General features: G+C 31.3%; 5 protein-coding genes, 1 long non-coding RNA gene and 1 pseudogene across 6 annotated transcripts; 2 read left to right on the top strand and 5 right to left on the bottom strand.

Annotated features, from left to right (window-relative positions):
• The first annotated feature begins 20,137 nt into the window (after nt 1-20,137).
• Nucleotides 20,138-22,580, top strand: LOC123194908 (receptor-like protein 56). Its single transcript, XM_044608412.1, has 6 exons — nt 20,138-20,508; nt 20,609-20,767; nt 20,853-20,996; nt 21,346-21,420; nt 21,606-21,758; nt 22,474-22,580. The coding sequence occupies exons 1-6, from the start codon at nt 20,142-20,144 to the stop codon at nt 22,578-22,580; spliced, it is 1,005 nt and encodes a 334-aa protein (XP_044464347.1). The 5' UTR covers nt 20,138-20,141.
• Nucleotides 22,581-23,884: 1,304 nt separating this feature from the next.
• On the top strand, nt 23,885-28,275 carry LOC123195293 (receptor-like protein 9b). Its single transcript, XM_044608965.1, has 5 exons — nt 23,885-23,968; nt 24,136-24,282; nt 25,035-25,178; nt 26,962-27,111; nt 27,346-28,275. Exons 2-5 carry the CDS (start codon nt 24,171-24,173, stop codon nt 28,152-28,154), a joined length of 1,215 nt encoding a protein of 404 aa, XP_044464900.1. The 5' UTR covers nt 23,885-23,968; nt 24,136-24,170; the 3' UTR covers nt 28,155-28,275.
• Nucleotides 28,276-32,195: 3,920 nt separating this feature from the next.
• Nucleotides 32,196-32,928, bottom strand: LOC123193890. Its single transcript, XM_044606962.1, has one exon. The coding sequence runs from the start codon at nt 32,867-32,869 to the stop codon at nt 32,423-32,425; it is 447 nt and encodes a 148-aa protein (XP_044462897.1). The 5' UTR covers nt 32,870-32,928; the 3' UTR covers nt 32,196-32,422.
• A 2,908-nt stretch (nt 32,929-35,836) lies between these two features.
• On the bottom strand, nt 35,837-39,321 carry LOC123194488 (annotated as a pseudogene).
• Nucleotides 39,322-43,858: 4,537 nt separating this feature from the next.
• LOC123195252 lies at nt 43,859-44,397 on the bottom strand. Its single transcript, XR_006497409.1, has 2 exons — nt 44,292-44,397; nt 43,859-44,213 (listed from the first exon to the last, which is right to left on the bottom strand). It is a non-coding gene; the product is annotated as an uncharacterized LOC123195252 (long non-coding RNA).
• Nucleotides 44,398-45,965: 1,568 nt separating this feature from the next.
• LOC123195251 lies at nt 45,966-46,783 on the bottom strand. Its single transcript, XM_044608910.1, has one exon. It carries the CDS (start codon nt 46,701-46,703, stop codon nt 46,071-46,073), a length of 633 nt encoding a protein of 210 aa, XP_044464845.1. The 5' UTR covers nt 46,704-46,783; the 3' UTR covers nt 45,966-46,070.
• Nucleotides 46,784-64,902: 18,119 nt separating this feature from the next.
• On the bottom strand, nt 64,903-68,434 carry LOC123195222. The gene is made up of 9 exons (XM_044608879.1): nt 68,054-68,434; nt 67,770-67,942; nt 67,080-67,261; nt 66,699-66,983; nt 66,559-66,617; nt 66,425-66,461; nt 66,235-66,306; nt 65,552-65,876; nt 64,903-65,440 (listed from the first exon to the last, which is right to left on the bottom strand). Exons 1-9 carry the CDS (start codon nt 68,154-68,156, stop codon nt 65,069-65,071), a joined length of 1,608 nt encoding a protein of 535 aa, XP_044464814.1. The 5' UTR covers nt 68,157-68,434; the 3' UTR covers nt 64,903-65,068.
• Between the last annotated feature and the right edge of the window lie 3,655 nt (nt 68,435-72,089).

The raw sequence follows: 72,089 nt of genomic DNA, 5'->3' as shown, positions 1-72,089 counted from the left end.
GAAGGAGATCCTTAATTTTGAAGTCGGGACTATTCCTTTTAAATACCTTAGGGTTCTCATGTTCTTTATTAAGCTTTCCTTAAAAGATTAATAACTGCTTATAGATAAAATCCTTGGTAGAATCACCTCTAGGAAGAGCAAATTCCTCTCTTATGCTATAAGACTGATGTTAACTAAAGTTATTTTTTGGCATTCAGATTTATTGATCATCTCAGTTTTTATTGTCTTCCAAAGTTCACAAGGAGATTGATGTCAAGCTTAGGACCTTAACCATAACAAATCTAAAGTTGTTTGGAAGGAAGTTTGTGCCCCAAAGAAGGAAGGTGGGTTAGCTATCATGAAAAGCAAGGATTGAAATAAAGCAGCTATGGCAAAGCACCTTTGGAACCTCGCTCAAATCAAGAGCTCCTTAGTATGGGTAAATTGGATCAAAACAAATAGGCTTAAAGGTAGGGGGAGCTTTTGGAAGATTAAAGCTACTAATGATAGCCCATGGTGTTGGTAGAAACAGTTTAAGTTAAAAGAAAATTTGAGAGATAAAATCAATCACCACATTGGGAATGGGAAACATACCTTTCTTTGGATGGACAATTGGCACCCAGTGGGCCTGCTTTTTTATAAGTATGGTAACAAAATTATTAATGAGTTGAGTTTTGGGAGGAATGCTAAAGTGAAGGATATCATAGATGGTAAGGATTGGAAATGTTCGGTGGCAAACTCAATAGATTTAATGAAGCTTAAAGAGATGGTTGAATATCACCCTACTAGAAGGCAAGATATTGTGCTTTGGACCCCTAGCCCCAATGGGAGATTCAGTGGGAGATTTTCTATTAGTTTGACTTGGAATGAATTTCGTGCAAGGAAAAAGAAGTCAATTTGGGCTAATGTAGTTTGGCATAAAAAATTCATTCCAAGACATGTTGTTATCTTTTGGCTAGTCATGAAACAAAAGTTTTCTACAGAGGACAAGTTACATAGAATTGGAATCATAAATTCAACAAGTTTTGTGTTATGTGGCTCTCATTGTTAAATGTATTCATATTTGATTTGATTCTAATCAAATCTTATTTTGATTTGTTCTAATTCTGATTAAGTTTGATTTTGATTTGTTATTTATTATTTTTCTTATTTTATAAGATTATGATTCCAATTTAGACTACATTGTAATATTATATATTGGACAATGTTTCATCAATAATATTAATTTGGTTTATAACCCAATTCATAATTCTACATGGTATCAGAGCGGTTAATATCCTCTGTGGCCTTCAATTTTGAAAACTGATTTTTTTCTCTTTTTCCATAGCCCCTACTCTCGTCTCTCTCACGATTAAGCTCTTGCTCTCGTTTCTCTCACAATTGACCTCTTGCTCTCGTCTTTCTCATGATCGAGCCCTTACTCTTGTCTCTCTCATGATTAAGCTCCTTCTTTCATCTCTCAAATGATTAAGCATCTGCTCTCATCTCTCTTCTCTCGGTAGTCTTCTCTTCTATACCAGCAACATCGAAGTCTTTCTTTGTTCTTGGATTTGATCAGGTTTTCTGTTCACTGTTGGTATGTTTTTTTTCTTTTGATGGTTGATTCAAAACTTTTTCAAATCGCTGTTGGTTTTGCTACTATAGTTCTATTTTTGTGTTATCCTAATTGCCTTCAACAGTTTGTAATTCTCTTTCTAGCAACACCTTCCTCTATCTCCAACCACTCGAGATCGAGTCAACTTTAGCTTAGCCTTTCTCTATGGTGCTTTGCTCTCTCTCCTAACACAATTGACTTCTCAACTTATGTCTCCAATTATAGCTCCGAGAGCTCCTGCTGCAATTGCGAGAGAGTGTTAAATATATTCCTATTTGATCTAATTCTAATCAGAATGTAAAATCTGATTCTAATTTGTTCTGATTTTGATTAGGTTTGATTTTGATTTGATATTTATTATTTTTCTTATTTCATAGGATTAGGATTCTAGTTTAGTTATTAATATTTTTCCTATTTCATAGGATTATTACTCTAGTTTAATTATTTATTATTTTTCTTATTTTATAGAATTAGAAATTCAGTTTAGACTACAGTGTACTATTATATATTAGATAATGTTTCATCAATAATATTAATCCGGTTCATAACCCAATTCATAATTCTACACTCATGATGAGGACATCATCCACCTTTTTTTCCAATATTATTTTAGTAGCTTCATTTGGAAAGGAATTCTTGAGAGATGTGAGGTGGACTATCGAGGTCAACCTTGGGAGAGGTACATTGAAATAATCGCAAGAGACTGGAAAAGGAGTAAGTTGAAGCATGTGATGGGAAAATCGGGGTTGGGAGCAATTGCCCCATGCTATCTGGAGAGAAAGAAACAACAGAATTTTCTCAAGAGGCATGCAAACCAAGGAATGCATTAAGGAGAACATAAGAAGATTGGTGAGGGGCAAAGGCACTAAGTTTACAAATGTGCAAACCTCATGGAGTAATGAAAAAATAGCTAGGAAATGGGACCTGCCAATGTGCATATTTAAACAAGCTCTGCAACAAGAAGACCATGTCCAAGATGCTGTACAGAAGGAAGTGTTTTTCTACGAGGGGTTCTATTTTGCAGGTGTTATGCATTGAGCCTTGCTGGCTGCTGGTTTTTGGAAATCTAGTTAATCCAGACCTGCTGCTTCTCCTCTCTTCCTGTTGGCTGCTAAAATTAGATTACTACATGACTTGCTGCCTGTTTCATCCTCCCTGCTGCATGTTCACTCTCCTGAATATTTCTAATGCAAGGGTGTTTGATCAGCTTTTCAAGAGCTTTTCTACAGAAGAATGCACTCGCTGTCCTGGCCATGCTACATTTCCTCATTCCTGCAGATTTTTCTTCCAGCCTGCTCCTCGCACACTGGCCATTGCAACTCTGCATTTCTCCTTGGCAAGATGTTTGTTTGGTTACTGCAGGTGGATACTCAATTTAAAGCAAGCTGATGCTGCCTGATGCACTCGTGGGACTTTGTTGCTTTCCTTGGATACATTTTGGTTGGCTAATCTGCTGACTGCCTCTGATGTCCTGTCCTTGTCGTCGGATAATTTTTTGCTTGTGGATTTCTTTCTTGTTATATGCTGCTGGTCGGTGATCTATAAAGTCTTCTGTATGGCTACAATATGCTGCTTCTGTCAAAATTCTCCATTTCTGCAGAATGTGCTCTAGTCAAGGATTCTGCTACTGCACTTAACTCCTTCCTCATGCTGCAACTTCCTCCAGTCCCAGTTTTGGCCTTCTGGCCTCTCTGGAATCTTTTCTAGGTTGATCTGAAATTTTCCCAGCATCTCCTGGTGGTTTTCCTGGAGCAGACCCATTGCAGCCTCTGTTTTTGCCTTGAAGTATCCCTCCAGTATGCTGGTCTCCTGCAGTCTAATTGAGGTATCTTTCCTTCGTTTTCCCTTGGTTGCTGGCCCCTCTCTGTTTCATAGGTTGCTGCTACTCTCCGGACCTGATAGGACTCACAGCAGCAGCATCTATTCTGGGTTGTCCAGTTTGCCTAAAGCTGCTCCAGCCTAGGCGTTTTTTCTCTTTGGTGGGCTGGTAACCTGCAAATTAAGCTGGGTTTCTGCCTTTTGCTTGGACCTTCAGATTAGTACTTCTCGAAGAGGTCCAGCTCCGTACAGTGGCACCATCCAAGCCAAACAGCTACAACAATCCCTATGGAAGACAGGGTTGTTATTTTTGTTTAGTATAATGCTTCTCAGCTATATTGTACATATTTTATTAGTTTAATGTTGTTCTCCTATTCCTCTTGAACTCAATCATTATAGAAACTGTAATAAGTTTTCCAGAGGAATTGGTGATCACTAGCATTTGTGTTTATGGTGCAAACCTGGTTTGGTCTAATCGTTTTTTTCATTGTCCTCTCTTGGAGGATAGGTGAGCTTTAGTTTATTTTTTAGGTCCATGCTTGGCTCATTGCTTCATTGTGCTAATATATTTTTACATACCCAAAAAAAAGAAAAACTTGGCCCTCTAATAAAAAGAAAAAAATTTTTCCAGTCAGGATATAATTTACTAGACTATGCATTAGATATTTAGCCAGCCTCATTATGCTATAAGCCGCTTCATGCATAAATAATAAAAATAGTAATAATAATAACAAAAACAAAAACAAAAAAGTCTTATATTGTACATCCAACTTGGCTTTATTTATCTCCTGTAGCGTCACATTAAATCTTACAATTTGCTCCTGAGTATGCTAATAGTGTATTCCCTATGCCAAGCCCTTTTGGTTTATAAATTTCCAAGCCCTTTTGGTTTATAAATTTTACTATTCACCCCTAAATATGCTAGTGAAAGTTTATTAGTCCCCATTATATTGAAAATCTTACACTTACCCCCGTTTGAAGTTTAGTGTATCAGTATAAAGCTTACTGTATTATGCTAAACTTTTAGGAAAACTTTAAATTTAAAAAATCTGTAAATATTGCCCAATTTACATCAACTAAAGAGCAAAAAACTAGTACATATTAATCTAAATACTTGAATTTAATGATCCTTCTTGCTTGAATTCATCATTTCTATGTGAAATTTTGCAGATGAGAATATGAGATAATATAAAGGGCAATTATGGTTGAGGGACGTTAAGGTTTGTTGAAAGATTTGAGACAAAGACAAAATTATATTTAATTAAGTTGCTTATCTTTATTCTATATTGGTAGAGTTCTCAAGTTATTTTAATTAATTGAAAATTGTGAGAGTCAATGCCAACAAGAATAAAAAGCAATAAAGTGAAACAAGAGAGCATCATATCATTGTGAGATGGGCTGTTTCTTGGGCTTTCATCACAGAGTTCACTTTGGAATGTTCCCGTATAAACACTGACATGTTTGACCTTTTTATTATCCATAATATTATGTATAAAATTTTTGTATATAATTTTATATATAAATGATAATATATTATTATATGATTAAGTGTTATGTTATTTTTAATTTTGAATTGTCTAATCATATAATAAAATATCAATATTTGTGTACAAATTTATATATAAAAGTTATATACATAATACTACTATTTTATTTTAATTAAGGTTAACCCATTTTCCTCTTTTTTGTACTAATTAAATTATATTTATTCAATTTTAGTTTTATTAAATAAAAGGGAAATTATTAAAAATAGGCAAAAGTGAGGGGACTTAAGCAAAATTGCCCAAAAAATTCATATTTAAGTAAAAATGCCCAACATTTGTTAAATGTCTAAACTACCCCTCTATATAAACAAGCCAAAATTTCATAATTCCCATTGTAAAACGCCCATAATCACTGTGCAAATCCAAAAAAATTAGACTTTTCTCCCACTGTGAACGGGCGTTCCACTGTCATCCCACTGTGAAGCCATTTCCGACGATTTTCTTGCTCTCCGGTGAACGAAAATGGTCAAGAAGGTTAGTATATCTTTCGTGATCTTGTTTGAATCAAGTTATTGTTCATATTATTGAGATTTGAGTGAGAATTTGCGGATTGAAATATTAGGGTTTGTGGTTTGAACAATGTTTAATATGTTTTGATTTTTGGCTATTTTTGTTAAATTGGTTGAGGGGTTTTGTGTTAAAGCATATCTAGATTAGATTTATGTTGAAATTGGAGGCCGAAATGAGCGATTTTTGGCCGAAAATTGCGTCGGAAGCCAGCGGCAGCGCGACGTGGAATAGTGTTTTCCACTGTAAAGATGAACAGCCCACTGTGACAGTGGTTAGGGGGGTTAAGTGGCTTTTTAAAAATATTAGGGATCTTGTTGGTATTGTCAGTCCACTGTAGGCGTTTCTGAAATTTGCCATGTCACAGTGGATTGGGGGGAAAATTAACAATTTTGAAACTGCAGGGGCGGTACAATTTCGAGAAATACTGAGGGGCAAGGGATAAATATTGGATATGTTTGTAATAGACATTTTCTCAGGGGGTAAATTGATATTTTTTACATCCAGGGTTTCTCGACGAGTAGTTTTAGAATTTTATATCTATTTTTTCTGTTTTAAGATTTTTTAATATGTAGTTTTAGAATTTTAGATTAAGTTTCTCGATTTTTGTGCCTCTTGGACACATTTTACGATGTAATGACCTCGTATTTTTAAAATTTTCGAAAAATTTTTCGATTATTACCATTCTAAGGTATTTCAACTTTTAGAATTAGAATTTCAGTTCCATTTTTTCGAATTTCACTGTTTTACGATAATCGACTCGTACTTTTCAGATTTTCGAAGAATTTTTCGATTATTGTTATTATAGGGTTTTTTAACCTTTAGAATTCGAATTTCAGTTCCGTTTTTTCGAATTTCATCGTTTTACGATATATCGACTCATATTTGTCAGATTTTCGAAGAATTTCTCGATTGTTGCCATTCTAGGGTTTTTCAACCTTTAGAATTCGAATTTCATTTCCATTTTTTCGAATTTCACCGTTTTACGATATATCGATTCGTATTTTTGAGATTTCCGAAGAATTTCTTGATTGTTGCCATTTTAGGGTTTTTCAACCTTTAGAATTCGAATTTCAGTTCTGTTTTTTCGAATTTTACCGTTTTACGATATATCGACTCCTATTTTTTAGATTTCTGAAAAATTTTTTGATTGTTGTCATTCTAGGGTTTTTCAACCTTTAGAATTCAAATTTCAGTTCCGTTTTTTTTAAAATTTTACCGTTTTACGATATATCGACTCGTATTTTTTAGATTTCCAAAGAATTTCCCGATTGTTGCTATTTTAGGGTTTTTCAACCTTTAGAATTCGAATTTCAATTTCGTTTTTTCGAATTTCACCGTTTTACGATATATCGACTCGTATTTTTTAAATTTTCGAAAAATTTCTCGATTGTTGCCATTCTAGGGTTTTTCAACTTTTAGAATTCGAATTTCAGTTCTGTTTTTTCGAAGTTTACCGTTTTACGATATGTCGATTCGTATTTTTCAGATTTTTGAAAAATTTCTCGATTGTTGTCATTCTAGGGTTTTTCAACCTTTAAAATTCAAATTTCAGTTCTGTTTTTTTAAAATTTTATTGTTTTACGATATATCGACTCATATTTTTCATATTTCTGAAGAATTTTTCAATTGTTTCCATTCTAGGGTTTTTCAACCTTTAGAATTCAAATTTCAATTCCTTTTTTTTGAATTTCACCGTTTTACGATATATCGACTTGTATTTTTCAAATTTTCGAAAAATTTCTCGATTGTTGTCATTCTAGGGTTTTCAACCTTTAGAATTCGAATTTCAGTTTCGTTTTTTCGAATTTCACCGTTTTACGATATATCGACTCGTATTTTTCAGATTTTCGAAGAATTTCTCGATTGTTGTCATTTTGGGGTTTTTCAACCTTTAGAATTCGAATTTTAGTTTCGTTTTTTTTTAATTTTAACGTTTTACGATATATCGACTCATTTTTTTCAAATTTTCGAAGAATTTCCTGATTGTTGCTATTCTAGGGTTTTTCAACCTTTAGAATTTGAATTTCAGTTCCGTTTTTTTGAATTTCACCGTTTTACGATATATCGACTCGTACTGTTCAGATTTTCAAGAAATTTCTCGATTGTTGCCATTCTAGGGTTTTTTAACTTTTAGATTTCGAATTTCAGTTTCTTGTTTTTGAATTTCAACTTTTTACAATCTTGAAATCTTATTTTTAAAATTTTTCATTCACCTCTTTTATTGTTTTGTATTTTTTTCTTTTTATGATTTTTCTATGAAGACATTTGTTTATATATTTGCTATTTATGAATGGCTAGCGAATTTTGTAAATTTTCGCAGGATATTTCTCACAAAAGAAGACGTGTTGAAAGCGAGCTGCGAATCCCCGATGAGTCCAGACACTTTCGGACAGATTTGATATGTCATGCACAGCACACAGCATTATCTAGGATTATGTCTACACTGACCCCGGAGCAGCTACGACTATTTGAGAGGACATGTTTTGGGTATCTTCTTCGTTTACCCGAGACCAAATTCTCTGGTATATTAGTTCATTCATTTATACTACGACAGCTACATCGATTCTCTGCCAGAGATGAGTTTTGGTTTCGGATTAGCGGGGTTGATGTTCGTTTTAGCCCGTTTGAGTTTGCTTTGGTGACGGGTCTTTCGTTTAGTCGATGCATTGATATTTCTTCATATATTCCTCGCTCCTCCAGTCATAGGATCAGAGATACGTACTTTAGAGGTTGTCCGAAGGTGCAGTATCATGATCTAAAGTGTGTTTTCTTGTCGAGGCCGTGGGGGGATGACGATATTGATGCAGTCAAGATGGCCTTATTATATGTTCTTCACATGGTTTTGTTAGGGAATGATCGACAAAAGAAGGTGTCTTTAGAGTATTTACAGTTGGTCGATCATCTGGATGGGTTTAATTCCTATCCCTGGGGTGTTCCCGTGTGGCAGATGACATACGAGTCTATGTCACAGGCGAGTGACAGAGTATGCTCCGAACGGATGCCTGAGATGCGTAGATACGACCTCTACGGATTTCCTTTCGCCTTTCAGGTTAGTTTTAATTTATTGATTATATATATTAATTTGAAAAAATGTCAAATGATTTATTTAAATCGTAAATGATTATATTGCAGTATTGGATATATGAGACTCTGGACATATTACACGATTGGATTGACCTCGTTGATCCCTATTCGTCCCCACGTATGTTTAGGTGGCGTACGCGAGACGTCCCTAGTTGGACTCATATAGGTCGTATTTTCACTGGTGATCCGGTATGTACAAGTTAATTAATAAGTTGATTAATTTATTATATGTTACAATTATTTTGACTTATATATTTTCATCATTAGGAGGATGTCACATTCCCTCTTCGTCCATCATCGATCGAGGAGGGTTTACCCTGGTACGGTGAGATTCGTGAGTACACCGGTTTACCTGATGCTGATTCCTCCTCATCTTCTTCGATTCCGACCGCGACTAGAGACGGGGCGTCTCCAGCATCAGGACCTTCAGTTGTACCCGTTGAGTCTTCTGAGTCACATGAGGAGCCTATTCAACCTCCTGTTACGGAGCAGCCTATATGTTCCCCTGTAGTTTAGAGCCCACAGACGACAGACCATCCTGGAGTGGAGGACTATCTTAGAGTGGAGGACCATCCTAGAGTGGAGGACCGCACTACCCATCATGCCACCAAGCAGTGTCCCCTATTCGTAGCATCTAGTATTTCTATATTAGATGCTACATTAGCGCACTGGGGTGCTACGATTTTACGTGAGATATCGAGTTTTCGTTGTAGGATCGAATGGCCTAAGAGGGGGGTGAATTAGGCAACTTTAAAACTATCTTTACCAAATTTGATAATTAAAGCAATTTATTCAAATCAAATTATGTTGCCTATTTTTAATCCAATGTATGAAAATAACTAAAATATTTCAAATAATCAATACAATCAAAATAACATAACATAAAATATAAGTTTAAGGGAAGAGAAAATCAAACACGTGATGTATAGTGGTTCGGCTCAACCCGGCCTACGTCCACTCCTCCAAGCTTTCTCCCTTGGAGTATTCCACTAATCCTTGGTTGACTAAAACCTCAACCAAGCTTTTCTTCACAACCAAAATAGCTTCCAAGGTGCTATTAACCTTTACAAATGTTGAAACTCAATTTCTCTCACAAGAAATTTTCTAATCTCTCCAAGAGTGAACCTCACTCTTTTATAACACGAATTTTAGTATGAAATTGAAATATGATCTCTCTCAAGAGTGTATATGAAAGTTAAAGCTTAGTACACCCTAATGCAAATGAAATTACAAAGTGTATGAGCAAGGGTTTTGATTAGAGAGAAGAATTTGCAAGTAAATAGCTCAAAATTAATTTGCTCTCAAATATGTGAAAGTTCTTGATGGCAAAAGTTCTTTTCGAACGAAATTGATTGGGTTTATATAGGGGAAAATAAGGAAAGTTACCGTTGTGCACAAAGATAGCCGTTTTAGTTTTTCAGAAAACGCACAATTCGATCGACCGGATGGAATTCGGTCAATCGGATGTGACGTGGCACTTCCGTGGAGCTTACGTGGCACTAGCCGTTGGAAAAATTCAAACCAAAATTCGGTCGACCGAATTTAATTTGGTTGATCGAATTTCTGAAGCCAAAATGCATGGCTTCTGGACAATTCGAAAGCTGATTCAGTCGGTCAAATTCGGTCGATCAAATTTTATTACATTTTACCCCCTAAATTTTCAAAAATCATAATTTTACCCCTAAAACTTTGAAAAGTGACAATTTAACCCTTTTTTGAAAATTCTTTCAAAATCAACTTTAAGATATGAAAATGTAGTTCACAAAACTTCATCATTTTAAATGAATTAATAAACTTTAGTTAAAAACTTGGCTTAATCCAATAAGTTTGAAAAATGACATTTTAACCCAAAATGTGAAAGATATAAAAATGAGTTTTCAAGTGAGTTATCCCATGCAAATAAATATTCTAATCAAAATGAATGCTCCACATTACAAACATGTCTACCTAAACTTGAGTTTTACTTCAAATCTTCAAGAATTCTTCACTTGAGCCTTGTCTTCATTTTCATCTTGAAACTCCTTCAAGTGCACTAGATTAATTATTGCAATCTAAACACATACTCAAGTAAAATCATTAGTTAATATGCTAAGAGACATATTAGTTTGTTATCATCAAAATAAGAGCATAATGACTCATTGAGTCAACATTCGTGACGATATCTCTTCCCAGATGTCTCGATTACGTGACGATATCTCTTCCCAGATGACTCGATTAGAGGATCGTATGACTCGTTTGAAGGACATCGTCACACGTACATATCTAGCCCCCGTTGCTCAGGTTGTAAAACCACTTCTAATTTATTACTTATAAAAAATGTCTATAGTGTTATTATTCTAACAACTATTATTACATTCGTATAGGAGAGGGATGACGATATCCGACCGACGTCCCCCATTGATACCACAATACCAACTCATCACTCACACGAGGTTCGTATGACATTTCAAATCTATATTTATTGTTAAATGTCATTATTATATTATAGTATTGTTATTTATGAAATGTCACTAATTAAGTTATTATTACTATTATCTTAGGGTAGTCGCCAGGAGGACGCATCGATTAGCCCTTCTGTTGCATTACCTGTCCGAGCTGAGGTATGTCACTTATCAATGGAACTTTATTTTGTATTTTTTTCGGTTATCGATTAATATAGAGAATATATATTCGTATAGAGTCTTCCTCATGAGGGTCATCCGGTCGGATCTCATATAGGTTCTTTAGATCCTCCACATGAGGTATGATAATTATTATACATTATATCGACTTTTAGATATGATATTATATTTTATATGAAATATCATTTACCATTTTGTCCTTTTCATGTATATAGGGAACCGGTATTGATATATTATCAATCGAGGGTTCTCCTCGAACACCCTCCCCGGAAGTCCAGGTTATAGGGATTTAAGAAATATCATCGATCAATTTGTCTTTAATATTATATTTTTTTTAATGAAGTTTTGTCTCTTTTTCAGGACGAGCGACTATGGTTACTTGCTGATATCCCGAGCTCGACCAAAAAGCTTGTGGATATTAGTTCACAGGAGGAGGACTTCCAGGAGGATGTTTTTGAGACCGTCCACATTGAGGTTTGTCAATTATAATTAGTAAATAAATATAATTTCCAAATATGTCACTAAGATGTTTTTATATATAATTATGCAGTCTGTCGAGGGAGCACGCGATGTGGACATGACCGTGATTCAGGATTCTCCAGCCAAACCTCTTCCCGCATACATGGACAAGGTAACATAAATCGAATAATGTGTATGATTTTACAGAATGAAATAATGAATTAATAGTTTTTTGAATCATGCAGTTGTTTCGTATAGCACGTGGTCGGATCGTCCGGAAGGGTCCGCTGGTTCACACCCCGTATACAAATCCACTCAGAGGGAGGGCGAAACGGCAACTCACGACGATTCCATCCTTTGCGTCATAGCGTGAGGAATCTTTCCTCACATGGTATACCAAAGTTGTGGCTTCTGACACACATGATGTCTACTTCATAGGATCGAAGTCGAAGGACAACTTTTGGAGACTTGTAGTAGAGTTGCGCGAGTGGTTGACCGACGGTGTGAGTTGTCTATACTATATAATTTGGTAAAAAGCTTGATATATTTATTAATAACTAACACGTGAACTTGTTTATACCATTTTAGCATGTGGATTCCTTTTTGGCTTTATTACGTCGGCATCAGACCGATCGTCAGTCGACTGTCTCACAGCGTTGGACGACTGCCCACACATTCTTTGGAGGCCATATTGAGATAGCTTGGAAGAGTTAGCAGACCACACTGATTGGCGAGTTTGAGTTTTCGGGGCTCTTTACGAGGATGGTTGATACAGCGTACACCCCAAGATTACTGTACAAACCATGGGGGATGGTCGATCAGGTATAGTATATATATATATATTTCTATTACATTCAATTGGTTAACGACAACGATAATTAACTAAAATGTGTCACTGTTTATAGGTTTTCATCCCTATAAACTTCGAGAACGCACATTGGGTCACTGGAGTTATAGATTTTCGTGAGTGGATGATTACGGTATACGATTCGGAGGTATCATATTCGGGGAATATAGGGACTCTTGAGCAGCAGATGCGACCGTATATGACATTCATTTCCGCGTTATTAGAGGCGACGAGTTTTTGGACAGCTTCAGGGAGGCCTCCACGACGTGATTCCCTCACTTTGCATCGAGCGACGGATGTCCCTCAGTAGGGAGTGGGCTCCGGTGACTGTGGCGTGTTTATGTTATGATTTTTTGAGTGTTTGGCGTTGTCACAGAGCTACGGATTTCCCCGAGAGTCGTCTACCTCTATGGGTCGACGTTTAGCGACGCAGTTGTATTTTCATTGTATCGAGTAACTCACGGATGTATATTTAGTTGACTCATTGTTTATTTATCGTTCTTTCTATGTTTAGATGTATTTATTTATTGTATGTGCGTATGTGTATGATATACTTTATCTGTGGTTATATATGGATATGTGATTTCAGTGATGTTACTATTAAGCATGAGTTGATATATCGTAAAACGGTAAAATTCGAAAAAACAGAATTGAAATTTGAATTCTAAAGGTTGGAAAACCTTAGAATGACAACAATCGAGAAATTCTTCAGAAATCTGAAAAATACGAGTTGATATATCGTAAAACGATAAAATTCAAAAAAATAGAATTGAAATTCGAATTCTAAAGGTTGAAAAACCCTAGAATGACAACAATCAAAAAATTCTTCGAAAATATGAAAAATACGAATCGATATATCGTAAAATGTTAAAATTCGAAAAAACAAAATTGAAATTCGAATTCTAAAAGTTGAAAAACCCTAGAATGATAACAATCGAAAAATTCTTCGAAAGTCTGAAAAATACGAGTCGATATATCGTAAAACGGTCAAATTCGAAAAAATGAAATTGAAATTCGAATTCTAAAAGTTGAAAAACCCTAGAATGACAACAATCGAAAAATTCTTCGAAAATCTGAAAAATACAAGTCGATATATTGTAAAACAGTAAAATTCAAAAAAACGGAATTCAAATTCGAATTCTAAAAGTTGAAAAACCCTAGAATGGCAACAATCGAAAAATTCTTCAGAAATCTGAAAATACGAGTCGATATATCATAAAACTATAAAATTCAAAAAAACAGAACTGAAATTCAAATTCTAAAAGTTAAAAAACCCTACAATGGCAACAATCGAAAAATTCTTTAGAAATCTGAAAAATATGAGTCGATATATCGTAAAACGATAAAATTTGAAAAAACGAAATTGAAATTCGAATTCCAAAAGTTGAAAAACCCTAGAATGGCAACAATCAAAAAATTCTTCGGAAATCTAAAAAATACGAGTCGATATATCGTAAAACGGTAAAATTTGAAAAAAAAGAATTGAAATTCGAATTCTAAAAGTTGAAAAACCCTAGAATGGCAACAATCGAAAAATTCTTCAAAAATCTGAAAAATACGAGTCGATATATCGTAAAACAGTAAAATTCAAAAAAATGGAATTGAAATTCGAATTCTAAAAGTTGAAAAACCCTAGAATGGCAACAATCAAAAAATTCTTTGGAAATCTGAAAATACGAGTCGATATATCGTAAAACGATAAAATTTGAAAAAACGAAACTGAAATTCGAATTCTAAAAGTTAAAAAACCCTACAATGGTAACAATCGAAAAATTCTTCGAAAATTTGAAAAATACGAGTTGATATATCGTAAAACGATAAAATTCGAAAAAACGGAATTGAAATTCGAATTCTAAAAGTTGAAAAACCCTAGAATGGCAACAATCGAAAAATTCATCGAAAATCTGAAAAATATGAGTCGATATATCGTAAAACGGTAAAATTCAAAAAAACGGAATTGAAATTCGAATTCTAAAAGTTGAAAAACCCTAGAATGGCAACAATCGAAAAATTCTTCGAAAATCTGAAAAATACGAGTCGATATATTGTAAAACGGTAAAATTCGAAAAAAACAAAACTGAAATTCGAATTCTAAAAGTTGAAAAACCCTAGAATGGCAACAATCGAAAAATTCTTCGAAAATCTGAAAAATACGAGTCGATTTATCGTAAAACGGTAAAATTCGAAAAAACAAAATTGAAATTCGAATTCTAAAACTTGAAAAACCCTAGAATGGCAACAATCGAAAAATTCTTCGAAAATCTGAAAAATACGAGTCGATATATCGTAAAACGATAAAATTCGAAAAAATAGAACTGAAATTCGAATTCTAAAAGTTAAAAAACCCTACAATGGCAACAATCGAAAAATTCTTCGAAAATCTGAAAAATACGAGTCGATATATCGTAAAACGATAAAATTCGAAAAAACGGAATTGAAATTCGAATTCTAAAAGTTGAAAAACCCTAGAATGGGAACAATCGAAAAATTTTTCAGAAATCTGAAAAATACAAGTCGATATATCGTAAAACGGTCAAATTCGAAAAAACAAAATTCAAATTCAAATTCTAAAAGTTGAAAAACCCTAGAATGGCAACAATCGAAAAATTCTTCGAAAATCTGAAAAATACGAATCGATATATCGTAAAACAGTAAAATTCGAAAAAACGGAATTGAAATTCGAATTCTAAAAGTTGAAAACCCTAGAATGACAACAATCGAAAAATTCTTCAGAAATATCAAAAATACGAGTTGATATATCAAAATGCCCCCAAATTTTAATAACATTTCATTTAACCCCTCAATTATCTATTCCTAAAATTTCATTAATGCTCTTAGAATGTTTAATATCAAACTACCCCCTAATTTTAATAAAATTTCATTTAACCCTTTCTAGTTAGTGAGAAGGTTTATATAAATGAAAGAAAGGGTAATTTTGACATTTTAAAAAAAGTCATGGGCATTTTTGCTTAGGAATAGTGAATTTGTCTATTTTTGCTTGAAAATGATGATTTTGGGCTTTTTTGCTTAATAGGGGGTATTTTGGCCATTTTCAATAATTTCCCTAAATAAAAAATCATGTATTTTTAAATTAAATTAAATTTAAAAATTTACACATGTTAATACCAAGAATTGGATTGATTGACAAAAGCAGTTATAATTAGATCATGTAATAAATGTGGACTCATAAATAATATCTCACTAGTAGCGTTATGTGTATAGTTTTATAAATAAATAACAATGTATCATCATGTGATTAAATAATTAAAAATTAAAAATAAAATAATATTCAATCATATAGTAACACATTGTTATTTGTGCAAAAAATTGTGTAAATAGTTTCTTTTATTATCTCATATATATAACTTAAATTTGATTTAACTTTTGGGTGTGCTTAAATTTTTTGTTGAGAAATGTCAAATTATAAAGATATAAATATTTACAAAGTCATTGTGTTGGTTGATTTATGTTAAAGAGCAACAAAAATATTGATGGCTGGCAGTTGATTATTATATTTACTAAAAAAAATTTACATTAATTTATGATTTTAGGTTGTTTTCAATTTAAATATGATGAATTATTTTAATAATTTAGTAATTTCAACCAAAATCTTTGAGTTTGACAAAATTGTTAGTTTGAAATTGAAAATTTGAATTTTAAGTGGTAAAACTCTTTTTAAATCAAACTCATAGAAATGATATCAGAAAAATGATTAACAACATCTTCTCAAGTGTTTCAACATTGTTTTGAAAACTTGAGAATTTAACCTCTTTCTGTAACCTTTCAACCACTAGTTATTAACCCATCAAAAATTTGTGCTTACAAATAGGGTAAATTGCGAGTAAGAAGTTGACAGTAATAATTTATCATTATTTAATAATTTAACAAATTATTAATTTATAATTATTTGTTTATTATAAGAAAATTAATGTCTTTGATCCGTGTGATTAGAATTTCTTACTTTTCTTTCACGGCATATTACATAATTTATATGTTGACTAGTTGACTTTTCACCCCATTGGAAAAGTGAATCATGGAAAAGAATCATGATGTTTCTGTCATTTCTTCATCAGGAAGATGACATTTATCGATCTTAACGTGTTGACTCAGAGTCATTTATACTTATGTATAAGTCTTTATATGTAACGATCTTACAAAAAAGTCTTTAAAGTCAGACCCCACCAATTGAAAACAAGAATGCAATAATTTTGAATAAGATTTTTGGGTTATTAATTAATTTAGTTACTTTTTAACTCATATGAAATCTTTCAACAAAACATAATTCAAAAGGTAATCCTACCATTAATAACTAATTGAAGTCTCAATTTCAATTATATAATTATGCGTGTTGATTACATTTTTTTCAATATTTATTGAATTTCATTAAAAAGTTTAAATGAAATATAGTATGTTTGATACACATATTTAGAGGTAGGCATGAACTAGGCCAGACCCGAACACCCATAGGCTTAAGTTCGGCTCAAATAAAAAATAGTCTAGTTCGAGTTTGACTCAAATAAAAAATAGTTTAACTCAGTTTGGCTCAAGTTCAACTCGATTTCGTATTTCAATTCAATTTGAATTCATGGTTTGAATTAATGGTTCAAATTTATGATTCTGATTCGTAGCTCAAATTCATAGTTCATTAACAAAACGATATTGTTTTACTCAAATAATATTTAAAATTATTGATTCGAGTCAAACCAAGCCATGAAATCGAATCACCAATTTAAATTATGAATTTGAGCTATAAATTTGAACTACCTATTTGAGCTATTAATTTAAGTCAAACATCTCTTAGCTCGAATTCGGTTCGATTTAAAAAACGAGCCAAATATTTTGGCTCAAATTTGGTCAAAATTCAAATTAAATAAATTCAAACCAAATTGAATTGAGTTGAGCCGACTTTAGAAATCGAGTCAACTCGGATCATATCTAAGCCTATATATTGGGGCTTATTAAAATTTTGCAATGTGTAATGCAAGACGGCATATTGGAATTTTACAAATGCATTATGCGTAGGAGTTCATTGACATTTGACAATACATTGATATTTGACAGTACCTTCTGGGGCAACCAAACCAAGTGGAAAGACTTAATATCTTCAATATTAATTAGTACGTCCCATCAATGAGCCAATCTTCAAAGGTAATATAATGTCGTGAGAAACGTGGAACTAAGATAGTTGTATGTTTAATGCTAATAGAACTATGAAAAGTAAATGTATCAATTTGAACTTCAAGTTGCAAGGATAATATCTTCAATATTATTTGTTTTCATAGAGTTGATGAAATGCTAGTTACAACAACAAATGGTGGAGATTGGGGGACCAATAAAAATTATGCCTTTTTTGGCCTCTTCATCACTCTATAGCAATTGAAGTTGTTATCTAAATATTAGTTTTTGTGAAATAGAAATATTCTTATTTTTTAGTCAAGCAATTCTATATATACTCACTTTTAGTACATAATTCGTATACACGAATGATGTATCATTATATGATTGAATGTTATTTATCTTTAATTTAAAATCACTCAATCATATAATGACATATTATCAGTATACATGAATTGTGTATCAAAGATAAATGCATATACTTTTATTCTTTTTAGTCCATACAATATTGAGATCTAATATAATATTTGTGAGGCGAATCAATATGGGTGAGCTTAATTTGTTTTTTCGGGCCTTGTTTGGCTGCTTGTTTTTTTATGCTAATAAATTTTTACTTATCCAAAAAAAATTGATCATTTAATAAAAAGGAAAAAAATACATAGAAATGAATTTTTTCCACTTTGGATGTAATTTACTAAATTAACCAAAATTTTGTCAATATCTCATCCCGCCTTAAATTTTACACTGTTAGAATAAAAATTCCGCTAAAATGTAAAATTTTAAATACTCTCATAGTTTGAAATCTTACATTTACCCCTTAAATATGCTAAGAAAAATTACATAAATCTCATTTAGCGTCAGATTATATCTTACAATTAGCCCCAGAACAAGCTAAATTTATAAAGATAACCAAGATAATATGTTGTTTAGTTGAATTTTTGCCCCATTGGAAAAATAAACCATGGAAAAGAGTTATGATGTTTCAATCATTTCTTCATCAAGAAGATGATATTTATCAGTCTTTACGTGTTGGCTAAGAATCAGTTATATTTATGTATAAGTCTTTATACTGAAGGTCTTACAAAAAAAAAATTTTAAAGTCAAGCCCCACCCATTGAAAACAAGGAAGCAATAATTCTGAAAATGATTTTTGGGTTATTAATTAATTTAGTTACTTTTCTACTCAAGTGAAATCTTTCAACAAAAACATAATTCAAAAGGTAATCCTATCATTAATAACTAATTGAAGTCTCAATTTCAATTATATAATTATGCATGTTGATCACATTTTTGTCAATAGAACTATGAAAAGTAAATGTATCAACTTGAACTTCAATTTGCAAAGATAAGTCAAGTCTAAAACAGCGTTATTTGTTTTCATAGAGTTGACAAAATGCTAGTTGCAACTACAAATGATAGGGATTAGGGGACCAAGGCTAATTGTGTTTTCTTGGTCTCTTTATCGCTCTATAGCAATTGAAGTTATTACTCAAAGATTAGTTTTTATGAAATAGAAATATTCATATTTTTTAGTCGAGCAATGCTATATATACTCATTTTTAATACACAATTTGTATACACAAATAATGTCACGTTAAATAATTTGTATGTTTCACTCATTATTCGTCATAAAGATAACATTTATAAGTCATTAGAAGTGATTTTCCAACACTACAATATTGACTCAAATCATATTTATTATTGGTAAGAAGTTGACAGTAATAATTTACCATTATTTAATAATTTAACAGATTATTAATTTATAAATATTATTTTATAATAAGAAAATTAATGTTTTTGAGCCGTGTGATTAGAATTTCTAACCTTTTTTCTACGACATATTACATAATTTATATGTTGATTAGTTGACTTTTTGCCCCATTGGAAAAGTAAACCATGGAAAAAGAGTTATGATGTTTTAGTCATTTCTTCATCAGGAAGATGACATTTATCAGTCTTTACGTGTTGACTAAGAACCAGTTATACTTGTGTATAAGTCTTTATACTAAAGGTCTTACAAAAAAAATCTTTAAAGTCAGGCCCCCACCCACTGAAAATAAGGAAGCAATAATTTTGAACAAGAATTTTGGATTATTAATTAATTTAATTACTTTTTAACTCACATGAAATCTTTTAACAAAAGCATAATTCAAAAGGTAATCCTACCATTAATAACTAAAGATTAGTTTTTGTGAAATAAAAATATTCTTATTTTTTAGTCAGTATAATTAGAGATCTAATATAAAATTTGTGAGACAAATCAGTATAATTACATTAATTCGTATTACATAATTTTTAATTTGTTTACATAGTTTATATAAACAAAGTATAAGTTGAACTAAAACTATACATATTTCTCAAACTTATTATAGGGTTTTCTAACTAGTTAATTAATATATTATCATTTTTTGTTCATCAAAATTTAATAAAGTATATAATGACCATGAAAAAGGAAAGAAGAAGGAAAATGGGTTGAAAAAGACATTCAACATGTTTCTATATTATAAATACCCAAAGCCAATCTCTTGGCAATAATAGAAGCCAAGAGATTTGAGTATTATTATTGAGAGATGGAGTTAAAATGTGTGAAGGTGTGGTTGATTTTGATGTTGATGTTTATTACATCAAAAAGATGGAGGGTTGAGAGTTGTTTGAAGCAAGAGAAATCTGCTCTCTTGCAACTAAAACATTTCTTCAATGATCCTTACTCAATTCAAGAATGGGTTGAGAGAGATGAGGATTCATCAAATTGTTGTCAGTGGGAAATGATTGAATGCAGCAATACAACAGGCAGAGTGATAGGTCTTGATCTATACTATGCAAGAAATCAAGAATTAGGGGAGTGGAACCTAAATGTTTCTTTGTTTTCTCCCTTCCAAGAACTGGAAACACTTGATTTAAGTGATAATCTTATAGCTGGTTGTGTTGAGAATGAAGGTATTTTACTGTCCATCTTCAAAATTAATGAATTGATTTTAAAGAATGCAAATATACTTTTATTTACTAAATTTAATTTATTAATGAGATATTTTTACAGGTTTTGAAAGATTATCACACTTAAGTAATCTCAAGGGTCTCTACCTCGATTACAATATGTTTAATGACAGCCGTATTTTATCAGCTTTGAGCAAGCATTCATCTCTCAAGAATTTAAGTTTAGCTTATAATCATTTAAGAGAACTAAACCATTTTAATGGTAATGTTCCATTACATAACTTAACTTTTATTATTATTATTATTATTATTATTATTATTATTATTATTATTGGATTGTTTTCCAGTTGCAAAGTTGAACAACTTGGAGTATCTCGATTTAAGTGGTAACACTTTCAACCATAATATACTATCATATGTGTCTACTCTCTCTTCATTAAAAGAATTAGATATGTATGACATTGGATTAAAAGGAACATTTGATCTTCAAGGTAAGTTTGCTTCCCATTTTAATTTCTTATGGATAATACGATTTTATGTACAACCTTTATTTTATTTTGTTAAATTGAAAAGATGTCACAAGCTGACTTGTACATCATTTAAAATTAAATTAATGAAAGTCTTTTATTATTAAACATATTAAAAGCAATAATCTTTCATCATTAATAGATTTATTTTTAAATAGTATAAGGAATGTTTATAAGTGTCACATATTCTCTCTTTGTCTGTCTTGAGTAGTTTGAATAATTTATATATTAGCTTTAATGAAATCAAGAGCATTGAATTAAAGTCCTTTGAATACTTACTAGTTTAACTCGTTCTTATTATAATTATTCCCAGAACTAGTCTCTTTGAGCAATTTAGAGGTATTATACATGGGAGGAAATCAGATTAACAAAATCGTTTTCTCAAAAGGTATCGACTATTACATAATCTATTTTAATAATTTCAAACCAAACCCAATATAGTAATTAAACACTTGTCTTTGTTTTCCTATTACAACTGTCCTTTTATCCCTTAAATCAAATAAATTGAGGGAACATTTTTTAATGAGAGAGCAATGAAAATAGTTGTGTTTGAATCTTTTTATATGCACACAGGTGATGCAGGTTTGAGGAAGTTATATTCACTTTCTCTATATAATGTGTCAATTAGTGATGGGAATAGTCTCTTTCAGACATTGGGTTTATTGTCATCCTTACAATCTTTTGATCTATGGTATTGTAATATTAGTGGAAGACTTTCTGGTTATGGTAAGTACATTAATATTGCCCAACAAAAAAAATCATTTTAAATAATTCTTTTAATTACTAAATAATTTTGATAAAATTTGTTTTACCTTTTCAACGAAATAAAATGATAACATTGAATTTTAATTTATAAGAAAGGATTTGGTGAGAATAAATTGAAATTTGATTTATATATTCTTTAAATGTACAATATTGCATTTTCACATATTAAACGAAAAACAACTTTATTTAATGGAGCTGAAATTATTTTAGACATGTTAAATATTATATGCCCAATCAAAATAGTCATCGAGAAGGGCATTACAGTAAATCTATCAAACACTGAACTTTAACAAAGTCTAGATGTTAAGTGGTCTAGTTAAATAAGTTTATATAAGTTACAGTCTCTTACTATTGTTTGTAAAATTAGTTTCTGCAATTACAAGTGGCATTATCATTGTTCCATTTTAATTGAAAACAAAAATAATCATTTAATTTCCATTTTAATTATTATTAAAAAAGATAAATTAGTTTTTGACATTTTAACAAGTTGTAAGTTGTTAAATTTAAATTTATTTGAACCTATAATTCTATGAATTTATGATTATAATACAATTATTTCAAAATTATAATTAGAACCAATAACAATATGAAAAATACTTAAAAAATCTTGGGATGACTATTTTTCTTGCACATTTTTCTGTATTTTTCTTGCACATTTTTTTTCCTTTATGTGTAGAGTGGTCTTTATTCAAAAGTTTGATAGAGTTAAGCATTTTTGGCTCTATTTTTGATAACTACCTTTTTCAAATGTTTGGAATTATGAGTTCTCTTCAACCTCAATGATGCTCCATTTGACCAAAGTTAGAATATAATTACAAATAGTTGCTTATGATATAATTTTTGAATACACTAAGACATTGATTATTTAAGGCCTATGCCTAAACTTAAAATGGAAAATTTTTTAATATTATTACTTACTTAAAAAATGTCTATACAAATTTCCAACTACATTAATTTATTGTCTTGTATTATTTATAATATTAATAATGCTAATAATTTCTACTTCAGAATATTAGCAAATTCAATCCATGTTTTACTAAAGAGTCCACATTAAATATATAAAATAGTTCTTGTCCATAACATCAATAGTTTTTTAATAAATTTTCATTATAAGGGTATTTCTGTAAATGTAATCAAACAGTTAATTTTGACAAAATTTGGGTGTTAAGTTGTCATTTTAAACAAGTTTTATAACTTATAGACTTTAATATCTACTTCTACAATTAGTTGCCCTAAATTGATAATCTCCTTATTTGAAATAAAAATTAAATTTTAATTTCTATTTTAATTATTTTACCAATTATATTTTTATCATTTTAAATATCAATTTTTAAATTTAAATTTATTTTTAATCTATAATACTTTTAATTTACGATTATAATACAATTATTTTGAAATTATAAAAACCAATAATAATAAGATAAATACTTTGAAATTATTTTGAGTTGATCATGTTGATATATACAATTAGTTTATAAAATTTCTTCTTTATTTTCCTTACACATTTTTTCCTTGGTGTAGGATTGCCTATATTCAATAATTTGACAAAGTTAGAAATTGGTTACACTGTTATTCACTGCAACTTTCTTCAAATGTTTGGGGTCATGAATTCTCTTGAGTCTATAGTAATTTACTATAGTAACCTCAATGATACTTTATTTGCCCAAGGTTAGAATATATTTTCAAATAATTGCAAATTATTGTTACTTATTGTTACTTATAACACTCATGAATGAACATGCTTTTTGAATAAGTGACAACATTTTTTTGTGGCCTATGCCTAAACTTAAAAATGGAAAACTTTCAAATATTTATTTTGAATTTTATTATTCACATAAACAAATTATTTATAATATTAATAATGAGGCAAATTTCTAATTTAGCATAATAGCTAATTGGACTGGGATATTCAATTAGTTTTGTACTAAAGATAAAAACTCTAGTCTTATAGGTCATTCATATTATATTGTCCAATATTTGATTTGATTAGGAATTTTTTTCATGATTCATTTTGTTTAATATAAAAAGAATTAATTTAGATTAATGTTGAGGGTATATCTTATTTATTTCCACTTATATATTTCATTTGTTTTATGTAGAATTGCCTACTTTCAAAAATTTGACAAAATTATCAATTATTGGTAGTGGCCTCAAAAACACTTTAAATCAAGGTTAGTAAGTTTTTTCTCTCCTTCTATGTTGAATTAATTATTCTATTGAAAATTGATATAATATCAAGTAATTAATGACCCATTAATATGATATGATATTATATATTATTTCAGTTAAGATAATTAAGTTAAAATGATCTAATAAATCAATATGATATTGCTTGCAGTTTTACCTACTCTTAAGAGTTTGAAATATGTAGAGATGGGAGAAATTGTGCTCAACAACTTCCCTACAATATTGAATAGATCGTGCAATTCCCTTGAGACTTTGCTACTTTATAGTTGTAATTTTACAAGCACGTTAAGTAAACAAGGTCAATACTTCTTTTTCCTTATAACATTAATTAGTGACTAGTCAATTTTATTTTTAGAAAACATGTTCTAAAAATGAAGGATAAGTAAAAATTTTAACTTTGATAAAATTTGTTTTGCATTTTCAACAAAATAAAAAGGGAAAAATACCGTATTTTTTTTTTTATATATATAGAGTAAAGGATTTGGTGAGAATTATTTATAAATTCTTTAGTTGTATATTTTATTTTCACACTAAATAAATTGAAAACATCTTTTATTTAATCCTACTGAAATTATTTCCTAGTGGACATGTTAATTATTATATGTCTAATTAAAATAGTCACTAAGAAGGGTGTTAAAATAAAAACGGTTAATTTTAACGGAATTTAGATGTTAAATGCCCTTTTTAATTAAGTTTTATAAATCATGGTCTTTTAGTACTGTTTCTAAAATAAGTGATCGTAAATTTGACAATCTCCTTAATAAAAAAGAAAAATAAAAGTTTAAACACCATTTTAACTATTACATAAAATATCAATTAGTTATTATAATTTTAACTATGGGCTGTTAAAAAATTAAATTTATTTTAATCTATAATACATTTAAATTATGATTATAATGCAATTATTTTGAAATTATATTTAGAGCTAAATTTATATGAAAAATACTTGATAAACTTTTTGTGGTGATCATGTTCATATATACAATTACTTTATGAATTTATTATTATAATACAATTATTTTCCTTACACATATTTTTCTATTTGTGTAGAATTGCCCACATTCAAGAATTTGACAAGGTTAGAAATTGAAGATACTGTTTACAACAACTTTCTTCAATTGCTTGAGACCATGCCTTCTCTTGAGTCTATACAAATATGGGATAGTACTCTCAACGACACTCAATTTGATCAAGGTTAGAATATACTTTTAAATAATTGCAAATTATTATTGCTTGTTGTACAACACTCATGAATGAATTTGATTAATACTCTTCACTAGATTATGCTTTTTGAATAAGTTGAGACTAAAAATGGAAAACTTTCAAATATTAATTTTGAATTGTATTACTTACATAAACAAATTATTTATAATATTAATAATGACACTATTGGATTGGGATATTCAATTAGTTTTGCATTAAAGATAACAATCCAGTCTCATACATCATTTATATCTCATTGTCCAATATTGATTTGATTAGGAAATTTTTCATTACTCAATTTCAAGAATTTGACATATTTATTAATTAAAAATAGTGACCTCAAAAAACACTTTAAATCAAAGTAAGTAAATTATATTGTCAAGTACCATTACTATATTGAATTAATTGTTATATTGAAAATTTACATAATATCAAGTAATTAATGACCTATTAATATGATACGATATCATATATTATTTCAGTTAAGACAATTAAGCTAAGATAGTCTAATAAATTAATATAATATCATTTGAATTTTTACCTATTGTCAAGAGTTTGAAACATATAGAGATGAAAGGAATTGTGCTTAATAGCTTCCTTATAATATTGAATGGATTATACAATTTCCTTAAGACTCAATAACTTTATAATTATAATGTCAAGCACATTAATTAAGTGAGATTAATACTTCTCTTTCCTTATAACATTAATTAGTAACCAGTCAATTCTTTTTTTTAAAAACATGTTTACAAACGAAAGATTTGTTTTGCTAAAATTTGTTTTGCATTTTCAATAAAATAAAAAGGAAAAAACACTGTATTTTTTGTTTATAATAATGGATTTGGTGAGAATGATTTATAAGTTCTTTAATTGTATATTTTATATTATTTTCTAATGGACATGGTCTTTTAGTATTGTTTCTAAATAAGTGGTTGTAAATTGACAATCTCCTTAATAGAAAAGAAAAATAAAAGTTTAAATAGCATTTTAACTATTACATAAAATATTAATTACTTGTTATAATTTTAACTATGAGCGGTTAAAAAATTGAATTTATTTTAATCTATAATACATTTAAATTATGATTATAATGCAATTATTTTGAAATTCTATTTAGAATTAAATTTATATGAAAAATACTTGATAAACTTTTTGGGGTGACCATGTTCATAAGTATAATTAGTTAATAGAATGTCTCTTATATTTTCCATACACATTTTTTTTCTTTATATGTAGAATTGTCTACTTTCTATTTGACCAAGGTTAGAATATGTTTGCAAGTAATTGCTTTTTGTGACTCACGATAACATTCATGAATGAACTTGATTATTAAATCAAATTGCTTCTATTACCATATAAAAAAAAAAACACCTTATCATATTATGTTTTTGAATAAATTAAGACATTTCTTGTTTATGGCCTATGCCTAAACTTAAAATGTCTAATATTAATCATTAATGACTTGATTAGAATTTAAAATATAAAAAAAACATTTATATCAATTTCTGATTTAGCATATCAGATAATTGTAATCTCACAAGCACCTTAGTTAAGCGAGATTAATACTTTTTTCTATACAACATTAATTAATTTTTAGTTTTGGATTCAATCAAGCATAACCTATCAATCACTTATTTAATTCCTTTCTTGAAAATATTGCTCCACAAATCAAGGATAATGTTAATCTTAATTAGAATTTAAAATTAACATTTAGGTAATTTGATATTTAGAGTATTTAATAGTTGTTTCAACTTCTTTTTATTAATTTTTACAGATCTGCTTACTTTCAAGAATTTGAATGTTTTGGAGATACATAACACTCATCTTAACATTGATTATCTTCGGATGCTGAATGAATCATTTAATTCTCTACAAAATTTATGGTTGGATGGAAGCAATCTACCAAATACATTTCTTAAGCAAGGTTAATATATACTTCTCTCTCCTTTACATGTTTAATCAAGTTTTTTGCTTGCAAATATTCAACCAAAACCTATTAATGATGCACACACACACACATATACATGCCTGTATAAAAATTTATACAACATAAAGAGATTTCATGCTATATATTGAAGATTTTCTTATCAAATTTCATAATTATAATCCCTGATTATATTCATATAATAATATTTAAAGAACATTTTTGTTATTTCAGGAATTTGTAAGTCACTTCATCTCCAGGATTTAAGCATTACAAACAACGATTTGTGGGGTGACTTGCCTTGGTGCCTTGCCAACTTGACTTCCCTTGAATCTATTGATATCTCATCAAATCAATTTACTGGAGACATATCCTCATCTCCCCTTAAGGTGCTAACATCTATCCAAGATCTACGACTTTCAAACAATAATTTCCAAATTCCAATTTCCCTTGAACCATTTTTTAACCACTCAAAACTCAAGACCTTCTATGCCTATAACACTGAAATATATGCAGGAATTGAGTCACAACATTTGGCACCAAAATTTCAGTTAAATTCCATCTCTTTAGGTGCATACAAATATAATGGTTCATTTCCCAAATTTCTCTGCAGTCAATATGACTTAAAAGAAATTTATCTCTACAACCTTAATTTGAAGGGAGAGTTTCCAATTTGGTTGTTAAACAATAATACTAACCTAAGAAATCTTTATCTAGTTAATAATTCTCTTTCAGGGCCTTTGCAATTACCAAATCATTCTCACATGTTCTTGGCAGGATTAGATATCTCCATCAATTCCTTCCATGAGCATATTCCAAATGGAATTGGAACTTATCTACCAATGCTACAATATTTAAATATGTCTAGAAATGCTTTGAATGGTAGTATTCCCTCATCATTTGGTGACATGAAACTATTGCAAATATTGGACTTGTCCAATAATTTATTGACCGGACGCATACCTCATCAGATGGCCATGGGTTGTCTCTCATTATATCGCCTTGCATTGTCAAATAATAGTCTACAAGGTGAAATATGTTAAATTTGATAGATATTATTATGTTAAACAATCATTTTGAATGTTTAACCTATTGTAGTTTTGTTAATTAGAAATTTTCAAAGTATTATTAATGAGAGTTAATCATTTTGATTTTCCACTGTGAGGTGAAATGCCAATTAATTTGTGTGATTTTTCATATTTGATTGATAAGCTTTTTAATTTGACTTACCTTATCTTGAGTAGTAATAATTTTCAAGTGAAATGCTGCTTCTAATTCCTTACTTGACGTCAGTGGGCCTCTAACTTCCTCACAAATGTTGCTGGTGAAGGGATCTAGAAAGCCCAGAAAACAAAAATCATTGCTGTGATAAGGGCAAAATTAAAATTATCTCGAGATTCATATATTTTTCATAAGGAAAATGTTCTTAAAAAGATACAACATCACAAGGTTATATTATAGGGTTATTAGAAATTTCATGTCCTCCGTAATTTAATACCATAATCTATGAGTAACAGTATACAAGGAATATCCAATAAATTCACAGTCAATAGTTTTAGGAATTATTTTCCTTTTATTAGTAATAGAAATATTAACTATGGGTAAGCACCCCACATTGTGTATTTAAGTTTAGGCCTTTTAAACTTCTAAAATTCATATGGGATTTTATCATATGGTTTATACGAAACTCTATAAGAATTCAATTTATAAAAATATAAACAAATTTAGCTGTTCATACAAATATAAACAATTTATCCAAATATAAGATATTTTTAAATTCAATTTATAAATGATTTTAATTATTACTAGGGCTTAGAAACAAATTTAGTAGGACATGAACAAATGATCGATTTTGGAACCATAAACATTATGAACATTTTCTCTACGTAATTATAATGTTGACCTAATATGGAAATTACATAAAAATCTTGTTGTTGTATTTGAATAAAAATATTATCTCTCTCTCTTTCAACATGAAATTTGTAGCATGATACTAAAAATCATCCTCATTTTAAGCCTATAGACAATAATATTAAGTGTACATAAAAATTTTGAAAATCCAAAATCTCATCTATCAACAGTTAAAATTAATCAAATTCGTTAATTTTAAAAATATAATTATTATTTAATATATAATATTAAAAAAATAAAAATTTATCTCCTCTGACAATAAACCTAAGTTAACAAATATGCACCCGACTACGTCTTCCCAGTTCCCAATCTCTTGGGCTCAATCTCACTCCAATCAAACAAGGTTAAAAGCGTGCAGAATTCACTGCTTTTGCTGTTGTTGAGGACAGTGACGGGCTTCATCGAAGAGTCACGGATTTCCCAGAGGCGGAGGAAGTCACTGGAGGAGGCGAGAAGATCGGAGGATTTGCGGGCGGAATTGGGTTGGAACTTGAGCTTGGTGGGCAGATATGGGTGGTCAAAGGAAAGAGTAGGGTGTTTTGATAGAGAGGGTCTCGACGTCGACTCGGTTGATGTAGTCTTCAATGAAGCTACCGACGGCGATGCGTTGGAAATGACGAGAGCGAATGGAAGAGAAAGTCATGGCATAGAGAGGCTAAGGGGAGTCATAGGTGACAGAGTTGTCGGATCTGAGATGGGATTCTTGGGTGGAATTTTCCATTTCTTTTTTTCTAATTTTATTTGTGCGTCAAGGGTTTTTGGCTTTTCAACCAAGCTGGAAATGGAAAAGTTAGAATTTTCCAGGAGAGTTAGTAGTCAATGGTGTTATGTCTAACTTTTCTTTCAATTATTTTATCAACTGTAATTATTTTTCAGGACATTCTGCCAGGACAACAAAGAGATGACCGGAGAAGAAAAGAATTAAAAAAACCGGGGGAAAAATTTACTTTATCAAAAAAATTTTAAACCTCTCTATTTTCTCTTACTAAGATGGATATTTTGGTCATTTTATTAAATACAAGGTAAAACACTTCAATAAATCCTAAACTAATCAAAACTGTTTAAATTAATGCTTAATGAGTGAGATTTTAGATTTTCAAAATTTAATGAGAGTTCAGAAAAACATCAAATTATGGGTGGAAATTATAGTTAGATTCAAACTGAATCAAGTTTGAGTTTGAGTTTATGCTCGTAAAACTCATTTCAATTAAACTCGAGTTTAACTCGTTTCAAAATACCCAAGTTTAAATTCGATTTGAGTTTGAGTTTTTAACTTATTTGTTATTAAAACGATGTCGTTTTAATACATATTAGACAAAACGATATCGTTTTGTATTAAAAATTTTAGTTCACAAGTTTAACGAGCTAAACACTCTAAAGTTTGAACTCGAAAATGTTAAAATTTCAAATTCAAACTCATTTGAGCTTACCTCATTTCAGACTCATTCAAATCTAACTTAAATTCGATTAGAATCTAATCCTAGTGAGAGTAAGTCTTTTTGGCCTAATAGTATTAATAATAATAATTAAAAATAGTCTATGTTGTACCTCTAGCCTAGCCCTTCTTCAGTTATAAATGGAAGACACATTAAAAACATCAATTTTTTTTCCAAAAAGAATTGATTCCTAAATTTTCTTTTTTAGAATCATTCTATATAAGTGGATGCAAAATTATTATGTTAATTTTAATGGGCATTATTATTTTCTTGCGCCTGGCGCCCCACCTAGCCTCGCATACTTCTCGGTGGTGTATACAAATTGGCATCGACAAATACACAACAATTTTCTTTTGCGGTATTAGACGCACCTTGTTAATCCTTGGATTTCAATTTGTAATTTATCCTTTAATTTCATTGACTGGGAAGTACAGGAGTGGAAAGAAGTCAAGTATGATGATCTGGGCCAATCAGAACCATGGCGCAAAATCTGGGCCATTGACATTATGCAGGACGAGTTGATTGTCACAAATAGAAGCTTCAGTTACAGTAGCCCAATATCTTCTGGTTCTCTGGATGGACCTATATACGCAAACAGAAGTCCGAGTTATTTGGGCAATGACATAGACGACCTCCAAGCCCAAAGATTTATACAGACTACAGCAACAGCCAGCAAAACTTGGGTGCTGGTTGTGATGATAATTCACAATGGGCAGCTCTTCTTCAAGATCTGAAACCTACATTATCTCAAATATTGCGTCAAATTAAATATCTATATAGCTATGATTAAAATGGAGTTAAAGATATTTCTGATAAGTTATGCCCAATGGTTGAATGTTGTGAGGTAGTGCATCTTCTAGCATGGAATTACTGGTGGTTTAATACTGTTGATATTACTTCGATTCGCACATAATAAACACTTAAATCCATGAGTTATTGTCCATTGACCTCGTAGTTTTGCCTTTAAAAGATGTTCCACAAAAGAGGGAGATTACGTTGATATTAACTCAGGCCCTGGACTGCTGGATTTTTGGCATCAAAAAGTATAATCTACTGAAGTTGAATGTTCATGCTCTCCAAATTCTTTCTTTATATGATCTAGCAATGCAAATTTTTATTACTATAAAACCATATTTTGGACTGGTGACTGATTTTGAGTTTACAAAAATATCTGACTAAATAGTGAAAGATGTTGTTTTATCTTGTTACATTTTACACACACATATTAAGGCAACCTGACCGAACCCCTAAAATAAATCATTTGGTAAACCAGTCTTATTCTAACACTTAAGATGATGCCCAAAATAGATCCTACACTACAGACACTAGCCAGAACCAAGGAGGTGATCTTGAAGCAATTTAGACCCAAACAAGATATATTGGGATTCAGCAGATTAGTTTCATGTTGTTTTGCTGTCTTATTATCATATATATACCCTGCTAAGAGGCCAGAGAAAAGAAATGCACCAAGAGGATTCCCTAATGACATGAAGTTATAAAATATATCAAAGTGCTTCAAATCAAAAAGCTTAGAGACAGTTGGAATCATAATAGAGAATTGAACACCATAGCAAATCCCAAGTAATGTAGTTGCAGCAAAAATAGTATCATCAATAGTAGAAACAAACAGTAGATATGTAATAATCATGATTACTTGAGAGCAAGTCATCCAAATTGTACAAGGAAGTGCTTTTGCCCTACTAGCAACAAAAACAGACTTAAGTTTATAATGAACACTAAAGGAGAATGAAAAAATAGACATTGTCGCAATGTGCTATAAGTTTTGCCATTGAAGCTAAGGACATGCAAGAAGGGCTAATATACTGATGATGCATCAATAATGCATGTATTTGCTTAGACTGTATTGACCTAACAAAATGTTTAGAAACAATTCCTCTACCAAGTTGACTGACAAAATTACAAAAACTAAAGATAGACAACAAGATTGTTATGTCATGAATGTCTTATGCAACCCCTATTTGAGCTAGATCATTAAGAACTATTACCCCAGAGCCAACTCTAACAAAATAAACAAAGAAAAGAAGCCAAAAATCTGCCTTGATTACACCTTCTCTAAATTTGAAATCTTCCCTTCTTTTGGGGCTTATTTTCTTCTTAACTACACCCTCACCTTCTGCAAGAAGAATAGCAATCTCTGACACATCATTGCTCTTGTGAAAGCTTCCTAAGTCTGTTGTTGAAGGAGATGGCTCCAACAGTGGTTCTAATTTGTCTACATTACCTTCTTCAATTGAACTGTCCAACGACCCAATTGGTTGGTCAAGTATCTCTGATTTGCTAGTTCTCTTTTGGAAAAATGTCATCTTAATAAGAATAGCCAAAGGAGCCATAAGAAGGATGATCATTATAGCAAGACAAGCATAAGACATTATGGCACTCAAATGAAACATATGATCCAATACTACAGTCGCTAGAATAAAGAAGCCCAACACAAAACTTACTATTTGGGTGAAAAGGAAGTGCCCATGCTCTGCAGAGTCTTTACCAGTAGTAGGAGTACAAGGCCTAACAAAATACATCATCATGAAACATAGAATATGAACCCCCAGTGCAAGGGACAACAATAGCTTGGAAGAGGAATTATCAAGCAGCATACTATAAATTTCAATAAATACAATAGCACTGAGTCCCACGTAACCTTTGAGAATACCAACAATAATGCCTTGACTAAAAAGGAAGTTTCTCATGTTAGTTACAAGCACAGCTATGCTCAACCAAGCATAACTGTGAAATCACAAAGGAAAGATCATTTATAATAATATTTATTATAGAAATTGAAATAACTTTTGCCAACACCCAAATCTCCACAAATTTGACTTCCAATGTAACTGATAGTAAGATAAAAACATAAATAAACAAGTTTTCCAAAAAAAAATGATCATTTTGCCTTGCTTGTAAACATCTAGTGGGCATAGACGACTCAACTTGATTAAGCCTCAAACTTTCATATTGGGTAGAATAAACATAACATAGTCAAGGAACTGATGTAACAAACTTAATGATATTTCACCTCAAACTTTCGTTCTAGGTAGAATAAACATAAAATATTCAAGGAACTAATGTAATATCACAAACCTAATGAAATTTCATTGTATTGATCTTTAGAAACAATCAAAAACACTGAAGACTCTATATGCAAAATTCTGTCACTGTAGCTATGTATAGGCTAATTGATGATGAAAATTGGCATAATGTGCAAATGCCATGATAGAGAGTGAGAGATCGCATAATCAACTTAAAAAGGCACTCTTGAGCATGCAGAGTCATTCCCTCACGCTTCAAATATAAAATATTTTCTTCAATTATTTTTTGAGGTCTCCCTTAATTTACCATACGCATATGCCACCGCATTTAAAACTAGGCTTACAGTTCAAAAGGCAATTCCTACTAATCAAATTGTGTATTTAAGTTTAGGCTTTTTAAACTTCTAAAATTCATATGGGATTTTATCATATGGTTTATACGAAACTCAATAAGAATTCAATTTATAAAAATATAAACAAATTTAGCTGTTCATACAAATATAAACAATTTATCCAAATATAAGATATTTTTAAATTCAATTTATAAATGATTTTAATTATTACTAGGGCTTAGAAACAAATTTAGTGGGACATGAACAAATGATCGATTTTGGAACCATAAACATTATGAACATTTTCTCTACGTAATTATAATGTTGACCTAATATGGAAATTACATACAAATCTTGCTGTTGTATTTGAATGAAAATATTATCTCTATCTCTTTCAACATGAAATTTGTAGCATGATAATAAAAATCAACCTCATTTTAAGCCTATAGACAATAATATTAAGTGTATAAAATTTTGAAAATCCAAAATCTCATCTATCAACTGTTAAAATTAATCAAATTTATTAATTTTAAAAATATAATTATTATTTAATATATAATATTAAAAAAATAAAAAATTATCTTTTATAACGATAAGCCTAAGTTAACAAATACGCACCCGACTACGTCTTCTCAATTCCCAATCTTTTGGGCTCAATCTCGTTCCAATTGAACAAATTGGAAATGAAAAAGTTTGAATTTTCCAAGGAGTTAGCAATCAATGGTATTATGTCTAATTTTTCTTTCAATTACTTTATCAACTGTAATTATTTTCTAAGACATTCTCATGGACAACAAAGAGATGACTAGAGAAGAAAAAAAAAGTCTAGGGAAAAATTTACTTTATCAAAAAATTTTTAAACCTCTTCATTTTCTCTTAATAAGAAAAGTATTTTGATCATTTTATTAAATACAAAGTAAAATACTTGGTTAAACCTTAAATTAACAGAAACTGTTTAACAACTTACTTAATGAGTGAGATTTTAGATTTTCAAAATTTAACAAGTAAGAGTTATATGTAGAAGGCACATTAGAAACATTATTATTATTATTTTTTTTAAGAATTAGTTCCTAAATTTTCTTTTTTAGAATCATTATGTATAAGTGCATACTTCTCGTTGGTGTATACAAATTGGCATCAACAAATACACAGCAATTTCCTTTTGCGGTATTAGACACAACTTGTTTATCCTTTGATTTCATTGACAGGGAAGTATAAGAGTAGAAAAATGTCAAGTATGATGATCTGGGCCAACCAGAACTATAGTGCAAAATCTGGGCCATTGCCATTGGTGCAAGACGAGTTGATTGTCACAAATAGAAGCCTCAAAACACTAACATGCAGGAGAGATTGCTCTTCAGTTCTATGAGCCCAATATACTCTGGTTCTCTGGATGGACCTATATACGCAAATAGAAGTCCAAAGTTATCTGGGCAATGGTATAGACGACCTCCAAGCCCAAAGATTTAAACAGACAAGACAACAGCAACAGCCAGGAAAACTTGGGTGCTGGTTATGATGATCATTCACAATGGGCAGCTCTTTTTCAAGATCTGAAACCTACATGATCTCAAATATTGTGTCAAATTAAAGATCTATATAGCTATGATTAAGATGGAATTAAGATATTTCTGATAAGTTATGCCCAATGGTTGAATGTTGTGAGGTAGTGCAACTTCTAGCATGGAATTACGGGGGGGTTTAATACTGTTGATATTACTTCGATTCACACATAATAAACACATAAATGCATGAGTTATTGTCCATTGACCTCATAGTTTTGCCTTCAAAAGATGTTCCACAGAAGAGGGAGATTACGTTGATATTATCTCAAGCCCTGGACTACTGGATTTTTGATATCAAAAAGTATAATCTACTGAAGTTGAATGTTCATGCTCTCCAAATTCTTTCTTTATATGATCTAGCAATGCAAATTTTTATTACTATAAAACCATATTCTGGAATGATGACTGATTTTGAGTTTACAAAAATATCTAACTAAATAGTGAAAGATATTGTTTTACCTTATTACGTTTTACACACACGTATTAAGGCAACCTAAACAAACCCCTAAAATAAAGCATTTGGTAAACCAATCTTATTCTAACACTTAAGATGATGCCCAAAATGGATCCTACACTACAGACACCAACCAGAACCAAGAAGGTGGTCTTGAAGCAATTAGGACCCAAACAAGATACAATGGGATTCAACATATTAGTTTCAGGTTGCTTTGCTGCCTTATTATCATATATATACCCTGCTAAGAGGCCAAAGAAAAGAAATGCACTAAGAGGATTCCCTAATGACATGAAGTTATAAAATATACCAAAGTGCTTCAAATCAAAAAGCTTAGAGACAGTTGGAATCATAACAGAGAATTGAACACCATAACAGATCCCAAGTAATGTAGTTGCAGCAAAAATAGTACCATCAATAGTAGAAGCAAACAGTAGATATGTAATAATCATGATTACTTGAGAGCAAGTCAACTAAATTGTACAAGGAAGTGCTCTTGCCCTACTAGCAACAAAAACAGACATAAGTTTATAATGAACACTAAAGAAAAATGAAACAATAGACATTGTCACAATGTGCAATAAGTTTTACCATTAAAGCTAAGGACCTGCAATAAAGGATAATATACTGATGATGCATCAATAATGCATGTATTTGCTTAGATCATATTGACCTAACAAAATGTTCAGAAACAATTCCTCCACCAAGTCGACTGACAAAATTACAAAAACTGAAAATAGACAACAAGATTGTTATGTCATGAATGTCTTATGCAACCCCTATTTGAGCCAGATTATTAAGAACTGTTACCTTAGAGCCAACTCCAACAAAATAAACAAAGAAAAGAAGCCAGAAATCTGTCTTGATTACAACTTCTCTAAATTTGAAATCTTCCCCTCTTTTGGAGCTCTTTTTCTTCTTAACTGCACCTTCACCTTTTGTAAGAAGAATAGCAATCTCTAACACATCATTGCTCTTGTGATAGTTTCCTAAGTCTGTTGTTGAAGGAGATGGCTCCAACAATGGTTCTAATTTGTCTGCATTACTTTCTTGAATTGAACTGTCCAATAACCCAATTGGTTGGTCAAGTATCTTTGAATTGCTAGTTCTCTTTTGGAAAAATGTCATCTTAATAAGAATAGCCAAAGGAGTCATAAAAAGGATGATCATTATAGCAAGACAAGCATAAGACATTGTGGCACTCAAATGAAACATATGATCCAATACTACAATTGCTAGAATAAATAAGCCCAACACAAAACTTACTATTTGGGTGAAAAGGAAGTGCCCATGCTCTGCAGAGCCTGCACCAGTAGTAGGAGTACAAGGCCTAACAAAATACATCATCATGAAACATAGAATATGAACCCCCAGTGCAAGGGACAACAATAGCTTGGAAGGTGAATTATCAAGCAGCATACTATAAATTTCAGTAAATACAATAGCACTAAGTCCCACGTAACCTTTGAGAATACCAGTAACAATGCCTTGACTAAAAAGGAAGTTTCTCATGTTGGTTACAAGCACAGCTATGCTCAACCAAGCATAACTGTTAGTGGTAACACAAAGTGCAATCCATAACTGTGAAATCACAAAGGAAAGATCATTTATAATAATATTTATTATAGAAACTGAAATAACTTTTGCCAACACCCAAATCTCCACAAATTTGACTTCCAATGTAACTGATGGTAAGATAAAAACAGAAATAAACAAGTTTTCCAAAAAAAAAGATCATTTTGCCTTGCTTGTAAACATCTAGTGGGCATAGACGACTCAACTTGATTAAGCCTCAAACTTTCATATTGGGTAGAATAAACATAACATATTCAAGGAACTAATGTAATATCACAAACTTAATGAAATTTCATTGTATTGATCTTTAGAAACAATCAAAAACACTGAAGACTCTATATGCAAAATTCTGTCACTGTAGCTATGTATAGGCTAATTGATGATGAAAATTGGCATAATGTGCAAATGCCATGATAAAGAGTGAGAGATCGCATAATCAACTTGAAAAGGCACTCTTGAGCATGTAGAGTCATTCCCTCATGCTTCAAATATAAAATATTTTCTTCAATTATTTTTTGAGGTCTCCCTTAATTTACCATACGCATATGCCACCGCATTTAAAACTAGGCTTACAGTTCAAAAGGCAATTCCTGCTAATCAAATTGCAAGTCTTCAACTTTAGAGTTTGAAATAATGGCCGGATACTAGGTTGAATAACTGCTTAAATAGGAAGGTAAAAGGTTGCTCTGTCTTACACTTGGTGAAACAAAGAATCAAGAATTAATTAGAAAATTTCAAGATCCAGGGATGAAGCTACCAGAAAAAATTGTAATTTCAGATGATAAAACTAGTTCAGTTGAGACAAATATGAAGCTTAGCCAACTTTATTCCACAAATATCTAACAAGGTCAATGAGATAAAGTAAACCCCTATAAAGGCCTTCTACTAACATAAACCTTCCAAGCTCTGATTTCTTGCAGCAAAATAAACATATTATATGCAGAGTCCAACAATAGCCAAGGCAAAGATCTGTTGTAACTAAGTTAGATATAAACACAACTGAAGAGCCATTGTTAAGCACAAAAGAGTGCTGCAGAATATGCATTTAAAATAGAAAATAAAGAGGTCAAAATTTTTAATCTTTGTTCATCCTTGTTTATTAAAATTTATCAAATACAAACCCAAATCATTGTTAGGCAAGGAAAAAATATCATTTAAAAACCTCAGAGCAACTACATAACCATTACAATCTGACAAAAAAAAGTCAATGAAGCCCGATGCCAAGATCAATCTGTCTTGAGAAACTCCTATCAAGATTACGTGAAGGATAAAAAATTTAGGGAGAGATGGAAGATTTAAAAACAAAGAAAATTGAACTCACCAACCAATAAGGGGATGGACCGAACAGTGCGAGTAACAGCAAGCCAGGTAACAGCATAACCAAACATGCAAGCAAGAGAACCAATGAAGAGAACAAACCAAGGAGGGAATTTGTTAGAGGCAATACCGGGAAGGAGGCCAACGTTTTCGCCAATATCATTAGCAACACCAAGCATTGTGAGTTGGCATTGGCTAAAACCCAGCACTGATTTCAGAGAGTGGGAATAAAGAGGGAAGTTGTAGGCATTCCCTGAAGTTATTTGAAGCCAAACTGATGCTCCTAGACCCACCCGTGGTGGTCTGCTTCCTGCTTTCAGGCTCACCATTGATGCTTGGTCAGGAGCTTTCTTGCTGCTTCATAGTATTGACTGAGTTTTTGTATGTTTATTATGGAAGAGGAGAAAGTGTGTTGGCGTTCGTTTATCAGAAGGCATATGACATGTCATTTGGACACCTCTACAGCTGCCGTGCTGTTTTCTTCTTGTCAACTTCTTGTTTTATTTTGTTCTTGTTCAGGGGACTGTTCCATCTAAGCAAATATAGGACAAAGATCTCGTACTATCTCTCAATTTCTGCTCCAAATTTGAAGCTCAGCTCATTAGGTGTACTTGTTATTATATCAAATCATGCTACCATGTTTTTGGATTTCTCCTAAAAGCTCTATTCACATTAGATTGGTTGGTCAAAAAACTTAATGATTCATCCAATTTACTAAATTTATCGGATAAAAAACATGTATTTATATAATGGAATATTATTTTAATATTTATTTAATTTATTATCACTTTCGTGGTCAGTCTAATAAATTTTTGACCGAGTCAACAATCAGTCCAGCTTAAAAATCATTGCTTTAAAGCTTGGCCACATGGCAAGCTTTGTCATTTTAGGAGCCGCGTGTAAAGAGATGGTCAGGCTTTTCTCTTGAGTTGTAAGTCAGTCCTCATTCGCAGATTACCTTTTAGATTTGGAATCTGTCTCATGGTCATTTTTGCCTATTTTAATTGCCCATATCAATTACCAAGCTTCAAAAATGGCCCATTATCAGGGTAAGAGGAAATGATTATCCCAAAAGGGCTTTCTTCATCTACCTCAGCGATTCCATTGCCGGAAATCAGGGGCGGGGATCAAGGTGGTCAACTGACTCCCTTTGTATTTTAAAAAATAATTCATAAATATAGGTATATTTATAACCATGCCATCAGTTATATAAGCAATTTTCATTCACAATACTGTCATTAGTTATGTAAATAATTTTTATTTTTATTTACAATATTATCATCATATTACAGTTTTATTCTATATAGTACAGAAGACATTTCGCTCTTTTAAACAAGAATAATGTTATGTGTACTCATTTTTTATACACAATTCATGTACACAGTGATGTGTCATAATGTAATTAGATGATTTTAAAACATATGTCATCATATAATAAAGAAATATTCAATCACATGATAACACTTCATTTGTATAAACAAATTATGTACTAAAAATAGGTATACATAGTTTTATTGTTTAAACAAACATCCTTGGTGTTTCTACTTCTCTTTTGTCTCTTGCGCATGCCCTTTTTTTTGCAGTATTATCAACTCTCTTCCTCCTTCACTTCATATTGAATTGAATTAGGGTTTGAGTTATATTGGACTGTTAAAGTTTTTCTAAATTTGATTTTCGAACTATTTATAAAATTTGTTTGATTGTTTACTTTGTTTTATTACATATATTAATAATTGTCTTATTACATATATTGAGGCATAGTCAATGTTTTTCTCAATGTAACAATTATACAACATTTTCAAAATTTGAAAAATCCTTGAGGGCAATTATAGAAGTGATAACTATGTATAATCTTAATAATTATATTTATTATTTTAGTAAATTAATTTTATTGCAAATTGAATCGGTTTAATATTTTGCCCCTACTAAGTAATATTCTTGATTATGCCCTTGATCCCATCACATATCTATATATTTATTTTATACTCATTATCACTGCGCCTAATGTTTCCAAATGTTATCCAACGATGATATGGTATGATAAGAGCAACATCCGAAAACACTTCATGCGTTAAGTCACAAAATCCAATATCACATATATATATATACAAACACACACACACACAGGACAAAAGATTATTTTTCATCTAAGTTTTAGATTAATAAAAAATATACTCGTTACAGATAAAAGACCCAAACACTTACGCATAATTAAACTGTTGTTTAATTTTTCGTTAAATATAAAGATAAAACCATTATTTAATAATTATATTAAAAAATATATTATTTTATTTTATTTTATTTTTTAGGTTTTAAAAATTAACATTTAACACTCATACTCAAACTTTAAAAAGTGATTTTTTTCTTCAAATCCCTAAATTTTTTCTTCACTCCTTCCTTCGACCACCTGTGACTAGTGCAACACATTGAAAGATGACTAGAGTTGTCCATTCTCTAGATGACAAAGCGTCATCTAGTAAAGAAGATGCTTGTCATCCAATCTAAACGATGAAGCGTCGTCTAGAATGGATAACGTTTCGTCATCTAGAGATTTGGACACTGAACAACTATCGTCATCTAGAGGTTATTTTCTGCACAACTCTGTCTTATTTCTCTATCGTTGATCTACCGTTTGTCATATAAAGTTGTCAAATTTTGATATCTTAAGAGAGAAAAGTGAATTTTTTAAAACTTAATATAGAAGAAAAATATTAATTTTTTAAACCAAGAAGGGAAAATTAGATGTAATTTTAATTATTTTAATATTATTAATAAAATAACAATTTTACCCTTTAACCTTAACATAAAATTTATAAATATGTTTTAATATATTAAAACTTGGATGACTATTTTGATTTTTTAATCTATTATAGGTATATATTTGTCATTTTATCAAATTTTGGGTGAGGAATTGTTCTTTTCCCATCCATATATATATATATATATATAAACTTTCTCAGCTAAGAAGGACAAATCAAAATCTTCACGGACAAGGATTTTGGTTCGCCCCACTCTCAACACCATATGACATCTTGTCATCTTTTCAGCGTGTACAAGACCTCAAGACACAATTGTGGGGTATCCGATGATTTTGAATTTAGCCAGTAATATTCATACAATCAACTTATGTAATTATAGTTTTGAATATTTAATTAGTTATTTAAATAATATTTTTAATTAAAAATAAAATAATATATATTATATCATAATATATTATTTAAATATTTAATTAAATTATTAAAATAGGTTATACAAAATATTGTTTATACTAATTTTATGGTATGTAATGAGGGGGGCTGCCTTGCTAATGGACTAGGAATTAAGAGAGTATATGCTCTCAAATATCTTTCGCCCATGGTGAAAATCACAAACATGCATGCCGATGCAATGCAGGGAATGAAATGTCTTGGTGATTTTGACGGCCAAATAAGTTAAAAAGTAATACGTTCACTTCGTGTATCCTCTGTCGGCGTAGCATTGTTTCTTCCTCGGATGGGCGCACGAAATGGGTAGCCTAAAAAAGTAGATTGAAAGTGAGTTCACCTGCAAACAGACAAGAGAAATGGAGTTGTTTAATGGCAGTCGCCAGCTCATTCAACATTATTATATGCAGACATAGCATTTGATTTGACAGGAAAAGAAAAAAAAACTCCAAAACTTATCCAGATATCCACAATCTCTGACTCGGATATCCACATTTCTGACTCGACCCTTTTTGTGCTGTTGCACTAAAATTACCTTCAAATTAGATAGTGATGGTAATATGCTTTGCCTTTACTATATATAAAGATATAGAGAGCATGATGTAGGATTGGATTCAAATTGAGCTAAACTCAAATAGGACCCAGCTCGTTTTTGACTCGTTTTCAGTGAGCCCAAGCTCGGGCTCGGGTTCAGGCTTACCGAGCTCGTTAAACACATGTTTGTGTTCGGCTCGTTTTATAATTTTAGTATTCAGGTTCGTGTGTTCGGGTTCGGGTTCGCTTTGAGCTCGTATTTCAATGAACAAAACGGTGTCGTTTTTTGATAAAAATTATTATTTTTTATTTGAGTGAACGGCTTGCGAGCCGGGCTCGGCTCGCTTAACCGATATTTTGATTCGGGCTCGTTTTTATTTTTCGCTTAAAATTCAGACTCATGTTCGGGTTCGAGCTCATTCAAGGCAAGCTCGGGCTCGGGCTCGGGCTCGTTCGAGCAAAACTCGTTTCAAGCCCGAACAAGCTTGCTTCAAATCCAACCCTAGCATGATTGCAGCCGCTAGTACTTGGTGCTCGATGAGCCTTGCCCAGACCAGAACCTGTTACTATTTTCCACCCAAGTTTAATTGTGTCGTTAAAGTCACATTTAAAAAATCAAAAATCTCACCTATTTATTTAAAATCTCAAAAAGAATTTAAAATGTTTTTACTTTTATCTCCCCCAATTTAAAATTTTCACAATTCTCCTCCCTCACCTAAAACTTAAAAAATCAATATTCCCCCCCTTAGGGTTGGTGAATCATCCGATCAAATTGGCTCTTCCTCCTAGCATATTTCTCCCTGTCAATCAAATCTTATACACCAACGAAATTGATTTCTTCCAATAAAGACGACCATTGGAGGTCTCAGATGATCATATTGTCTTCATCTAAGACCTCCGAAGATAGTTTTTATCTCGAATGAAGGCAAAATCATCTTCATCTAAAAAAAATACTCCGACAAAGACGATTTCATCTTTATTTGAGAAAATTGATTTTGTCGATACTTAAGATTTGATTGATAAAGAGAGATAAATCGGGGTGGGGAGAAGAGCTAACGAGACCAAAAACGACTATTATTGACAATGATTTATGAACATTAGAAGATAAAATATTAATTTTTTAAATTTTAAATAAAAAATATTATGATATTTTTAAACTGAAAGAGACAAGTAATAAAACTTTAACTTTTTTAAATTTTTATATTAAATAATAATTTTATTTATAATTCTTAAATAAAAGTCAGACTTTTGATTTTTTAAATTTTACAAATATAACTTTGACAATATACCTAATCTTGAGTGGGACATAAGCCTCGGCCTAATTTATTTTTGCTTCGCTTTCATGTGGGGCTGTCCCTCACCACAATTGAATAACCTTTGCTTTTCTAGGGACCCATTTTCTGGCGAATTAAGTTTACTGGCTGGCTACTTTAATAAAATTGTTCTCCATTTTAATGGCCTTACAGGAAACAAAATTACCACATCCACTCTCACACGTTGATCAATACGCCAAAAAAGGCTATCCCTTCTTCACATCTTTCGTTTAAGGTCAATGTTTTCATACCCGATTGGGAACCTCATCAGAGGGCCGGTTCAGACCTTTCCCGATCTGATCTGTTGAACCAACAATAGAGGATTGCATGTCTTATTGATTCACATCACAACCCAGCACACACAATTCAAGCGCGGTTCAAAATGGTTTCAGTGGTTTCATCGCTTTTAAAATTTCACCTACACACAAACCGCTAACATTTGAACTCCAATTTAACCAATTCAAAACAGTCCGATTTAATAGCTTTAAAACTTTACCGGGATTTCAAAACCGTGATTAAGTTATCGGGCCTCTTCCTTTCTGATAAGATACGGACAAAACCACTCCTCAGCATCGCCCTACATGTTTTATAGATTTAAAAAAGGCCAAACGACTATTTCCCACCCAAGGTTTAGCGTTTTCTCAAAAGTCCCCCCTTTAACTATGGAAACACCAAACACCCACCCATGGCCGGTTAGATTTAACCAAACCCTAACGGCTGAAAATTTTATCTCCTTTTGCTCCCCTAAACTTTAAAAACTGAAATTTTCCCCCCGCCTAAGTTTTAAAAAATGGCAGTTTCACCCTAGGGTTTGGTTTTGAAATCTCCGGCGACCTCTCCGGCTCCGTTGCCGACGACCGCTCCCTCCCGAAGCAACCTCTTCTTCCGGCGATCTCTTTCCTCCCATTTGGAGGTCCGATCGACGCCCGAAGACGTCGTGGGAGACGAAGACTTCGTCGGGAAGACGAAGTTCTTCGTCTTCCCAGACGAAGCCGACGTCGTCGTCTTCGTCTGGGAAGACGATCGTCTTCCCAGAAGAAGACCTCTGGGAAGACGACCGTCTTCCCAGACGAGGACGACGGCGTCGGCTTCGTCTGGGAAGACGAAGAACTTCGTCTTCCCGACGAAGTCTTCGTCTCCCACGACGTCTCCGGGCGTCGATCGGACCTCCAAATGGGAGGAAAGAGATCGCCGGAAGGAGAGGTTGCTTCGGGAGGGAGCGGTCGTCAGCAACGGAGCCGGAGAGGTCGCCGGAGATTTCAAAACCAAACCCTAGGGTGAAACTGCCATTTTTTAAAACTTAGGGTGGGGGAAAATTTTAGTTTTTAAAGTTTAGAGGGGCGAAATAGATTCTATTTTAGTTTATTTTTAATATTATAGCCAAAATGACGATTTTACCCCTACCACCGTTAGGGTTTGGTTAAATCTAACCGATCATGGGTGGATGTTTGATGTTTCCATAGTTAAAGGGAGGACTTTTGAGAAAACGCTAAACCTTGGGTGGGAAATAGTCGTTTGGCCTTTAAAAAATCTCATTCTCATGTAGCTGGCAGAGTGGCTCCTATCCAATTCATCCATCCACCTTCATCCTTCATTTTCACCTTCTGGTAGTCACGGGGCACTCCATACATGGTAAATTCTGTGTCAAAATTATTCCGAAGAATATCACGGCTGACCAGTTATTATGACTCTTGTCCACATGAACATTTTTCCCCACAACAATTCTCATTTGTTTGAGCCATTCTATGTCACGGTATTCTTACAGAGTGTATTAATTTTGGGTATCCCATTTTCAGTCTCGAAGGAAAAATATCCAAAAGGAAATCAATGAGGTCAGGCTGCTTTCAGTTTCAAACATGAACCAATACCATACCTGCAAAAGAACAGTATATTCTGTAAAGAACAAAAAGTTTAAAAGAACACAAACCGCCAGGCTACACGAGACGGATCCAACGAAGAACGAACGGAAACGACGCCGTTCACGATACGCATGTGCAGAAAAGCCCTGAAAACGGATAAACGACTAACGTCAAACCAGACGCCAAACACACAGCACGAAAATATAAACAGAGTTGAAAAAAGAATGGTAAAATGGAGTGAAGCTGATCTTCAATTGTAATTTGATTTTTGGTTTTTCTTTTTTTAAAAAGAATTGATTTGATCCTTAAGCGACTCAAAATAAATTGGCTTGATTTTTGATATTATAATTCTATATAATATTTCCATATATACACTACAAAAATATTGAGTCCAAGTCCAGTAGTTCGATCTTCGATCATAAATCATCCTCAGCTTTGGACATGGCAGATAAGCGGCTTCGCCGAGGCTGGAAAGCAGCGCGCCGTCTTTGCTGATGAGAAGACGGCCGAATCAAAGCCGACAAAGCTCTCTTCACCAAATCTCCTTCTACCCCTCCAATCCTAACCAGCGAATTTGTCATAGCCGATCTCCTAGCATGTAGCCGATTGTTTGGCGAGTAATTGGAAACCTGTGACTGTGACGAATTAAAATTTTTGTGGAGGCTGCATCGGAAAGAGCCAGGGTGCGTCGTAGGAGAACACATACACGTCCTCTTCGGTTTAGCTTGATTTTTCAAAACCTGTACTTGAACTTGACTGTTGTTTATGTTATGAGAAGAAGTGATAGCGCGGTTAGGCGATACGAACCGGACGGAATGCGCTGCGGTGGACTGAATCGGTCTGTTGTTACCGTAGAGATTGACACGTGTCGGAGAAGCAGATCTGGTGAAGAACGGAGAGGATCTAGAAGAGAAGCCTGAGGTTGAGGACGCGAAAGCAGAGGATGAAGAAGGTGACGATGTGTAATGAGAATTGTAGAATCTTCCAGAAGGTGAGAGAGAACGAACCACAGGGCCGGTCGTTGATCTCCTAGAAGAGATTGCCGCCATTTGAGTTGCAAAAACTAGAGAGAGAGAAGAGAATTTTTTTCAGAAGCCGTGTTTGGCTCTTTGATTTGGCAAACCTAGCTTTACTCGAGCTATGTATATATAGGAATTTTTTGAGGCGAAGAAATGATATCATTTTTTAAATTAAGGTGTTATATTTCTAAGTTATTTCACTTCTAACCCTAAACTTCTCTTTATATATTTACACACATGACTTTTGCAAATGAAATTGAGAAAGCGTTAAATTGGTTGATTAGTTCATCAGAGAATGCACTATAATATAAGACACAATTTTATTTGGTTATATATTATTTTAATATTAAAAAATAATTTTTTTTACCTTATATTATTTTCTTAAGTCATCTTAATCCGATCGTCAATCTAACCAGTTGAATTGTCAACTCTCAGCCTGTTCTTTGACCTAGTCAACCCCCCCTTCACACTTGAAAACCACTGGTAAATATAGGAAGGTGGAGTATATTGCAAATAGAAAAACTGAAATGGTACTAAAGAATAAAGGAAAGTGTAGGGCTATGTATGCAAAGGGATTAAAAATATTTAACCTAACCAGAGGTGCAGGTCTAGTCAATAAAGGCCTGGTGGGGTTAGCACATGGCAACGCGCACATCGGTTGGAATAAAATCCAACGGTTTTAGAAGAAAGCTATGGGCGGTCCATCCAGCTTTTTAACAGCCACGTATGCTCTCTTTCGTATCAGAACCACTGGGACTAAAATACCCTCCGCCAATACTTTTAGAGTGGAATCTAATGTGGATATCGTCAGGAAATTGGTTTGGTCCAACCGTTCGTTGTACCCATTGATGAATAATCAAATTAATAAATATTTAAAATAATTTTACATAATTTATTATTACATAGATATCATAAACTATTTTAATATAAAAATAAACAAAAATTGACAGTACATCGGCTCAAAATTAATAAATGAAATCAAAATGATAGTAGATATCATTAAAAGCATACGGTTGCCTAATTGATTGGAAGTTAAATAATTATTATTAAAAATAAATAAATATTAATTAGAGAGAATAATTAAATAAAATTAATTTTAATGAATTAAAATAAATTAAATATTTATACAAATGTTTTTAATAAAAAAAAGCTAAATGAGTTATATTACATCATTATGTTTAAATTATATTATCTATATTTAAAAAATATAATAAATATTTAATAGTATTCAAAACGCATATTATAATTTATAAATCAATTAAACTATTTAATTGAATCAATCAAATCAATTGAATAATAATTCAATAAGATAATTAATTTAATTATCAATTAGATTTTAAAAATATTAGTCTTAACGATACTTTGTAAGAATTTTCTTTTTTATAAAAATAAATCACATAACCGTAGATGTGGGTTTCAAACATTAGAGTATCGAGTTTTGGTTGACTTATTATGTTACGGTAAAAATTATGTGGTAAATAAAATTGATAAGATAAAAATGATCCTTAATAAAATCACGTTATTATCATTTATTTCAATTGATTTTATTGTGAGAGCACTATAATTAATAAAAATAATGTGCGCAGATCGTAGACTTGAGATGATTCTCATATTTTCTTCGATAGTCTCTTCGATCCTAATGGTTACTTGACGAAGTCTTGTCAATAAAGTGACCACTCCTTTTAAGAAATAAATCAACCAATCAGGTATTATATGCCTGCCCTCTTTTTCTCTCAAGTCAAGTCATCTTTATAACTGCGATTAAGGCAGTCAAAGAAGGTAGCTTCGTTGCAAAAGCTGAATTACGTTGGATTGGAAGGACTTTATGATTTGCTTATTGTGTAGTTTATATTGAAATTGCTTGCATATTTATCCTCCGAACTATTCAATCGGCTGTCCTTCTCTGAAGCTACCTCCCATATAAGTGGAACACCTCGGGAAATTAGTAGACTTTTATTCCAACGGAACGATTGGATGATAACTTGACTTTAAAAATGATTGAAGAAAAAACAGTCCTCAAAATAAAAAATGACGATAGATACATTTCAGTCACATCCAATTCTCAGTTCATACTTAATTTTTAAAATATAATTTACAAAACATTTATTACACTTGTAATTATTAATCAAAATATTATTACCATAATAATACTCTAACATATGAGACAAGAAAAGAAAAATGAGAATATAGAGATGATAATTTCAATCTAATTTTAGAGGTTTTGGTCCTAATTAAGAGAGAATTTTTTCATAAAAATTAAGAAGGGGATAAAAACAAAGATAAAAAGATATCCACAATAAGGGATGGGGATACATGTGTCCTCTCCCCGCCCAATCCTGTCACCGCCTTTTTATATTAATATATTTACTTAAAATACTAACATATTTTTATAATTTTATATTATCTATAATTTTTAAATTCATTTAGGTTTTTGTTATGTATATTAAAGTGGTTAATATATTATATTTATAACATTTGAAATAGTAGGTTGGTTTTAATTTTACTTAATTTTGTTATTTAATATATTAATATTGTGTTTAGAGAGTATAAGGAGGAGATTTTTCTTTGTAGGTATGGGAAGAAAATTTTTTCCTGTGGCGACAGGAAGGATATTAGGATGAAGTTTTTTTTCACGGGGAGGGACAAAAAATTATTTTCATGCTCATAATGAGGATAAAAATTGATATTCCCTACGGGAACAAAGATGGAGATTAAGATCCCCTTTCTACTCCTCCCCATTGTCATTCTTAGGAGGGTGTGGGTAAGAGGAGGGAATGAGAGATAATTATTCTCTGTGGGTAGGAGACGAGGTTTGTCCTACCTTGTGGAGATGAGAACAAGGACAGAGAAAGTCATCTCTCCACACCTATTCTTCCCATCATTATCTCTACGAGCTAAATATTACTTAGTTCGATAGCATATTTTTAGACAGAGTTTGAGCTTGATGAGTTGGGAAGTTGCAGGCTCAAGCTTGAGCTAAGGATAGTTGGCTCAAGCTTATAGTTAAATCTTATAACTTATATATTTATTAATTAAATTTTATACTAAAAGTTAAATAATAAGATTTCAGGGGTGTATAATAGGACTTAAAATTTTTAGAGATTTATTGACATTTTACTTTTAGCACGAGCTTACTAAGTAAACAAATAACATATTTGAACTTGGTTCTTTTTCAACCCTAATGATGGTGTTGGTTGATACTGTTATTGCATGATTTATATGTTAAGGTTTTGGAGCTGGATTGATTAGTTGGGAAATCATTCTGAACTATTAACCTCCCAGGAATCAACCCAGGAATAATACAAGGGAAGTTGTTGCGTTTTAGTTGCAGGTTTAGTAAACAAATTTGAATGGAAACCAATCATGCTATATGAGTGATATTTGAAGTTATATGATTCGTGAAGTACCTGCAGCAATAAATAATATTCATGTGGTTAAAGACCTTGTAATTGATAAATGATTACACGGATGCATATGAAGCATTTCGCACCCACCAAATATGATTGCAATTATATATAGAATAGCTAGCCCGCATGACAATTATTGGAATTGGTAATCACTTCATCTATTGAGTGTGAGTACGTAGGAATGTTAGTGGTTTGGAAGTAATCCATGAAGAGCCATTTTAAGATTTCTTTCAAAAATTAGAATTTTAACAAACGGTCTCTTAAATATCAAAATCTTAATATATAAATATATTATTTTCTTTTATGAATGATATGTCAATTCATTAATAAATATATTTATTATAACGAAAGATATGATAAAATATTAAAATAATTAGACCTGAGAAATGAATTGGTCGATTATGTCAAAATGGATACTAGTAAAAAACGGTTTAAAATTAAATATGTAGTAAATGTGTAGACATATACCCAACCTATAAGTATAGATGGATCTATGGGTACTCGCAATCTCTCTTTCAAATGGTGCAGCTGGAGACTAGAGTTTCTAGCAAAACCTACGTTGTCCCCCAAATCTTAAAAAAGTTGTAGATGTGAGGGCTTTTGTAGCTAGATTCTTAGAGAATGGATAGAGAAGTTCAATTTAAATTGGATGTACGTGAAGAAGAAGCTTTATTTTGCAATAACAACACATAGGGGTTTTGTATTCAACACCGGTGAAAGAAGTGGAATGATATAGGTAATCTGTCTATTTGTTAGGTCTAAAAAAATTATTGGTTACTAGACATAATTCTATATTGGGTGAACCAAGATAAACCATATATTCTTTCTTTTTTATTATTTATATTGATTTAAGTATATTTATTTATTTTATTGATTCCACCCACTTTTTAATTTGTTCAGCAATCGGGTGATAAATTGTAGTTGTTTTATTGATACCACCCAATTTCTAATTCGATCACCATTAACCCCATGTTATTTTGTGTTGGCAGTGGCACTTAACGCAGTCTCTTATTCCAAAGATTAATGATGATAATCACACTTCTTGCTCCTAAAGCAACAACAATATGCTTTGATTCACAAAGAACTCTTCCTGGCTCGTCCACCATATGAACTGGATTGTAAATTTTTAAGTACATAATCTTCACTTCCAAATAAATAAGTCCATAGGTGTCGCTACTTTTGATGCTTCATAAGGTTAACGAGTATCCCTAATTAGATTACAGATATATTTCGACCAACCAGTAAGTGGCAATGGTCGTCATGCTTGCTTGGTAGATCAATTAGAAAGATGTATTTTAAGAGGAAGAGATCTTCATTCTTGGATTCATCAATTGCTCCATCATCACTAAAACGGATTACATTCACCAACAGCTGATACATATATATCTTCCACTATCAACTAATGCCCACCTAAAAAGAAAGAATCATCCAACACTTAAAAGAGAAATTGTGGCCTTAATCAATCTTGTTTATGATATCAATGTACAGCTGAAGTTGCCCTTTGATACAAACTTAGGGAGAACTACATCCCAAAAGCTAATGATTAAGTTGGAGAGACCAAAGTCATATTACTCTATGCCAGAAACTTATATTTTATCTTTTTCGGTGTAAAATCGAAATACTTGGGGTTGTATGTAACATACCATCATGCATTATTGTTGTAATGCCCATGTGGGTTGGCTATACAATAGCTCTTTGTAAGTTTAAACGAACACTACAATATTGACATTATCATTGGTTTGACACGATTGCAACTAAAACATATGATAATGCTCTCTACTAGTAAAAGATATGATCTTTCTGAGAATCACATCTCGAAAAATTAATTATTAAAATTGAAAAACCCAAAGTTAAATAAAACCTTATATAAAAAATCCTTATATTTTTTGACGTGGAATTCAAGTCTAATATCTGGTAGTTGGGATCATGACACCATTGTTGCCTTAGTCTTTCTTTATGCAATCATGATATTGGTCTTAAGAAGTTTCCTGTAATGTATATAAATATGTATAAAGAAAAAGTTCAGTCAACAAAGAAGCTCTCTCTTTCTTCCACTGCATGCATATTGTAATTTTCTTCCTTGGAAAGCATTAATATCAATGGGGTCCGTTCAAAACTGTGGGGTGCCAAATGGTCTTTCTTTTAAGTCTATAGTCTTTGTATGCATGCTATGCCGAACACGCTCTCAATTAATGCAAAATCTGAATATGACTAGGATGCTTTCAACTTTGAAAATATACTCTTTGTTACATTTTTCCTCATGACTATTCTGCAACATATTAAAATTTTCAATTATAAGTATTCCTTCGTTGGTTTTTATCTGATTTAAAAATTAAGTCATTCATTTTCATGACTTAAATTTGGTTGGATATGAGGACAAAAGCTTGAAACGTGATTAAGAACCACTGTCCTTAAAATGAGTTTATTCTATGACAGAGAATAATATCTCAGGATTGAATAAGCTCTGTCTTCTGAAAATTTTTCAAAAGCAGAAACGGCAAAAGAAAATAAAATTTATAATCCCATCGGAGAAGGCGGATCTACCGATTTGATGTGAACACTGACTCAAGCTTTTAGCCTAATACTTGTGTGCTTGAGGTTAATCCCCTTGTGTAAGGATAGATATGAACTGAATTAATCCCGAACATCTCTTAGTTCAAGATCGGTTTGAAAAAAATAATTAAGTTCAAGTTTATCAAATCAAAATTAAATGCAATTCAAGTTTAGCTCAAAAAATAATTTTGCTCATATTCCGTTCAAGTTTATAATTTGAATTATGGTTTGGATTTGTAATTTAAATTCATCATATAAATTCGTGATTCATTGATAAAATAACATCATTTTATCTAATAATAGACAAAACGACGTTATTTTAATAATTATTTAATATATTTTAAATCAAGTTAAAAACTAAATTTGAATCAAATTTAGTTATCCACCCAACTTGTAAGTTGGAGTAAGTCAAACTCTCTCTAATTTGAATTTGATTCTGTTTAAAAAACAAGTTGTATCTCTTAACTCAAATTTTTCTTAAATTTAAACTAAACGAATTTAAGCTGAACCGAAATGAGCCAAATCAGCTTGCAAACCTGAGTTAGTTCAATTCGGGTTCAGCCTTGTCCTCATGTAACCTTATACAATCTTAAGATATAAATTTGATTATGAATCACTAAAAAAATATTTGAAATATATATATTAAGTGGCATCTTTGGCCTCCCTATGGAGAAGTTAAAAACGAATAAATTGAAGGCGAAAGTCTCATGAAGCAAACAAAAACAAATGAAGAACGTTTCGTGGTGGTAACTTCGAATCAATCAAAGTAATGGACGAAAGGTCTACATCAATGTAAACATGTCCACTTTCTGCAAACTCCATAACGTTTCTTCCATGACTACTGTCTTGTTTGTATTATACAAATGGTGCACTTGGGTCTATGGTTAATTCTTCGAGCTTTTGAAATTTCTGTTCAATGTATGAATCCAGTGATATTATTCTTCGGTCATCTTGTTCCCACATGGTGGGGAATCTCATGACTTTGGAATACTTACGTGCCCACATTTTGGTATGTAAGTTTTGGGGGCTTCTCGCCAGCTCAAAGGTCAAGCTTCTTTACATTTTAAATACGTTTACTTTGATTTTTCTCCTCCATCGAAGACTTATAGGATCAACCAACTAAAACAAATACATCATCTCTCCATCACTTTCTGTTATCAGTCCTCAATTACATACAAAGAGAAATAATTTAATCTTTTTTTTTTAATTGGAGTATACTTTCATTAGATCTGGCAAATAAGTAGGTCGGACAGATTCGTATAAATTGAATCAATACACATACGAGTTTAAAACGGATCAATCTAAACAAGTAATAAAAATATATACATGTTCCCAATTTTGTGGGTACGGGTGGACCTGTGGAGCTCGTGTTGTTGTGTGTTACCTTAATTTCCTTTCATTTTCCATAAAAAATCAAAACTACTTGTAAAACAGGAATTTTGTAACCTAAACCTGTTTTTATTTTGGGTACCCGTGAGCAACTCGCACATTTGTCAGGTCATACTTTCAATTAACCAAGTATTAAATATGAAATTTGAGACTGTTTGAACGTCTAGTAGAAGGAGACATAATATTTTATTATATATGGGAATACTTTAGACTAGTGTTGTTGAACCAAACTGGATGATATCATCAAAATTGACAGTTTCTTCTTTTGAATAATAAATATTCAATATAGAGGAGAGGTTGAATTGGCTAGTTTGTTGAATTTGCTAGTATGGGTAGTTGATCAGATGAATAATCTTACTATTATTGGTTAATTTGAAGTATAATATAATTTAATCATCAGTCTTTTTCATAATTAAATCATCCATTTGTGTCTGCAGATAGCATAGTTTCCAAATAATATAATTCCCATAATTGTTTCATATCATAAAGCATATGTGCACTATCCACACTAAATGATCACCAAACTCTTGTATCAAGAAGATCTAATAGTTTGTGTTATCAAATTATGTTCGTTTTATGTCAATTCAAATTTTAGGTAGAGACATATCAAGACCCTTTAAAAACACGTCAATAATTTTAGTAACGAAATCTTATTTTCACTGTTAAAAAGTAAAATAAAATTTATAAATAAAAATTAAGAATAAATCAAAATATTTACAATTATTTTATACTTATCCTTCAATATTTCTTTAATTTATCTTTAATAAATTCTACTATAATAATATTTTTCTTAACATTCGAATTAATTTAAGTTATTTACATGTACAAGTCTAGTCTAGTTGACCCAAAATAATTTTTGTATCAGAAAAAACTGGACGCTAACCCAATTTTTATGTGCCATATCAAGTTAATAAGGCATGTTAAAAATTATCAAATTTAGATTTTACACTTGTTATCGTAATTCTAGCTAGCTAGATTATTTTATAAATATACTTGTGGTTCCAGTTATTTTTCCTCTGAATTTGATTTGATGGATGCACATTTCAGTTTTCTTGTGAGTTTTGTCTCCAGGACTAATCTTCAATATAAAACAGCAACGTGTGGGGTGAGAGGGAAATTATATATGTTAATATGAAAGGATGAGCAATTACATCGAGAGATAGGGTTGAAATCATAACCGATAATATTTTAAAATTAATCTTTGTTAATATGAAAGGAGAAGCAATTATATCGAGAGTAAAGATTAAAATCCTATCTGATAATATTTTAAAATTAATCTTTTAACTTATACAGTAGTTATGAGATGCTCATTGAACTAAAATTTCACTTGTATTGTATAATTGATCCAACTTTAAAGGGAGAGTCCATCTCAAATCAATTTTTCTCCTTATCAAAAAAAAAAAAAAACAATGAAAAAGCCTCATAGAGTATGAGATTTTTCATTCTTCTTGTTGATATGGAGTAAATGGTTGTGCTTATTTTCAACTTGGCATTTCACATGAAGAAATCGGTTGAAATTGATTTACATGTTGAAAACATCTGCCTGTTTAGTTATTAGTCTGGCATAAGTAAACCCTTTCCCTTACGTTATGTGTAGATCAAGGCAACATCAACTTAAAAGATCACGATCTTGTTGACCCTAAAATATAAAGGCGAAAGAGAGAAGAAACAAGATAAAACTATATATATATACACACTCACACATATGCAAGCAGCTCTTTTCCATATGAATATATAATCCTCATATGAAAGTGCAGGATCTAATAAGATAGAAAGAAAAACAGAGTCAGACTGCAACCCCGTCTGGTCTGCCATTCATCAAGCAAAACCTGGAGGGTTTAGGCTGGAAATTCCTCTTCCTTTGAAGATTATGACTAGATGGCTTGATGATTTGGAGGAGAAAGGCCTTGACAGCGTTAGCCTTGGCGCTAAACAAATCCAACTCCCATCGATTAGATGGACGAAAAGAAGCCGATGATGAAGACCTCTGAAGGCTCCTGTGGATACTGCATCTGAATGAGCCAGGATGTGTGGTTGGAGAACACAGGCATGTTCGTGTCTTTGAATGATTCGAAGATGCATTTTTTGAGGCCATGGAATTGTTCAAACTAATGGAAGGTTGTGGTTATCAGGGTTTTATAACCTATTGGCTCTGAATTTGATGCTTAAACGTATTAGAATATTCAAATTACATCAATGAATTGGCTAAATTACTGTGTCCCACCCAAGGTTCGATGAGATGAACAATTTTCACCGGTCAACCATTTCCGTTAATGAAATTTTGTTTGGCTTTCATGGAAATAGTCCTGGCCACGGTTCATATCGAAACTGCTGGTTCACGGTTCGAAAAATTAAAAACCGTAAACCGAAACCGTAATAGGATGGTTCGTTCACGATTCGGAACTGATGGTTTCGATTCATGACTCCGGTTCGAAACCGACAATTTCAATTCGAAACCAACATTGAACCGTCAATTCTAATACATGATCTTGATTTAATTTTTAAATTATTAATAATAATAATTAAAAATTAAAAGAAAGGCTTGGACTTAATTTTTCAATTAAGCTTACTACGTATCTTCTTGGGGTTTAGAAGAATCAAAGCCTACGTAATTCTCTTATCTTTGCATATCTAATAGCTAGCAGTACCCCCTTACCTTATCATTCACCTCCACTATCTTGAGAATTATTTTCCGTCATCGAACTATCCGTAGTTAAATTAAACGATTCTTTATTGAAGTATACTTTTATTTCTTGTTGACGTAATTCGGCTCTTGTCCAATCGTCCACGTATACTTGGGCTTCAATAGATTCGGGAGTCAAACTTGATCACCTCTCATCCAATATATTACTCCCTTGACTAAAAGCTTGTCCTACTGCGACAGTTGATACTGGTGCTGTCAGAATTTGTTTAACAATAGCTGCTAATGTTGGAAATTTTGATGCATGTCGACTCCACCATTCTAGAACTAGAAAGTCTTTACCTATATTGCTGTCAACAAACTCAAAAATAGTAGTTAAATAAATATCAAGTTCCGAAGTGGAGCCTAATGTTCCTCTTGGTCTTTTCCCCTTTGCATCATAATACGATTACCATAACTTATATTTTGGGTTGATAATAGGGCAATAGGTGGTAAAGAGGAAGAAGAACCACCTTGGTTACCATAAATTAATGAATATTCAGCATAAATTTCTTTAATTAAATTCATAATGTTAGTTATAGTTAATAGAATATTAACTTCATCTAATTGCAAACATTCATAATATAATGTCAAATAATCTGTAAAACCATCTAATTTAAATCTAGGATAAAAAAAATATGCAACAAAAAAAAGTTCTAGAATTGTTTTATAGTAACTTAACCATTTTGTTTTTATTAAAAAAATAGCTTCTTGTAGAATAATATCTTGTTCGGCTTCTTGTAAAGCCCCCAATAATATTAACAACTTTATTTAAAAATAAATTAGAAGTGGGATAATAAACCTCACTTAAAGTATATATTGCATTATTAAAATTTTTTAATACATTTAAAATTGTTTTACAAATATCCCAATGTTGGGGATATAATGTAACTTGTGGCACATGTTGTGAAATAAATCAGCATAATAAATCTCTATAATCAAAAGACTTGTTGAGTAGTTCATATGTTGAATTCCAACGAGTTGGCACGTCTTTAGAAAATCTTTTTGGTCTTCTATTATGTTGTTTACAAAATTTATCTCATTCTTTCATAGTTTGGAGATGTGTCCATAAAAATGAAATTGTTGTTTTTATTGGACTAATAAAATTATTAAGACAATATAAACCGTCTTGTACACATAAATTTAATACATGACATGCACATCTAATATGAAAAAATCTACCACCTAAATTAGGTTTGTAAATATTAATTAAATCATTTATTGAGGCAGTATTTGAACGTGCATTATCAAATGAAATTGAAAAAATTTTATAAAGTAATTTATATTCTTCTAATATTCCTTTAATTATTCTATAAATATTATCGGTTGTATGTCGTTCATCAAACACTCTAAATGCTAAAATTCTTTTTTGTAATAGAAAATTGTCATCTATCCTATGAAAAGTTATACCTATATAAGAGTGAACTTGCCAATGATCACTCTAAATATCACTACATATAGATACACGCCCATTAAAATTTGTAAAAAATTGAATTAATTATCTTTTTTGTTTTTTATATAAACTAAATAATGTTCTTTTTAATGTGTTTCTTAGAATAGTTTTATGTGCATGATTTAATGCAGTTTTACAATAATTATTAAAACCTAAATTTTCAGCAAAACTAAATGTTAAATGATCTATTGCTACTATTTTTGTAAATTCTTTTTTACTTTTATTATTATTATACATAAATAAAGATTTGTGTGTAGAACCATACCCTGTTATTTGTGTTTGGCCTCGGCTTTGCCCCATTTTTTTTGGATGTTTTGACTCCAAGTGCTTTTTGAATGTCCCGTGTCCACCTCCTTGTTTGAATTTATAAATCTGCCTACAATAATTGCAAGCAACATCGAAATTACTATCTTCTTTTTATATTTTCTTGAAATGAATCATGAAAATATCGGATGTAGAAATTTTTTGAGAGTGTTGTTCTATCTTCATCTGTTGTTGATATTGTTGTTGTTGCTCCACCTCTACATGTTGGTTTTCACTTTCTTGTGTTGAAAAATCATCTATAGATTAATTTTCATTCACATTTGATATATATGAATATTGACCAAATCTCCTATTACCGGAAGAATTTTCACTACTTGTCATTTTTTGATAATAAATAAAATTAATTATATAAATAAATTATATGATTAATTATTAAAGATAATAAAATAATAATAAATAAAATTAATTATATAAATAAATTCTATAATTAATTATGAATTGTATAATAAAAATAAAAATTGGAATTAATAAAAAATTAAGAAAGAATATAATTAAATTTAAGAGAATTTGATTGAATTGAAAGATTGAGAGAGTATTAAGAGTTGAAAGAATAAGAATGAAAGTTTAAAGGATTGAGTGAGAGAGTTGAGAGACTGAAATTTAAATGGGTATATATATAGGAAAAAAAATTTTAAAAAAAATTAAAAAATAGGGGGGTGAATTGCAATTTTAAAAATTGCAGGGGACCATAAAAGCTCTGAAAATTGCACGGGACCGTTGGTCCCCTACAATTTTCTTCTGTAAGCCAACGGTTCCCTGTGTAGGGAACCATTGGCTGTTTAATAAATTTAAAAAAAATTCAAAAATTTTCGGTTCAGTACAGTAAACTGCTAGTTTACATGTCGGTTCATAAACCGAGTGTGAACCGACGGTTTCACAGTTCAAAATTAGGTAAACAGAAACCGAACAGTTAAAATTCAGTTTGGTTCCGATTCAGTCCGATTTCAGGTTTGCCGGTTCCGGTTCCAATTTTATCCAGGCCAGTTTCGGTCTGGTTCATGGGCCAAACCGGCCCATGGCCAGGTCTACATGGAAATGATTGTTTTATCCTTATTATTACGATTACAAGACTACTATAGATACTTAATATAAATATTAAATTATTAATATATTCTCACTAATTTTAAATTTATCATATACATCCTTAAAAATATTGAAACTTTAATCAATATTAAAATATTACATTTTACTAAGATTTTAAAAAATGTGACTGTCACTTTCTAAAATCTTGAGAGATATATATTAAATTATTAAAATTTTTATAAATACTGTTACAATTTTTAAACTCTCCAAAAAATCTTTAAAAGAATTATTAACACTTTTAATATTTTCAAAAATTACAATTCACCAAAACACATGTTATTTTAAAAAGAAAGATAGGGTAAAAAATTTATGCAAAATGACTTTTTTACCCTTTTATTTAATAGAATTTATTAACAAAAGTAAATAACATATGAGATAATCTAACTTCCTTTCTAAAATTTAAAGAATGGTAATTTGTCATTTCAGCAAATCTTGAGTTCAAAATAATCTTGAGTTCAAAACAGTCTTTTGGCCTAATAAATTAGTAGAAATACCAATCTACCCTTTCTGTATTTATTTAGAAGTGTAACGTAAGCTGTATTTATTTGTGTCCAAAAACACTTGAATTTCACATATGAGGCTTCTTTATCATTTATAAACAACTTAAACTTCATGGCTAGTTAAAGGGGTTGGCCTGGCGCACACAGATAAACTAGGCTAAAAGCTTGGTTTTTATATAAATTGGTAGATTCCCGATACACGAGAAAATATAGGGTTTAGTCTATTTTTCATAGAAAAAAACACTATTTTCCACCCAAATTTTAGCTCAATTTCAAAGTCATACCCACAGGAGATAAAAAACTCAAACTCTCACCCATAACCAAACTGTCATTCAAATTTTTAGTTAGAGATAGGAGTAAAATCGTTATTTTACCTATAAATTTTAAAAATTCAAAATTTTTATCATTTCCCTCATTTAGGTTTTAAAAATTAACACTTTAACCCATCCTCAAAGTTTAAAAAATTTAGATTTCACCCCTAGAGTTTGCTTTCTTCTCCAGCCACCATCGATGGCTAACGTTTTCCATTGATCTCCCTTCTCTAGCTACAAAGGACAATGAAAGATGAACCTTAGTTGCTCAGATTTGAATGATGAAACATCATCCAAATCTGGAAGAAAAGATGGAGGACGACGCTTCGTCGTCGCGTCTGGACGATTCGACGAGCAACAAAGGACAACAAAGCATCATCCCTGGTCATTTGAGTTGTGCGATGAAGACATCTCTTCGTCACATAGTGATCTTAGTCTCTTCATCGCACCGTGCAACAAGGAAATGGAGATCTCTTCGTTACACCACCACCATCATACCAGGAGAGAGATGAGGCTAAAGACGACATCGGAAGATAAAGTTGAAGAGTGGGGGTGAAACTACTATCTTTTAAAGTTGTGGGGGACGGCTGAGTTTTAAAAAATATGAAAACTCTAGGTTTGGGGGTGAAAATATTACTTTTCAAAGTTTAAAAACTTTTAATTAAAGATAAAATATTAGTTTCTAAAACCTAGGAAGGAAAGTAATAAACTTTATAATTTTTAATATAAACAATAAAACGACTATTTTACCCCTTCTTTTAACAGAAAAAATTAGTAGAAGTTTAATAATAGATGAGAGTTTAGGTTTTTCATCTCCCATAAATGTAGGTTTGAGATTGGGTTAAAATTTAGGTGGGAAATAGTCATTTTCCCTTTTATGTATCGTCACTTTTAATTGGAACATTTGATTATTAGGTTTGGTAGAACATTATATCATGTTACACCATTAATCTTATCTCTAATGGTAATGTTAATTTTTTTTTTTTCTGTTAATCGGAGACCCTACCTATATTTTGGACGCATAAATTTAACACAAATTAACAATATTAATATTATTAAAGCCAATCGATCTTATTTTTATTATAATGAGCGTCCATATGATTTATTAATACCCAAACGCGCATATTTTATTTCAACTATAAAAACATCCCATGCCCATCTCTAACCGCATATTTCCCCTACCCGCACTGCATCTTTCTGTCCACATCTTCTCTGCACAAATGTTATCCGCCGGGTTACCTTTTCTGGACAAATTTCAGAGGGGCTTGTTGAATCCTGAGAGATTATTTACAACGGACAATTTTTTATATGATATGGTACAAAAAAAAATTAGATTAGGATTAAGTTTTTTAATATGAAATTTATTTTAAATCAATTTGATATGATTTAAAATTAGATCGGATAGTATTAACGTTCACAAGGAAATAATCTGACATAATCTGCATCAATTTAAATATTTTGAGGGTTAAATTATAAAAATGTGAAAAGATAATATCAATAGCAATTGAAATTTTTATCGATTACATATAGTTATATCTTTGTATAATTGTAATTACTCATATTATTTTTTTTTTATTTAGATATTTTATATTATTATTAAGTAGAAAAAAAGTGATTCGGTTAATCAGATTATTGATATATTTTAAAGACTTTAGTTTGTAAATTTTATACTATTTGTAAACAAGATAAAATATTATATTGTGTGTTTTATTAACAATATGTTGGGATATTTTGGTGCATACATTAAGATAATAAAAACACTTTAGACAGTGAAAACGTAGATAATTTTAAATCAATTTTGGTTAAGTTAGAGTTAAAGGCTTCTGACACAAAACTTAAATTGACACTATATGAATATGACTCGATAACAATAACTACCAGGTCTAAGATCATTCTCGCTCACAGAATAAAATCCTGAAAGGATACTAATTCGCATTCATGCCTCAAGCTTCTGTTCTAGCTTCTCTAGCCTGAGGTACACAACAATTTGTACACATATATGCTCGTAGGAAGAGCCTTAGAAATTGCCCATGTCTATTTTTGTTCTTGACTACTTCGCAAGAAGGACTATTTTTTCTTGTACAAGGGAAAGACTGCAAGTAAATAAAATCCTCGTATGGTCAAATGGACACTCCACTACACTGTCTACTGAAGCAGATTATTTCTTTATAACCATAACCTTTATAATTACATTGAAGTTGTATTGAAAGCTGCATTCAATTTTAAGTTTATATACACATATGCAACGAGCCACACACCGGATATTATTCGGTTTGAACAAGCTGTCCATTAATTGGAGCTATAACTCAGCAATTTAGTTCGATATTAGTTTGTTTCTCTTTTCGTGACATTATTCACTTTTGTGATAATATTATTGACTATATCAAAAATAAGTCAATGATATACATCTTATCAACAACCTTCTTATAATACCGTATGTCAATTCAAACGAGTTTAAACTAAATATTATAAATTCAAATCAAACTCAAAATGACCTGAAATAACTGAGAATGAATCCAGTGTTAACTGGGCAGGCTGTTAATCTTACTGCATTTATACAGCCATCAATTTAATACGCAAAGGTAATGAGACCCCACACGGATTGATTGATTTTAATTAGCAAAAAGGGGACACGGATCCTTCACTCATAAGCTGATAAAGACATCTTACCAAATCATATTGAAAGCCACATATGTTGCTTTCAATTCTAGCAAAGTAAAGCGATCCCTCATTTTAGGCCAAATGACTTAGTCCCACGCAAAAATGCTCTTTTACCAAGTTTCAATATATTACCTTTAAAAAACATAAATACTCACCTATTATTAATTTTTAAGGTTATTATCAGGAATAAAATTATTATTTAATCAAAATATTTAAAAAATAAATATTTATCATATTTTTCCCTTTTAGGTCTACAAAACTTCATTACCACCCCCCCCCCCCCCCCCCCCCCCCCCACCACCAAATTTTCTTTTAATGTTTTTCTCTTTGCACTTTGGAAAATTTTGTTTACACCCCATATTTTTCTTGCTTCTCCAGCCACCCCCAACTTTTGAAATCTTCTCCACAACCGTTGCTCCCTTCATGACATTCGTCCTTCTTCATCTTAAGCTACCTCTCGTTGAGCCGCCCTCAGCTGAACATTTATCTCTAGCGAAGTTTGTTTCAATCCGACGTGAATGCGACGTTTTTTTCTCCCTCTCTTGGTTTCGTCAAGCGCGTCCCTCTCTTGGTTTTGTTGTCGTCTTCACCAAAATAGATCAAAGCAGGCAAACGACGATGGAGGAGAAGGTTGTCATGGTGTTGGTGAGGGAAGGCACACAGGATTTGTTGTCTTTGTCAAAGACAAAAACGAACGTCTTCATCTCGATAATGGCTGGAGAGAAGAAGGTCATTGATGGCTAGAGATGGATCGAGATAGAGAGAGAAGCTAAGAGGAAAAGAGAACACAACTATCACTATCTCTAGCCGCTAGTAATGGTGATTGGAAAGGTCCTAGGGGAAATGGTCGTTTTTCAAATTTTAAGTAGGGTAAAATTATTAGATTTTTAAACTTAAGGGAGAAATGTGATAAATATTTAGTTTTAAAAATATTTTTACCAAATAACAGTTTTACCCTAATAATAACCCTAAAAATTAACAGATAGATGAATATTTAAATTTTTTAAAATTAATAGATAAAAACTTAGAAAAAGAATATTCTTTAGGTGGGAATAAGTCCTTGGGCCGTCTTTTTAACTCTAAAATCAAAGAGTTACAAGGGTAATGGAATTTGTACTGGATTGTAGCACGTATTAGACTTGATGCAGAAATGCGACCAACATACATGTGCAACAAAATAGAGTGAACTAAAATTAAGAGTGCTGAAAGAACAAGTAATGTCTTTTTATCTTGTAATATTTTTCATCCATATTGAAATTTCCTTGTCATCTACCCACGGTTTTATTCGTATTGGAATTTTCGTGTTAACACTTATATTCTTGTATTAGGCTCGAATTCTTATTTGAATTGGGCTCAATTTTTAATCCCAACCAAACTCGAACCAAAAAATGTTTCGGTTGAATTTATAACTTAAATTCGTGACTTAATTCGATTTGAATTTATAACTTAATCAATGATTTTACCTATTATTTCGGTAAAACAATATCATTTTATCAATAAACTATGAACTTTAACTACAAATTTAAATCATGAATTCAAACCATTAATTCAAATCAAATCAAATTACGAATTCAGACCAACAATTCGATTAATGAATTTGGACCAAACCATGCCAAATTATTTTTTATTCATGTCAAACTCAAATTATTCTTAATTTTGATTCAACGAACTCAAATTGAACTATTTTTAATTTAAACTAAATTCAAGTCAAAGGGTGTTTGAACTTGTTTGGTTCATATCCACCCCAAAGCACTATATCCTTCTGTTCTCACTTCAAAAATTTCCAAACACATTAATGCAGGGTAAAGCCTGGATGACACAAGCCTACTGAACAGACATGCAAAAAATTAGGGTAAATCTACAAGACATTACAACCCTGAAGTAGCTTCCATATATTAACTTTTACAATCTGATACATTGCTATTGTGCTACCAATACAAGGCACTGGAAAATATTCATGTCTAATTAAAAAGTTGCTAAACTACTAAAAAATGTTCATTTTTAGTACTCGAGAACATACAATGGAAGATTTTTCTAATGGTTCTTATCTATGCCTTGGGGGTATCTGGAATTAAACTGTTTAGTGTAAGCGCGATGTCGGCGCTCCCTTGCATAGATCACCCAGAAGATCAGTGAAAACATTACAGCTACGGATACCATTACTAAACCAATGTAGATCCATTTGGTATAGAGCTGCATACCAGGACAATAGTCATTACTTATGACTGTGAAAGTGTCACGCACAAAAGTGCAGTCTGTTAGATTAACCAAGAATGGTCCATAGCGATACAGCGCGTAGCTCACATTCACAGCAGCTGCCATCTGACTGTACATCACAGGGGCCAGCCGACCAGTAGTAGTGCACATATTCGATGCTGAAATCTCACAAACATAGTTCTTCCATACCTGTTTCAAACAGAGATTCCACATATTCCTTTAAATGCATTTGGAAGGAAGCTTAGAACAAAGGCTTTTGAAAATTTTCACTGGTACTTTTCATATTATTCATAATATTACCTCAGTAGCATTGCTCAGCTCCACCTCACCGGCTGCACATGTTCGATCTGTCAAATCAGTATTGAATGGATTGCAAAGAAGAGGTACCATTGGACCAGACTGGTTGTAATACAAAGGTCCGGCTTGTGGTGGGAGATTGCTATTTGCGACAGACTGGATGATGTTATCAACCATGCCCACAAGTTGTCGTGTGACATTCTTAGATTTCAGCAAGGTTTCTTGGGCAGTTGAATTATCCACACACGGCAGTATGTCATCTAAAGCAGTATGAGCCGTTGGGTGCTGGACCCATTCATCCATTGCCACACATGAATCCCCAACCACACTAGTAGAAACAAGAAAAGAATTTAGATTCAGGAATAGCATATGAAAAACAAAATCCAAAATAGATCTCACAGAACAAGTCTAACAATCTAGATGCCATTTGTATAGACTGAATTCAATTCTATTCATGATATTAAAAGTTAAACAGCTAGGGAGACACAAAAATTCGTCCAAGTATATCTCTCTGGAAACAGAAAACAAGAGTTGAACGCTATGATAAAACCAGAAAATCTTTGTCAAAATAATATTTCTGATCACATAGGTCAATTAAGTCTAATATCTATAGAGGCTAAGGCTCATTTGAATATTAATACAAAGACCCAAAAATGAAGTCTGTCTAAAGTGATTAATGAGCTTACTTATGGAGGAGAAGAAATACACCACATAGAATGAATGTGCCCGCCACAAGAAGCCACCCAATGACAACCAGGCTGCAGTAATAATTAAACGACTGGTCATCGAAAGAGGTACAGATAAATAAAACTTCATTGCTTCAGAAATCAAACAAATCGCATTGTCAATAAACAGAAAAAAAGATATGTCACTTACAAGTATACAAGACATTGCAATCCAAAAATCGAGCACACTGCAAGAGTCGTTAAAATACCAAAAAAGCTAATCAGATAAACAATGATAGGCTAAAGTTAAGGTTCCAACACAAATTAAAGAAAGAAAGGACTTACAAAACCCAACAAATGCAAGCAAAAGCATTACAGCAGCAATAACAATAAGAGACCATCTCCTGCAGAGCACATAAACCAGATATAAATTCAATGACTGAAAAATTGTAAGCATCAAAGAAATTTAAAGGGTTTCTACTTACACGCTATCCAATACGTCTGTTATATTTTTAGAGTTCTTATCCGTCTCATATGAAAGAGTGGTAGCAGAAGAGTTGATCTTCGCATCAATAGAATCAATCCCACTCTGAAGATCAGCAGGCAGAGAAACTGAATTCACACCGATATGTTTAGCTGCAGAAAGATACTCCGACACATTCTTGAGGTTTTCACTAGTTATATCGGCTTGTTTCACAACGTAATCAAGAGTGTCTATTGTATTGCTGTGGAACTTTCCTTGACCATTGTATAGAACAATGCATCCAACACTAGAAAGAGCAAACGACAACATTGAGCGAGTCTCAATACTGCATCTATAGGAAACAATGATATAGTAAAAAGACAACGGAGGGTGAAGGATTTACATCGCAGATATGGTGAACAGTATGAGGAAAATAAGGGACAGGGCATAGCATAATCGCGAATAGCCATAAGGCTCCCTTGGGCAGCAGCAATAACAGAAGCATATGAAGCACAAACACAAACCAAAGACAATAAACCAGATTCCGGCGATGGCAAAGAAAGGAACCGCAGTAAAACCAACAGACTGCATAGTAAAATCTAGTCAGAGTCACAGAATAAATTGTGAAACCTTAGGAGAATACAGAGTTAAGCTCATCCTTAGAAATCAAAACTCTCACAATAAGCATTTCGTACTAACATTTCAGTATCAGACAATATAATTAACAAATAGGCAAATCAGCTCCAAAAATTCCCAATCAACGCATATGCAAATAACCATTAAGCAGAAAGCAATCAAATTTCAACTAGATTAGGTACTAAAACATCATAGAACTGGCATCTCGCCATTATAGATTAGGAAATAATACACCATTACAGACCAAAAAGGGAAAAAAAAAAAAACAGAAAATAAGCACAATTAATCGACATTATTATATAGAAGGGAAGCCCAGAAGCCATGTGAACATGAGAAAATGTAGAATAAAAACGATTCATGAAGAGAAAAAAACGAAAGGAAAAAAGGCAAAACCCAGTTGAGGAAAAATGTAAAAATATCCTCAGAAAAAAAGAAAAGGAAAAAAAAAAAAACTCACAGTCCAGTAGTGGTTTTCGCTGATATTCCACCCACCAGTATATATCTTGAAATTGTTAAGAGGGTCTCTCCTTTCTGTTCTCTTGGCAGCCAAAATCAAAGTGGAGTTACCTGCTGTCGTTTCATCTGCAAGAGACCTCCTTATCCAAGGGACCAAATCACCATTCTCGCTTTCTAAAGAAACAAATGAAAAATCCTGACTTTGTTACAAAGACAGCAGAAAAACAGAACCTTCATTCACATAGAAGCAACAAATCTTAAAAAATATATAAACAAATACAATACCAGCAATGAGAAGCTTATAAGAGGTTGCAGAAGTCTGACATGTAAGGAGAACAAGAAAAAGAAAAACAAGAAGAAGGAAGGGTGATCTGAAATTCATGAACATATTTTAAAGTTGTTAATCTTTTTGCTGTCACTGGCTTTGGTTAAGCCTGGTAGTCTTCCGCTTCCTCAAAGATCAATTCCTATTACCGTGTGGCTTTGGGAAGAGAGAAGGTTCCCCATTGCCTTTGGTAAGAATTTTTACACCAAATTACATACTATATATGGAGCCGTGGCCGTGATCTTCGGTAAGTATTCTTTGCACTTAAGAATTTCCATTTATTTTCTGACGCCAGCATCTTTTATGTCCTTCTCTAATATGCCCTTCTTTCGCTTTAACCGTAGACAAGATTTGTGTTCATTTCAAAGCTACTCTTCCTCTAAACAGACCTTTATAAGATGGTTCATGCTTTTGTTTCCTACAAGTTTCAACTTGTTGGAATATTTACAAGGTTGTATGTTCCTCAGATGTCACCATTACTTGAATACTAAGAGATAGAGGGTGAAATCAATATAAGATTAGTTGTTGTGACAAACTTCGTGTTTATCTTAATTTATGAGTCCATTTCTAGAATAGGAGTTGTCAATAAACCGTAAAAATAGGGGTACTAAAATAGTAGAAAGAGTATAAATTCGAAACTTATTGTTAAGATAAAAAACAAATAGATAATTTACTTAATATAATAATTGTAAGACTGATCTTTAAATTTACATATTTGGTGTGGTCAAATAGTCCAACTCAATAGTTGGAAATACTCATTAACCCCCCCCCCCCCCCCCCCAAAAAAAAAAAAACAAAGGGTTAAATTCAAATTGAATTAAAAATAAAGTCAATTTAAGTTTAACTCAAATTTAAAATGGTTAACTTAAGATCGAGTTTGGTTAGTTTAAATCATCAAAAAAATAAAAAAAAAAGTTTAAATATAAGAGAATCATCGATAGTGTGAGCTCTAATTGAACTCAAATTGAGTTTAAGTTAAAATATCTTCAACTTAACTTATCTTCAAGTCAAACATTGTTCTATCCTAAAATTCAAAAGAATTATCAGAAAAGACGAAGAATTATTGAACAAAAAAAAGTATCATTAATAAGGTGAGTTTCAATTTAAACTAAACCAAGTTAAAACTAAAATATCATTAACTTAACTCATACGAATTAAACAATGATTTAAATTTAAATAATTTCAATTAAATCCACCATTACTATCATTTATAAAACATGGTTTTTCTCTACAAGGAGAAAAAAAAACCATCGGGTTCTATTGTTTGAGTGTAGACAGGGTGTTATGGTCAATGAACAAAGCTAAGAAGTAGCAAATACGCCATTGTAGCACATGGGGAATGAGGTATAAAGGTTTGTTGTGGGGGGATATTTGTAACTTCAGAAAATGAAACAGTAAGGAACAGTTAAAAAGTATGCAATACAATGCAACACAGCCGCAAAGAAACAAACAAAACGAGTCACATGGACATGATTATGACGATGAATTTATTTTAGGAAACAAAATATAAAAGATTAATAAATTACTTTCTCAAGAATTATTTCTTTTTATATATTATTATTATTATATTTAACAAAATTATATAGATATAAATAATTATTATATTTAATTAAAAAATTAAATAATATTAAAATATAATTTTATTAAAATAATAATGATATATTATTTTATTTATATATTTTTAGATAAAATTATTTTAAAACATATTTATATTATTTATTATATTTAATTTTAATAAAAAATAAAATTATAATAAAATCAAGTTTATTTTATAATTTTTTAACTTTAAAAGTAATAATCAAATTATTATCTAAATTATTTATTATACTATTATTTAATAAATTAAATAAATTAATATAATATAAAATAGATTATCAAAATAATTTTAATTTATAGTATACCAAATAAGGATGGAAGAGATAGGAAGGAAATCTCAATCTTCGTCTCTATCCTAACAGGTGATATTAATTTTCATTTTCAACGCATCCTCGTTACTGAGATAAAAATAATTTTTTATCCCTTCTTTACAAAAAAAATGATCACTTTATACCTTTTAAACTAATATAAATATATTAAATAACAAAATTAAGTAAAATTAAAATCATTCTATTATTTCAAATGTCACAAATATAATATATTAATTATTTTAATATATACAATAAAAACTTATATAAATTTAAAAAAATTTAAAATTATAAAAATATATTAATATTTTAAATATATATATTAATATAAAATGATAGAGACGAAAGTGAGATAAATCAATGATATATATCTCTGTGTCTTACCCATATCCAATTACGAAAATTTTTTTTTTTTATTTTTTTTTTCTACTTTTATCAGAATGTCTGGAAGGATCAAGATCCTTAAAGTCCCATCAAAATTATCATCTCAATTACCAAACGCCCCTGGAGCAGCATCATTGAAAGTCGCGTTTGGGGATGACAAACAAGTCTCCGTCTGAGATGGGGCCTTATGTCAACGGCAGGCGATGCTTGGAGCTCATTGCTTATGCGATGATTGTGTTAGTTGCTTTCTATCTTTTTTTCTTAACATTTCTTTGCCAGAAGGCTTTCCACTTCTCCATCATTCTCTGTCTACTCTCTAATATCTGTCACACCATCTGTCCCCTTCCTTTCTCTCTCTCTCTCTCTGATTCGTATTTCAACTCTTAACACATCAAGATTTGACTGTAAACAAAACCAGAGTATAAACTTTTTATATAAATTTGCCGACTTTCATGGCTAGGTAGAAGCTGTCTATATAGCTTAGTTTACTCTGTCTTCTTCATTTTTATATAATACGTGTACATGAAAGCTTTCGAGTTTAATTTATTTTATTAATATGTGTTGTCCTTTTGCTGGGTCTAACACATCAATGGACATCATAATTTTTTATGTATTTTTATTAAGTTCTTATTTGTGAAGCTTCTTAGTACAGGAAGAATGGAAGATGATTATTGTTGTGCGTGCAAAGACTAACCCTCGTAAATTGTGCCTTATAATAAGGAGGAGATAAGTTTGAAAGTTGATTTGATTTGAAAATATTTTATTATTATAAATAAAAATATTGAAAAAAAATAAAAATCCGATTATGTAAATTAAGAAATAGTAAATCAATATACCTGAATTCAATAAATGTAATTCGAAACACGTTTGGATTAATTATTTTTACAGTACAATTTGTTTTTCTGTATATTAGAGATTACATATTATCTTCTATGTTTTTATGTTTCTGTAGCAAAAATGGGGTAAGTCCTTGTTTTTTGTTTAATTTGTGCATCTACAGTGATAAAGGGGTGGCAGTTTTTTTGGAACATTTTATATGTGCCATCAATTGTCATGGTCAATTTATGTAACCAGATCAAATCAATCTATCATAGATAGATCTAAACTCAATAAAAAGATTATTATAAATATAAATTATTTAAAAAATTATTATATATAAATTATTATTATATTTGATAAAAATTAGTAAATGTAAATAATGAATAATATTATATATATAAATATTATACATAATTTTATATATAAACAATGATAATTATAATATGATTGGATAGTTTTAAATTAGAGATAAAATAACGCATAATCACATAATAACACATAATTATTTATTCATATAGTTTTATTGATAAATAATTATTATGTTTAGTTTGATATAATAAATGAATACAAAGTATCGTTGAATATATTCTGTTAAAATATTTTTCATCTTATTTATTACATTAATTGATAATGAAGTTATTTTGTCCAAAAATATTAATAAGTAAAGATAAAATTACAATATAATTAAGATTACTTTAATAATTTTTTAATCATTATGGTGCATTTGGTTCTAGTAATGTTTTATTACCAAAAACGAAATATTACCATAAAGATTACTTGTATAAATTATTACAATGTTTGATAAAATTTGATAAAAATTAGTATGTATAAATAATTATTGTGTTTGCTTAAAAAAATATTAAAATATTATTTTACTTAAATATCTTTG

The sequence above is a fragment of the Mangifera indica genome, chromosome 13 (assembly GCF_011075055.1).
Source record: "Mangifera indica cultivar Alphonso chromosome 13, CATAS_Mindica_2.1, whole genome shotgun sequence".
NCBI classification, from domain to species: domain Eukaryota; kingdom Viridiplantae; phylum Streptophyta; class Magnoliopsida; order Sapindales; family Anacardiaceae; genus Mangifera; species Mangifera indica.
Note: the sequence above shows the minus strand (reverse complement) of the source record. Positions and strands in the feature narration are given on the sequence as shown.

Coding starts and splice junctions, on each gene's coding strand:
- LOC123194908 (XM_044608412.1), top strand. CDS start 20,142: ATGGAGTTAAAATGTGTGAAGGTGTGGTTGATTTTGATGTTGATGTTT. Junction 20,997..21,345: donor AGGAACATTTGATCTTCAAG/GTAAGTTTGCTT, acceptor AATTATTCCCAG/AACTAGTCTCTTTGAGCAAT. Junction 21,421..21,605: donor CAAAATCGTTTTCTCAAAAG/GTATCGACTATT, acceptor ATATGCACACAG/GTGATGCAGGTTTGAGGAAG.
- LOC123195293 (XM_044608965.1), top strand. CDS start 24,171: ATGGGAGAAATTGTGCTCAACAACTTCCCTACAATATTGAATAGATCG. Junction 24,283..25,034: donor AAGCACGTTAAGTAAACAAG/GTCAATACTTCT, acceptor CTATTTGTGTAG/AATTGCCCACATTCAAGAAT. Junction 25,179..26,961: donor CGACACTCAATTTGATCAAG/GTTAGAATATAC, acceptor TAATTTTTACAG/ATCTGCTTACTTTCAAGAAT.
- LOC123193890 (XM_044606962.1), bottom strand. CDS start 32,869: ATGTTTCATTTGAGTGCCATAATGTCTTATGCTTGTCTTGCTATAATG.
- LOC123195251 (XM_044608910.1), bottom strand. CDS start 46,703: ATGGCGGCAATCTCTTCTAGGAGATCAACGACCGGCCCTGTGGTTCGT.
- LOC123195222 (XM_044608879.1), bottom strand. CDS start 68,156: ATGTTCATGAATTTCAGATCACCCTTCCTTCTTCTTGTTTTTCTTTTT. Junction 66,984..67,079: donor CTGTTCACCATATCTGCGAT/GTAAATCCTTCA, acceptor TGCTCTTTCTAG/TGTTGGATGCATTGTTCTAT. Junction 66,462..66,558: donor GCTTGCATTTGTTGGGTTTT/GTAAGTCCTTTC, acceptor CGACTCTTGCAG/TGTGCTCGATTTTTGGATTG.